The sequence below is a fragment of the Pipra filicauda genome, unplaced genomic scaffold (assembly GCF_003945595.2).
Source record: "Pipra filicauda isolate LSUMZ 115617 unplaced genomic scaffold, ASM394559v2 scaffold407_size631318_pilon, whole genome shotgun sequence".
Lineage (NCBI taxonomy): Eukaryota > Metazoa > Chordata > Aves > Passeriformes > Pipridae > Pipra > Pipra filicauda.
The window spans coordinates 151,199-218,848 of NW_024104540.1; the positions used below are offsets into that span (position 1 = coordinate 151,199).

A 67,650-nucleotide genomic window follows, 5' to 3' on the forward strand; every position below is an offset into this window, starting at 1 on the left:
ACAGTTCAGAGTCAGCACGGGCACTCTGGAGTTTTAAAAGCTCCATTACTTCTATTAATCCTTAGGTCCCAGCTCCAGGAATCTTTCCAGGAAGGTGCAGCTCTGCAGTGTCTCCTCTCCATGGATTTCCATGTTTTTCCCTGTTCAGGGCCTGACTCACAGGCCCTGTCACTGCAGGGTCTGAGCCACCAGCCCATCACCCTCATCACACCTTAGGGGCAGAGCTGGACAGATAAATCCAACCAGAACGAGTTCTGGGAATGTGTTTCAAGTGAATTTCGGGTCAGTTTAATAACAAACACTCTGAGGTGAAGGTGACACAGCAACTCCTCTTTGCCAGCACGGAGCCTGGGCTGGGATATGAGAGCTGGAAGGCATTGGAGTGGAAATCCAGATACTGGGAGTGCCCACAACCCCCAAAACATTCCCATTTGCTTTCCCCCCTCCTCCAAAGAAAGCACTGACATTCCTGTCTTACTGGGATCTGCAGAAACCAAGCAGCAAGAACAGGAGGTCAGGACCTGCTGGAAGGAAACAGCTTTATCTTCCTGGAGAGAAAGCAGAGCTGGAGAAGCTGCCCAGCACAGCTGTGCCACAGCTGGAGGGAGCACCCTGTGCTGCTGGTTTAACTTCCCCAGCACTTTCCCCAGCTCAGTACAAGGGCCCCGGGGTCCTGCCAAATGCCACGGGATGCACAGCTACAAACCAGGAAAACCTCCCCAACAACTGACCCCAGCTGCCCGTTATTCCGAAGGTTACAATAAATTCAATCCAGCCCCAGCCACCTGTTCAGGTGTCGAAGAGGCTGCTGATCCCACTGACCTGTGTCTGTTTTTGTTCTTCCGTTTTTTGTGGCTGCTGTGGTGGCTCCCAGAGGAAGTGGAGGAAGCAGCTTTCTGGGGCTTCACCCCCTGCACGGAGCCATCCAGCTCTTCAGCATCCTCCTGATTGGGCTCATTCTCCTGGTTGTGGAAGTCTGGAGAAGTGTCACTCTCTGTGCCACTGCCTGGCTCCCCTAGAGCGGGACAAACCCAGGTGAGCTCCCGGCTGCCCAGGCACAGCCCTGAGTGGGACAAACAACCCCAGAACAGCAGCAGAGACACCTGAGCCCTGCAGCACTGGGAGGTGAATCACACAACCTGGGAAACATCTCTGCAGGACAGAGGAAGCTGCTCCTCAGCACTGAGGCTCTCTGGAACCACATCCCATTTGGTGCTGATCACAGAAATGTTTTTAAATATCCTGGAGGTAAGTGGCCCCTCTCCACGTCCCTCACGACTGACACACCTACAGTGATGAGGCGCTCCAGCTCTTCCAGCCTCTTCCTCCAAAAAGCAAAAACCCACTTCAATTCATTTTCTGCACAACAAACCCCTGCTGAGCGTGGAAGGTACTCAGGAAGTTCAACTCCAGTTGTTCCTCACAGCACCCACTGGAGTGGCCGGGAGCAGCCCAAGGGCAGCATCCACAGGGCCTGGGACAGGAGCCCCGAGTCCAGCCCAGATCTGGAGAGCTGAAGCAGGGCTGAATGGTGGGGAGAGTGAAATTCTTCCCAAATTCCCAGAGAAATGACAAAGTGACTTACGCTTCTCAATGAGCTGGTCCTGGACTCCAGCTAAAGCACTGACAGCCTGGAAAACCGAAAGGGATGTCAAGGCAAGCAGAGATTCATTTCCCAATGCTCAGAGCACAGAGCTCAGCTCACACAGACACGTCCCTCAGAAGTGCCCATGGCCCAGAGGCACAGAGGGTGTGGAGCAGGGACAGCCAGGGGACAGCAGTGACACCAGAGACAGGGGCCCGGGGTTCTGACTGCCCTCCCACTCCCTGGACATCCGGGAAAGGGGCTCTGGAAGATGCTGTGGGGTGGGATGGAGGTGCTCAGTCAGGGAGACAGGGCAGGTGCAAGAGTTCCAGTGGAAAAGTGGCTCTGCAGCAGCGCAGGGGAGCATGGCAGGACCGGGGCACCAAGGGACAGGGATGGGGACAGAGATGGGGACAGGGAAGGAAACAGGGATTAAAACAGGAAAGGGGACGAAGATGGGGATTAGGACATAAATGGGGATAAGGATGGGGGCGGGGATGGGGACAGGGACGGTCCTGGGGTCAGGAGCATCTGCTCGTCCTGCCGGTGCCCATCCCGGCACTCACCGCTGCCGAGGTGACCGAGGACTTGCTGAAGAGCCTCTCGGCCTCCTTGAACTTGCGGTTCCTCCGGTCGTTTTTGCTGTTGGAGTTCCTGAAACAGAGACAGGCGCGATGGCGGGGCCGGGCCGGCGGGGGGGGCCGGGCGGGCGGGCAGAGCCTCTGCCACTCACTTCTGGTTGGTGAGGTACCGGTCCCAGCCGCGGATGATGTTCCCGTACATCTGCGTGTCCTCCAGGTAGCTGCCCTCGAAGGCGTAGATCTGCCGCTCCAGGTTTGCCAGCGTCTCCTGCCGGGAACACCGCGGCGCATGGAGCAGGCCCGGCCGCGCCGCCGCCGCCCCCCCGCCCCGGGCCGCCCCCCGGACCGCACCGAGCCCCTCCCGGCGCTCACCGCCAGCTCCTGCTTGCGCTTCACCAGCTCGGCGAGCTCCCGGCGGGTGTCCGGGATCTGCGGGGGCCCGCCGGCCTTGGCGTGCAGCGCGGCCATGGCGGCGCGGCCTGCGCGGGGCGGGGCGCGCGGTACCGGCAGCGGCCGCGCGGGGGCGGCGGCGGCACCGGCGGGGCGGGACCCCCGAGCCAGCCCAGCCCACCCGGCACCGGCCCGGGGACAGCGGCCCGGGGACAGCGGTACGGGGACAGCGGTACGGGGACACCACCGGCCCGGGGACAGCGGCCCGGGGACAGCGGCCCGGGGACAGCGGTACGGGGACACCGCGACACGGGGACAGCGGCCCGGGGACAGCGGTACGGGGACACCGCGACACGGGGACAGCGGTACGGGGACAGCGGCCCGGGGACAGCGGTACGGGGACACCACCGGCACGGGGACAGCGGCCCGGGGACAGCGGCCCGGGGACAGCGGCACGGCCACCCGGGGGATTTACAAAGCCTTTATTTAAAAACCTCCTGGAGTAGATATAAAGGAGCTCCTCCTGCTCAAACCCCCGTCCGAAACCCCACGGCAATGGCCCGTATTTACACCGTCAGCGTTTCCAGCCGCGTGTACAACGCGAACGGCCGGCGGACAGTCTGTACACGGCAGGGACGAACAAACAGGTGCGGCCACAAACACCCCGCGAAGTGTGGGAAATACACATTTAACATAAAGCGATGGGGAGGAGACAGCAAACACTATGCAACCCCCAGTGAGTGAGATTGGTGCTTCTCTTCCTAAACGCGATTTCTTTACAGGGGGAGACTGAGTTAAACAAGGAACTAAGGTAAGTTTTTATAAAAAGAGAACTTAAATAGTGCAAACTCTGGTTCAAACGTGTCACCACATTGAAGGAGTTTCTGTGTAACAAACAAACGCTGTGGCAGGGTGGGATCAGAAATAACAGCTCCAGCTTTTGACCCAGACACTCCACATTCAAGGACAGCGTCAGCATCGAATGTGGGAACATGTGGGCAGACCCTGCCCTCAGCCCCCGTCACAGCCTAGTCACCTGAAATCCCAGGAAGTGTTTAACTTCTGTTTCACGTTCCCTTGTGATTTCCAGGCAAAAATCCAGTGAAATGCCCTCCCTCAGCCACCATGAGGCAAATTAAATACCCAAAACATACAAATACAGGAGGGGCTTTGCCACATTTCTGCCCTTTCAGCAGTGACCTGGATAAATTCTCCTGTCAGAACTTCCAACAGGCAGAAGAATTTGGCAAACTACTGAACGGGACGTGCATCGGGGACTCTCTAACTAACATTTCAGTCTGTAGTATTTTCAAAGGGCTATAACAAAACAGGTCATAAAAATAATTTTCCAGATGTCATCTGTGTTTGACATGGTTTGCTGGCACTGTGTGTGCAGGGTTTCCAGCACCAGAGCTTTCATGTCCAGGTGCTCTTCTGCTTGTTGGGAGAAAAATAAAAGTAAAGCTGTATTTCCTGATATGCAAAACCTATAAAAGATGAATAATCAGCAAAGTCCCCCAAGACAAACTGTGAGAACAGACCAGCAACAGAAAAAGGACTTTAAGGCAACAAGAGGCATCAGCGCTGTGATGCTCCGTGGTCATCCCGTTCAACTGCAAAGAGTTTCTCTCCTCTGCCCCTCTCACACTTCCTCCTCATCTGTTAACTGTCAGACTCTTCTTCCTTTTCCTCATCCTCATCATCGTCCTTTGCATTGGCCTCAGACTTATCTGAGGATTCATGGAGCAGGACGTACTCCCTGCTGCTGAACCCGAACTTGAGCACGTCCTTCTCCTTCAGTTCGTAGTAGCGCTGGGGCTCGATGCGCTGGTTGTTGAGGAAGGTGCCGTTCCCCGAGCCCAGGTCGATGATGTAGGGCCTCACCCTGCGGCCCACGGTGCCATCAGCTCGGGTGTACTCCACCAGCCTGCAAAACACAAACACTGAGTCACAAGAGAGGCACAGAGAACGTGCCCCAAAGGCAGGTGAGACAGAAATCGTGCTCCACGAGCGAGTGGGTTTCTGCAGAGAGCAGAACAGGCCGAGGAGAGCAATGAGAAACTGTGTGTGGCAGAGCAGGTTCTGAGAGGCTGCAGCATCCCCTAAGCCTCTGGTGATTTCACACAGCAACTCTTGCACTGGGAGAGATAATGTTCCCCAAGAGAGCACCACTGCTGGCAGCAGCACCCCCCTGCTGAGCGAGAGAGCAAAGCAACAAACCTCTCCCTGAAATGCTTTCACTGCCAATCACACCTAGTGTGATTCCAACCCGGGTTCACACCCTGCCCTGTGTCTAACCCCACTGTGTCATTTTTCTACTTGTGGTTAAATAAGAGGAATTAAAGGTATCTTTGGGTCACTGCTGGGAGAACCCATGGCAGTCACACAGAAATTCCATTTCTAACATAATGTAAGTGTAGAAGACCCTTCTGGAAATTTTACTATGAGGAGATTTGGGTTTTTCGCTTAAGGAAGCTTTCCTGCCTGGAAAAAGGTATCTTTCCCAGAGACAGTTTTAAATGTTTTCTCCTCCTGCATTCCAGAGGAGCTGACTCCCGGGTATGAGAGAAGATGAGTTCTTGCAGACATGTCTGAAGGCCCCACAGGGGAGTGGGGGGGCCAGGGGTGACAAAAGCCCTGAGAAGAACAGAGAGTGTGTCTCTTTCTCAGGCCCAGTGCAGACTTGTGTTGGTATGCTGAGCGTCCCCAAGTTTGGAAAACAAATTCCCCTAAACCCTTCCACTGCCTGGCCCTCACACACACCGACAGCCGTGCACTGCAGGGGGTTTGGTCTGTGCTTCATCCCTCCCAGGGGCTCACCGGTACTGGAAGACGGCGTGCTGCTTGGAGCAGGAGGGGTGGTCGATGGGGATGTCGGCGATGCGGCGGTGCCGGCCCAGCAGGTAGGCGCTCTGCCGGTGGATGTACATCACGGGCAGGAACTCGTCGTTCTTGAAGGGGTACAGGCGCCAGCGCGTCTTGGGCACGCGCGCCTCGGGGGGCTCGCTGTACTTGATCACCACCCCCCGGAACGTGTTGGTGTCCTCCAGCAGCGCCCCCGACAGCTCGAAGCTCGGCTTCTCCTTGTTGGCGGCCGCCTTCTCCTTGGGTTTGCCCTCGGGCAGCCGCAGCTCGGGGTTGTGCTCGGCGCTGCCCTGCCGGTGCTCCCGCCGCCTCTCGTTGTAGAGCTCCCTCTCTGCCTGCTGCTCCCGCAGGGTCTGCGCGTCCCGCTCGTGGCCTCGAGCCCCCGGGTTCTTCCTGCGCTCCGAGTGGTCCCTGTGCCGGTCCCGGTCCCCACTCCGGTCCCGCCGCTGCTCCCGCTCTGACGAGTGCCTGGGCTTGCGCTCCTCGTTGCCCCTGCGGCCGTGCTCGTCCCGCTCCTGCAGGGCACAGGGACAGGCTCTGGGTCCCAGCGAAACCCCAACCCCACACACCAACAGCACGCTCTGAGGCAGGCGTGTCCAGGTCTGACACAGCGCCAGACAAACAGATCTCCCGCCCAAATGACTCCCGTTCCCACAATTTGCACCGACTGAAGCACAAGAAACAGGTGGTATCGCCAGCTCTGGGCTCAGAGTGCAGCTGCCAGGGACGTCCGTGCCGCGGCACAGGCTGGGCTCGCACGGGTGCTCCGGTCACCGCTGGCACGGCCTGGGGTGGGCAGACCCGTCCAGACCCTCCCTCCGCTCAGGGACGGGCTGCAGGGGCCGCAGAACCGAACTGCCGAATGAGGAGGCGCCTCACGTGCCCGGCACGGTCGAGTCTCCGGGAACAGCCACCGGGGCCACGCCGCACCGACAGCACCCTTTACCTGTTTCACCCTCACGGTGCCGTGGTACGGGCTGCGGCTGCGGCTCCTCCTGCCGCGGGGCGAGCGGCTCCTCCGTCCGGACCGGCTCCTCCGCCGGGGCGACCTGGAAAACAACGGGAGGGGGGGTGAGCGGCGGGGGCCGGGCAGTGAGCGGGGCCCGAGCAGCCGGGCCTCCCTACCTGCTGCCGCGGCTGCCCCGCCGCTCCTCGCTCGGCGGCGACGGGCTGCGCCGGGGGCTGCGCCGCTCGGCCTTCACGGCCGCGTCCCTTCGCCGCCGCTCCCGCCGCCGCTCCCCCCCCGCCTCCATGGCGGCCGTGCCGACGGAAGTGCAGCCACTTCCGGTCTCGCGCCACTTCCGCCCGCCTGAGCGCTGCTGCGCCTGCGCGGGGCCGCGGCGTCGCGGTCGCCACGGCAACAACGCCCTTGGCCGCCATGGCGGCCCCGCCGGAGTCGCTGCTGCGCTACTGCCCACCACAGCTGATCAGCCGGCGGGGCGACAGGGCCTCTGCGGGGGTGAGCGGGGACAGGGGCACCGAGGAGCACCGCGTTCTGCCGGGGGCGAGCGGGCCGAGGGCGCCGCGCTCCCCCGCCCGCTCCTACCGCGCTCTCCTCTCCGGCCCCCGCAGGCCCGCTCGGCGAAGGCGACCCCCTCGCCGCCGCCCCGGACACCCGGCGCCGTCAGCCCCTCCCCGAAGCACCCGCAGGAGCTCCTGAACGCCATCCTGCCGCCGCGGTGAGCGGGGCCGGGCCGGGGCCGGCAGCGCCCGGCGGGCCCCGGGGCGCTCGATAACGCTTCTGCTTCTCTGGCAGGGAGTGGGAGGAGGCGCAGAAGCTCTGGGTACAGGAGGTGTCCACCGCGCCCAGCACCCGCCGGGACGTCGTGCAGCTGCAGGAGCAGCTGGACCGGCAGCTGCAGCAGCGGCAGGCGCGGGAGACCGGGCTGTGCCCCGTGCGCAGGGAGCTCTACACACAGTGCTTCGGTCAGTGCTCCTCCCACCGCTGACACGCAAAGGACAGGGCTGGCAACACGTGCTGACACGTGCAGAACAGCTCAAAATCCTTTTAGTTGTACTTACCCAACAGCTCATTTAAAATAGCTCAGAAGCCTGTCTAACTCACACACTGACAGCACACAACGCTGGTCTTCCAAATGCAAGGGGTGGCCATGGGTTGGAGCAGGATCCCCTAGAGGCTCCCCTGTAACTGCAAAAAGTCATTACACGTTCTTAGGTGTTCCCTGTTACAGCTTTAGGGGATCAGCACCACTGCTGTTACTTGAGGGGCTGCACCATCACTCTTTTATCTGCTGCTCTGGTAAAACCCTGTTCCTGTGGAGCAGAGAACGGTCAGAGGGGCCCTGCGTGTGTGTGCAGCACTCCCAGAGATCGCGCTGCAGGTGCTGTGCCTCCCTTGCAGACGAGCTGATCCGGCAGACGACGGTGAGCTGCGCGGAGCGGGGGCTGCTGCTGCTGCGGGTGCGGGACGAGCTGCAGCTCACCCTGGCCGCCTACCAGGCGCTGTACGAGAGCAGCGTGGCCTTCGGCGTGCGCAAGGCGCTGCAGGCAGAGCAGGGCAAGGCCCTCATGGAGAAACGGGTGAGTCGGGGGTGCTGCCGCGGGATGGCAGCAAAGACCATCAAAACGCTCGGCTCGCAGTCCTCGGGCTCTGCTGCGCTCCTGAAGCCTGGTTCTGTTGTACCTGAAATGCTTTAGAGACTGTACCACACACCACTTTTAACTGAAAATTGACTATTCATCAACAAAACTTGAGAGATCCGTGCTCTTTCCCAAGATTGCAGAGCTGGAAGAGGAAAGGAGGGAGCTGGAAAAGCAAGTGAGTGAGGAGAAAGCCAAATGTGAGGCTATTGAACAACAAGAAGTAGAACGGCGAGAGATAGAGGAGAAGAAACACAACGAGGAGGTTCTGTTCCTCAAACGGACAAACCAGCAGCTGAAGGTCAGTAAAAAACCACAACTCCAAATACTAATGGTAACATTCTCATTAAAGCCACTAAAGCTCCCCCTCTGGGAACACAACACACCCCTGAACATTAAATATTACCCAAGAGAACTGCATACTCCTGCAGCAGGGACTGGGTAATTATTTGTGCATGTGGCTTTGGTGAGAAGAACTTCTGCTCCATATTCTGGTTTTGAAAGGAAAAATCCCACATCTTTCGAGTAAGGAAAGAATGTCACCCTGCACAACAGCAATGTTGGCTACAGGTAAAAACATTTCCCTTAGAGCAAGCTGCTTTCCTTACCTTCACTTCTCCTGCAGGACCTACTTGCCAACCCACATTTTCAGGCTGTCTTGGAATGTTTTAGGGCACAAAATGGAGTAACTGTTAGATCAAACGTGCGTTGCCCCTGAATCCATGGCTTTTTCCTTGAAGTGCCTGTACTCCAGCAGCTGTGTGTGCCACTGCTGGGGGTTATTTTGGGGGCAGCTCCCATCAATCCACTAACTGGGCGTCAAGTTGTCTCAGTAATCACAAAACTTGCTGTTCCCAGCTCCTTTAGTCTCAGAGTCAGTTTGTGTTCCAAATGCTAGAGAGCCAAATATTTAATTTAGCTCACATAGTCCAGCCTGAAATCAGAGAATTCAGACCACTGTTTCAACAGCTTTTATTTAATTTCCCCCTTGATGCTTTACATTCTAAGCCGTGTCTCAGTGCACAGAGCCAAGGCCAGCTCTGTTCTCCTCAGAATGCAGCAACTGGGCATGCCAGGAACGACAAGCTAATTTATAAAACATGTAGTAAGGAATGGAATGGCTGGGGAACAAACCTGGCCTGGCTCTCCTGGCAGCAGTGCAGGATCCCTCAGTTCCTCAATGTGAACATCCAACAGTTTAGTCCCTCAGCACTGCAGGTTTATTTCTTAGGTTGAATCTAATTTGCCTCACTGTCTCATTTGTTTTTCAGACACAACTTGAAAGCATCATTGCAGCAAAGAACTAATTGTTTTGTTGTCCTCGAGGCAGGCTCAGAAAAGCTGTCAGAGCAAGAAGCTTGCAATTAGTGACAAAGAATTGTCTTCCTACAACGATCTTGAGTTTTCACTTACCAGTAACTGAAGGCAGCATTACTGTGTTCTTTCTTTCTTTCTTTCTCTCTTGAAGAGTTGAAATTCAAGAGCTTCATTAATTACTGCTCCCTCTTTCAGTGCCATCTCAGCAGTCAGCTCTTTGAGCAGTGAACGTGTCTGGGACTTGCCTGTTGGTAATGTGCTAATGACCTTCAAAGCAATAACTAATAAACATTTTTAAATGCAAACATCTCTCTGATATTATTAACTTGAAAATGTTGTAGAAAATTCAGAAACAACATAAAGGTGTCTACAAGAATTGCAAGTCCCATGCACCAAGAAACGAATAGCAGATGATTCTTAGGTGTCTGGGGTATTTCCTTGAGCACCTGCAAATTGGTGTCCATTGTACCTGGAAATCCCTGTCAGTGGTAAGTGAAGCACTCGGCCCGATCGTTTCTAGTGAGACAAAGGGAACCCTTGCCAGTCATGGATTCACTTTTCAGTGGAAGCAAATGAAATCTTTACTTGAGGTACCTGTGTAAGCAGCTGGTTCCACAGCAAGCAGTCATGGGAAAGAGAATTCCCTGCAGTCATGTGAAAACCCCCAGAAAGCCGGTTTCCAGAAAAAAACCCACCCAAAACCCACCACTGAGCAACACTGGAGGAGCTGTTTGGCCAGTGCAGGATTTGCTGGCCTGGGATGGAGATGTGGAAATACCATCAGCTCCAACTGCACAAAGAACTTTCAGATGATGCAGAAACAAAGAGGGAGATGCTGCTCCTGGGGCCAGGACAGACCGGTCACACTGGGCTTTGAACGGGAACTGCAAGTTTTATAGTAAAAAAAGCCACCGCATACTAGAACTGTTTTATGTAAAATTTAATAGAATAAGCAGCTATTGCTTATGTTTGTATTTTTTGTGCTTTGATCTTTGTTCCTCCAAGCCAGTTTTTTTCTTGTTTTTATTCTTATTTTTCACGTTGTGAGTTTCATAATACCGGACTCCAACTTTCTTGGAGCGCTGCTGCCTCTCGGCTCGTCTCCTCTGCAAACACAGACAAAACACATTAGCAAATCCCCAGCATCCATAGCCTCAATGTCTGCAACTCTCCATGGTGTTCACATTCCACACGCCTTAAGTAAAATAAATAATTTCCAACAAAAGTTACTGATGAGAACCTATAGGGAACCCACCCACCTATGCTCTTAAAAAAGAAAGCTACGCTTCAATCTTTACATGAGTAGTCAACAAGATAAAAGAAGCAACCTAGTGTGCAGAGTCAGGTAAGAGGGCTGTGACATAAGTTGTGACAGGACATTCATAACAGAATTCAGTCTTCACTCCCCTCCTGCTCAGGCTGAATCTCAAAGCTCTTTAGTGGTAACGGGCAATCCACGGATAAAAAAGCCACTCTATTTCCCTGCTCAGCTGTACTACAAGAAATCACACTTACTTCTTTGGATGTGAGTTTCTTGCAAGGCTGTTTACCCAACTGGTCATCATCATCATCACCTCCCTCTTCTGCTTTCCTCTTTCTTTTCTTCTCCGTGCTGCCTGCAACCAGCAGAAATCACACAGTTGGGTATCTTCCAGAACACCCATTTGTTTGCAGAACTTCAGACTGGGGTCACCATCCCAACTCCTTGAGCAATGCATTCCTTTGGCCTTATTTAACAGCTTCTACCCAAACAACGTGCATGCTCCTCACCAGAGAATCAGTAGCTATTACTATGAAAGCTGCTCTCAAGAAGCAGATTGCTTCCAGCCTCAAGTAAGCCCAGGAGACTGCCATAGTCCTTTCAGAATGGGGCTCTCCCACTGACTGTGCCTTTAATCAAATTGCCTATGGCAACTGAAGCCACAGTAAAACCTACAGAGTGAAGTATCTCTGTGCTTTTATAACGTCCCTACCCCCCTCACTCCCTCTTGTGTAACACCCCAGGGAGAGGGAGCTGCTCTGGCTGCAGCCTGGAGCCCAGGCTGTTGGGAACCCAACATTTGCCTTCTCTGGACCTTCCCTCACTCACAGGGACATCTCCCATCACACAGACAGGTGTTCTACACCGAGGCTATAGCAGGTCAGCAGCAGCTCTGGGGTCAGCTAAAGGGACATTTAAGCAGCTTCAGGGGAAAAGAACTTGGATGCAGGAGCCAGTGGATGCTTCTCCCCCTAACTCCCTTTCTTCTCTGGTTCACAGGATTTCCCAACACAGATTAAGAACATTAACTAATCTTGTTTTACCTCTGTCTTCAGTTTCTTTGGATTCTTCAGCCTTCTGCATGGATTTTGCAAACACTTTGTCACTCAGTCCCTTAGGGATTCTACAGAAGATAAAATCAGCAATAAAAGGTTGTTGTAACACAAACCAAGAAGCCACCGGTCTCCAGCAGACCCCAGTCAGCACCAAAGCCACAGTCTTTGCACCTAAAAAACATATTGCAGTACTCTTGTCTCTGGAGTTACTGGGCTTGTGTGCTGCACAAGAGATAAAATATAACCCTTAACCTTGAAATCTCCGTCCTCACAAGGCTGGTGAGTGAGCTTTGCTAAAACTGGACTTGCTCTATGGGCCAGGATACTCTGCATGTGCACAGGGACCCACCTGGCATATCGAGGTAGGAATCAGCTTTGGTATAACCCAACATCAAGGAGAGATCCAAGGATACAATTTTGCTGCTCAGAATACCAAGAGATTTCTAACCCATAGCTTAAGAGGCAACTTTCAAAAGTGAGAACATTTTTAATTATGCTGGTAAATAGCACTTCTTGGAATAACCTTTCAAAAACAAACTGCTGCTTGGCCAAATTTCCAACCCTTATGGCTAAACCAGACAAACTGTGGCTTATGTGAGGCAGCACAGGGGAACTGTCAAGCAAGTCAGGCATGGAATGGAACTACAGCAGAGTCACATCAACCCTTTCCTCCCCTGCAAAACATTGGACAGATTCAGGTACCTTATTGCTGAGAACCTCTTGGCTTTGGCTTTATCCAGGAATTTTTTGTATTTTGCAATCTTGTCCTCCAGAGCCTTAAGAACTGCTTTAGAACTCTCCCTGGCACCCGGTGCAGCCACCTGCGATTCCTCCTCTCCTGCATCCTGCTGTTGCTCATTCTCCTCCTTCTCCTCCTCCTGCTCTTCCTCTCCACAGGAATCACTGTCTGTCTCATCAAAGCCTGGCACATCCACAGGAACCAGGTCTTCTTCCGAGAACTGAGGTGCCACATTAATCCTGCCGAAGTTCTGCCGAACGTGGGACATGAGCTGCCTGATTTCAGTGTCTGGGTTGTTCCTCTCTTCTGGCTCCACACCTGATGCCATCGACTCAGAGACTTTCTCCTCAGTATTATCTTGGCTTGAGGTCACAGCTGCTTCCAATGCAGGAGGCTGCAAGGAAGAGTGTCATGGATATATTATCCACAAAGTCTGTCCCATCATCTCCAACTTCTATTTTTTCTCTTTGGAAAAAGCCTCCGATGACAATGTGATAATCACTGACATTTCTGGTAGTCAGCAGTGGCTCAGATATCTCTGTAAAGAGCACAGCACAAACCTGGTCCTCACCGACTTCAAGTGTCACCTGAGAGACCAGGCTTGGGCAGAGCCCAGTCACTGCCCAAGTCTCATGGCACTCTGGGAAAAGCAGCAGTGAGTGCCATTAAGAAAATCAAATAATATGTAGAAGAGAAGGCATGAGCTTCACATTCTCACCTGGGAACCTGGTTCACCTGGTTCTGCATTCGGTGGCTTCACAAAGAATGGGATTCTGCCCCTCTGCCAGTCATTGAGAACCATCTTGCTCACAGTCTGCAAGTCAGGCTCACCACCCTGAAAGAACCAGGAACAATCTCTGCTCACATTTGCAGGGCACAGTGCCTTCCTAAGCCTTGTAAGCCCCATGCTCTCCAGCCTGCAAATGCAGGAAGCTGTCACACCTTTAGCAGTTTTCCAGTCCTAGCAGCAAGTTTCTCAAGGAAGTCTTCTGTATCCTTCCAGGAATCAATTTTGTATGTCTTCCTGATGTACTCTGCTTTGGCCCTTTCCAGCACAGCACTAATATGGTCTTCGGGGCTCTTAATCTTTTCAACTTGAACCTGAAAACACACGGTAGAGGATCAGCCCTTTGGAAGTGTGTATTCATCCTCTGAGCCCACCCCACGGACAACAGCAAAGCTCCCCAGCCCCCGTGCAGACACGTACCACTCCCTTCAGCACGATGTCTGTCTCCGTGTCTCCCGACGGATAAACCACCCCGGGGCAGTCGATGAGGAAGATGCGCCGCATCAGGGTGATGTACTGCCACACCTGGAACAGAGCATTGCCACACCTGGGACAGAGCATTGCCACACCTGGGACAGAGCAGCAGCTGCTCTTCAGTGCTTGGTTACTGTCCTGTTTGGGAGGACGAGTCACAGAACCGGCACTGACAGAGCCTGAGCCAGCGCCTGGTTCAGGAGAGCACAGGCATGGAGCACTCCCACGACTGCAGAGTGGCACAGTGGGAACCTGGGAATGCTGCCAGAGCAGTGCCTCAGAGAAGGGACTGCCCATCAGCCACTCCTTGGGCCACACAGCCTGTGCAGCTCAGTGCTGGACTTGCCAACGTCATCGGGCTGATTTCACACCAATTCTGCCTTCGAGCACAAGATTATTTGTATCTGTAACACAGGGATGTTCTTACCTTTGTTTCCCCTGCAATGGGGGCCACATTGCAGACCTTCTTGGATCGTAGGGTATTGATCACTGAGCTCTTGCCAACATTGGGGTAACCAATGAACCCCACGCTGATCTGCTTCTTGTCAGAGTGTAACTGGTGAGAAATAACACATCCTTGTACACCACTGCAGCACTGAGCCCCAAACCCTAACAAAGCAAAACACCACACACTAACTCCCCCACCCCAACCACAGAGATCCCCAGAATTGTTCTGTACCTTTCCAAACTGCCTTAGAAGCTGTATGAAAGCACCTTTGCCAAAAGGGTTTGTGAGGCTGGCGTGGAAAGCCAGTGTTGGATACTCCTGGGAAAGGACAGCAACCCAACGCTTCTGGAGAGGCAAACAGGCTGGGTTAGGGACCTGGGGCTGGAGGGGGTGACACCATCTGCTCAGAGAGGGGGGCACAGTGTCTGCACTGGGCTTACAGCTGCAATGGCCATGAACATCGCTAGGGAAGAACCTTTGAAGCATTTCCCCAACCCAACAGCTAAAAGCACTGAGTATTGTTTGTATAAAAGACAAACAATTTCCCAAAAACGCCTTCACTGCTAGCTAAAACTCATTAGTTTAATGACATAAAGCAAACCAGCTGGGGTGGATATGGATCCTAGGCAGACTAACATTTAGCATACTCTGGAGACAACAGCTGAACTGTTAAATCCAGACAGAGGAAGTAGGGAATTTGTGGCTGGTGAGTGTTGCTCAACTCGGCCAAACTTGGACAGATTTACATGGTAATTGTTACTTTTACAGCAGGCAAGCAGAGAGCTCCCAGTGCCCCAGTTGCAGTACACCCTTCCAGACCAGCATGGGGACTGGCATGGAGTTACAGCCAAGCTGCAACAGGAACAAAGAGGGTCCAAGGAATAACAGGCAGGACTGTGCTTACAGTAGCCCAGGTAGGAACGAGATCACATTTGTTCAGGACAAAAATGAGATGTTTCCAGTGTTTCTCCTTTTTCAGATAAGATTCCACATGAGGGGAGCGAGTGCCCATGGGATCCCTGGCATCAAGAACCTGAACAACAACATCTGACGAGTCGATCACCTGAAAAATAAAAAAATCACACAGAAGGAAAGGATTTTACAGAAAGCAAGACATCTGTACCTCCCAAGTGAAAACTAGTCCGTTTTGAAACTACAGCATTAATTTAAAAATCTCGTATCCTTCACAAACAACTGCTACTTCCCCGCAGACCTGTGAAGCTCAGACTAACACCCACTGATGCTCCCCTCTCCTAAATCCCCTCCAAATTCAGGCTGGACAGCTGAATAGCTTTTACCTGTTCTTATGCACCAGGGAAAGAAAACAGCGCACCCAAATGTGAAAAAACCAATTGCTTCAGTACACAAACCCCCAGTGTTCGTCATCCATTCAGCAGCAATTCCCTTCTGCCATTTCATAATGGATCAGGGTATAAAGGATGTTTTCTGGATCAATATGAAACACACAACCAAGCAGGAACCTGCTGTTAGTCCACTAAGCATCTACAGCAGGGAGCTGTCATTTTACGACTTACTTCAAGCCAAGTGAATTTGTTTCACAGCTTTTTCCTGCAGTTTTGGCAGCCTCTTACTGAAATCTGTTTTGCTCGATCATTCCCAGTGCTTTTAGATCCAAATGAAAAGGTTTTAAGCTACATTCAGAAATTCAGAGCAAAAAGTCAAGCAATTTCACACCTAACAGTCAGAGAAAGAGCATAAACTCTCAGTCTCCATTTCTCTAGCAGCCAAGGTGGCTCACAGGGAATTAAGGGTCAGAGCTCTCCCAAGACGAACCCATCCACACACCAGATGTTTTTAGCCAAAAGAAACTTCAGGGAACATGACTGGTTTACTTGTGGTGAAGCCCCAGGAATCCAAGAGAAACTGTTATCTTTGCTTTGCCAGTCCTTCTCTAGATAATGTATTTTAACGATGTTTGTTCCAGTAGGACAAGAGCTCAAGAATCAAGCTCAGTCACGCAGAGATTTGGAAATGAAACTCTGTTTTCTCCTAGAGCTTCTCTCACTGTTGCTGTACAGGATTTCAGTGCTGTGCTGCAGCCCCTGCCTGTGTCACAGACATGACTCTGCTGCGAATTCCAAATGCCACTTACCTTGTAGAGCTCACCCCAGATTCTTCTGGACTGTCCTTTCTTAAAGATTTCCTCTTGTGCTTCATCCCTGGAAGACAGCACCAGAGACATCAGCAACCACAGAAACAGGGTCACAGTGTTGTCTTCTCTTCTCTAAAGCCCTTTACAGACAAAAGAGAAGATGGGGCCCAAGTAACAGCTGGGATTTAGCCAAAATTCCAAATTCAGCTAATCTCACTTTCCTTAGTCCTCACACAGTAACAGCATTGATAGGTGTACCAGATACTTCTTTAAAAACAAGGCTGGCTTTTCAGACAAGTAAACAATGAATCATTTTTCCTTTCCATTCACCTTACACCAGTGTCCTCTGTCACCAGGTCTCGGTCCTTGTCCTGGTCATAGGACTCTGAGGAAGCCTCAGCATTCTCCACCAGAGCCTGCACATCACTTGCAGACAGCGTTGGTCTTTTCCTCTGTGATTTGGGGCCAAACGTTGTTTCAAATGTTTCCGTGTCAAGAATGTGAACCCTGGAGGTCTGAGGAAAAACAGGTTGGTAAAAAAAAACCCCAAGCACCACTTTTTCCATCTCTCGTGACAGATACTGAAGAAGCCTGGAGTTCAACACAGCCCTGGAGCCTGTGACAAGTGACAGGCATGTCCATAACAATGTTTGAGTTTTCCAGCTTAAGCTTTGGGAAACATAAGAGTGGATATTTAATAAGCAACGAAACACTGTGCACTTGCCAAAGAACTATGCTTCAGTTCTTCCACCATAAATGGTGTCAAATGCAATTACAGCCACAATGATGAAAATTCAGCTGCTATCTTTGATCATTTCTTATTTTTCTAACAAGAGCATAAATCTCGCCAAATTCTCAGATTTTTGTCAGGGACAATTACCATCAAAATTGTAGATTTTTAAAGCTTGCAATGAAAGCCAACTTTTCTTGGAACACCAAACAATTCATTGCTGAAAGCAGCAATTTGTTTTTGTAATGCACATTTTGACATAACCTTTTCTTAATTTAAGTAACATTTTTATTACATAAAACTTAAAAAGTTTCCATATGACAAAATAGCTACCAAGAGTCCAGAATAATAGTTCAGACACCATGAAAAAAACTGGCAATAACTAAAACTTGATGTACTAGAAATGAAGTCTGCATGCACAAGGATTTGTGATACAGGATAAAACACACGTTCAAATTCATCCCCAGTGTCTGCAGTGTGAAACAGGCTCAGAAAAGGTCCAGGAGCTGTTAGAGGCATTAGAACATTCAGAACATCAGCAGGCACACAAACCTATCAGAAAATATATTGTAATATGGTAATATCATAACCTATCACAGAATCCCACAATGGTTGTGTTGGAAGGGACGTTGAAGCCCATCCAGTCCCACCCCAGCCACGGGCAGGGACACCTTCCACTAGCCCAGGTTGCTCCAAGCCCTGTCCAACCTGCTTTGGACACTTCCAGGGATGGGGCAGCCACAGCTTCTCTGAGAAACCTGTGCCAGGGCCTCTCCACCCTCACAGGGAAGGATTTTTGGGTAATTTCCCAATGCAAAATGAGAATTTGTATTAAATAAGGTATCTTCTCACTGTTTCTTTGCCCTAACACTCAATGCCCACAGTGACAGGGAATCAGAACCATCCTTCCCCAAGGAATCCACTACAGCTGCCTCTCCCAAAGCTTCCAGAACTAACATTTCCCCAGACTGAGCAGAGACATGTCCACAGGTAAATGCCTCTCCCGACAGCCCCCCCTGCACAGGGAGTGACACCCACGTGTGGCTTGATCCGATCATGGAACAGGGACATGGGCAGCTTCCTTTGCTTCATGACCACCCTGTAAGGATCCTTCATCACCGTCTCCATCTCCTCCTGGAACTTCTGGAGGGACGACTGCTTGATCACACGAGTATTCCCTGCATGTAAAAACAAACACTGCACCTGGCCATTCCTCATTTAACTGCTCCACAGACCCCAGGGACACCAATAAAACAGGAACTCTCTGTCTGGGATCAAAAACACCAGGGACGAAACCAGAGGATTTTACTCGAGACTTTGGGATTCCAAATATGCACAAACAGGCCAATCCCTCTCTTTCCCACCATTTAAAGGAAATTTTAAAACTATCTCTAGGACACTTAAAATCCATGTACATGGGCAAACACCAGGGACTGACCACAGGAACCAGAATAACCACCCTTAGGGAAACCAAACGCCCAGAGCACAGCCAGAGGTGAGGGGTCCCTCAGCTCAGTCCCTGCCCCACACGGCCCTCAGACCACAGCTGTGAAACAAACACCCTCCAACACACAAAGCTCAACAGTTTTTCAGCTTGATGAGTCTGGAAGCTGAACAAAACTCACCAAACCATTTGATATTTGGCTCCACCCTCGCCACTGTGCCTGGTGCCACGGTGGACTGAAACTGCAGAGGTTTGATCACTTTGCCATGTTTGTTCCTAAGGGACAAACAAGGACGTGTCAGTGCACTCACCCCTTCAGCACCTGTGTGTGCCAGGCCAGGAGCACATCCATGAAATCCAGGGAGACCCTACACCCACAGCCAGTGCTCCAGAGTGTTCCCTGGCCTGTGCAGGGGAGTCAATCCAGCTCTGACAGCAGCAGTGGCACTCACAGCCCTGGCTCTCCCTCCAGCCTGGCCAGACCCTCCCTCCAGCTGTCTGGGTCAGCCCAGGGAGGGCTCCTGGGGTTGCAAAGGGAATCAAGGACCATTTTCTAGCAAACCCCACTCAGTTCTCTCTGGAGCCTTTTAACCAGCTCTGCAGGGCACTCATCAGCACAGTGTTCCCAAGCTCAGACCTGCTTTAAGTTCAGCAACATTTCAAAATCCCTCCTCCTCATCTGCTGCCCAGACAGCAGGAAATGGGGCAAAACAAACCAGAACTGCTGATGTGAAGCAGGACTCCCAGAGCCCCCATGGCACAGACACGGTGGGAGCTGCTCCTCAGCCTGATCCCTGAGTGGGGCACAGGGGGAATCCCCTCAGGGGATCCCTCCGTGCAGGAACCAGGGGGAGTCAGGCTCTTCAGGCATTTGGGAAGCAGCTTTTGAGCTATGCTGCTGTGGGAAATCCGGGAATTCTGGGTGGTTTCGGGACTCATGACATTTCAGGGACACGCTCAGCTGTTCTGCAGCACCTTTTCCAGCTGCACCTCTGGGACATGGCTGGGCTGCTTGGAGCTGTGGGCCAGGCTTGGGGGAGGCTCAGGGTGAGGCTCCCCAGCTCCCGGGGTCACAGAGCACTGACACAGGCCCGTTCCAATACCGAGCCGTTCTGCCGCCCGTCCCCACCTGCGCTCCTTCTGCCGGTACATGTTGAGGCGCCGGATGGTCGCTCGGTCCCGCATGTTGTTCCCCCCCGCGCCCCCGATTCGATCTGCAGAGACAAGAGAGGGTCAGTCCCGGCCCTGCCCGTCCCGTTCCGCCCGTCCCGGCCCACCTGGCCCGTACCGGGGTTGGTGCTGGCGCGGGAGGGGTTGATGGAGCAGCGGCCCTTGTACCGCGGCTTCACCATCGCGGCGGTGCCGGTGTCCCTGTCGGTGCCGGTGTCCCCGTCGGTGCCGGTGTCGTTGTCGGTGCCGGTGTCCCGTCCGTGTCTCCGCCGGCCCCGGAGTGCTCGGGCGGGCCGCGGACACGCGCGCGGCACTTCCGGCGCGCCTGACCCACTTCCGGGAGCCGCCGCGAGGCGGCGCAGGCGCAGCGGCGTCTCCGGGCAGCCACGTGCACGCCCGGTCGCCATGGCAACGCGTGCCCCCCCGGCCCCCCCCGGCCCCCGTGTCCCCCCGTCTCTCCCGTGTCACTTTGTCCCTCACGTGTCACTTTGTCCCTCCCGTGTCCCCCCCGTCTCCTGGAGGGCTCCGGCCCGCAGAGGGCGGCGGGACGCGCCTGTGCCCGGCCTGGGGCGCTGCGGTCTGGCCGGGTCCCTCCCGGGGCCGCGAGGCGGTTCTGAGGCCCGGCGGGGCCGCTGGCACGGGGAGTCCCCATTGTTTGGGAATGTTTGTTCATAGACACATAATGGGAATCGTTTGGGAGCGCGGCAGTAGCGCTCCTCGCCGTCTGCTGATGAATGGGGGCAGCTGGAGAGCAACTGGGGCTGCTGGTGGGGAACTGGGGCAGTTGGAGGGGCACTGGGGCTGCTGGAGGGCACTGGGGCAGCTGGTGGGCCACTGGTGTGGCAGAGACTCATGCACAGGGCAGTACTGGTGGGTGTTTACAGGCACACGGGGCTGTTCCTTCTGGGTTACTGGCAAAGAATTTTAAAAATTAGAAATAACAACATTGGTGTTTTTATGTGCGTGTAAAGAATTGCATGGACAGTGCAGTAACAAATCAAATTTAGGCAAATTCTATGTCTAAAGCCTAAGCCTATGTTTGTGTTACTGCCAGATTTTAATAGCAGTCTGAAAGCTCCTCACCTAGGGGAAATGAACAAAGCTGCACTGAAATGGTGTTAATTGATACCAGAGCCTGGGCCGGGGCCAAGCTCAGCACCTTGGGAAATCCTTCCCCAAAACACAGCCCTGGCCCATCCTTCCTAAACACTTATTAGCAGCAGAGCATTCCTGGCCAGTGCAACATCCTTCTGGTGCTGCTAATGCTCCTCTAAACCCAGAACAATAACAGAGCTGCTGGGGTTTTGTTCTTTTAATGATTTTCAGCGTTTTGCTGTGAGGTGCAGAGTCCCTGCTGTGCAAGGGAGCCCTGATGAGTCAGGCCTGGGAGATGTTTTGTAAGATGGAGTCTGGAGTTTGGAGGCTGTTTGGCTTAAGCCTACAAGTTCTGGTTTTTCTCTTAATAGAATTATCTGTGCCTTGGGCATTGAAAAAGTACACACTGATGTGGGCATAAAAATCAATTCCAAATTGTAGATAATTGTCTAAGCTATCAGACTCGAGGCTCATGTAGGAGAGTTTTCCCAGGACAAGTGTGTTTTCTATTAGAGTCGATATCAATCTGTCAGAAGATCCTTTTGATTTTCAAAATTTTAGACTAAATAGTTGAGTAATACTTGCTCTGCTCTCCCCCACTCTTTCTTCCTTTCCCTTAAGAAAACTCCTTTATTGTTAGCAAGAGATCTTGGGGTGCAGCCAGAAGGTCCCTGTCTCTTTCTGTGAGAGAACAAACCCAGCCAGCTTTGGGCAGGAGGTTGTGGTGTGGAGAACTTGTCTTGGGGATGCCTCAGAGCTGGGTGCTGAATTCCCAGGCTGGAAGCTTTGGCAGTGAGGGCTCAGCCCCTGTCCCTGGCTGTGCTCACAGCGTGTCCCCGTTGGAGTGGGCTATGGGCGGGATTTTCTGTCCTAAGATCCTGCTGATCACGTGTGGGACCTGCATTCAGACTGGCACCAACTCATCCTTTCTGCTGCACTCTCCTTGTTCTCACATGTTCCCTGACCCAAATTCCATCACTGGGGCCAACAGTTGGTGTTTAACTCGCAGTGTCCCCGCGGCTGTTTGTTGTGTATCTGATAAGTACGGGTCGGATATTGTTCCTCTAAACTGATCTTTTGTTACTCTATGACTCACAGCTTTTCCTTTGCTATTGATGCATCCCTCCCCTTTGGATCTTTAACTTTCTCTTGCCCTGTGTCCATTGGGTGCAGTGGGACCGGCCGGGACAGCGGGGTTGGAGCTCGCTGTCCATCAGCTCTGCCACACAGCCTCAGCTCCTTGGCACCACTGCCCTGACCAGGGCTGAAATGAAATAATTTCGAGTTTTATGTGGCCTCATCCTTGTCAAATCCCAGGGAACAGGGTTACATGATGCCATTGGAATGACTCATTCCCATAATTACATATGTTCTGAGGGGTTATTCCCATTGTATTATTAAAAACTAGTGATGTTGGATTTTTGGCAGGGGCTGTCTTCCTTGTGTGATCTACACATTTTGTCAATTAAATGAAGGAAAAGTAGATTTCCAAGAGTTCAGAACAAGACTGGACTTGCACTCAGAGCCCTTTTTCAGTGTGGTATCGAGCTCCTGTTTTATTTAACAGGATAAAGCAGCATCAGCCATCTCACTCAATTGCAGCGATTCCCTGCAGAGCACAGGGACTCAAGTGGCCTTTGTAGCTCATCTTCAAAATCACAACCAGAAGACACCATAGGTGGTTTATCAGCACAGCAGCTTTCCCAGCTCAGTTCCTGAGGAATAGCTTTCCAGGGATACAGCTGACAGGAGTAAGAGGCTCCCTGGCAAAAGGCTCCAGGTTTGATGGCTCCTGAACAGAAAAACCAAAGTGATCCCAGACTGTTCCCAAAATGGGGACTGGAAGTCGGGAGGGAGGAGAAAACCCAAGTCAAGAAAAAAGGCCAAAAGGTGTAAGAGGACTTGGAGAGCCCAGGTTGAGCTGTGCCCAGCAGGGTTGAGCCCTCGGGGCGTGGGGAGCTCAGAGCTGTGCCCGCTCTGCAGAGCCCTCGGCTTCACTCTGGGCACAGAGACCTGGAGTTCACCAGCACCCTGAGGGCTAAAGCAGTTACATGTAAATGTTTTCCTGTGGTGTTTGATTTTAACAGTGATGAAAAGTAACTTCCCTGTCCGGCTGGGTTCCCATGGGGCGCAAGAGGGGCCATGGCCTTGAGCAGCCCTGTCAGTGCCTCTAACCTGGCACTTCACCTCGGGCTGTAAATAACAACAGAACCTACCTGGCTGCCTCTTTTTTTCTTACTAAGATCCTGCTGCTCTTCAAAAATCATGGAGATTCCAGCAAGAAGCTCCATCTAAACTATGGTTTGGCATTCAGTTGGGTGTGATGTATTACTGTGTACATAAAGGCGATCAGGGTGATTTATTTATGGTGACTGGCTAAATACACTGGTATTTCTGTAATTTTAATAGAGATTTTTTAAAGCATGGTGCCTAACATCTCTCTCTCACTCTCTCTGTGAAGGCTATTGACTTAATAAAATCTGTAAATATATATCTGAGCTATCCCTTTTAGTGTTCTCAGAAAATGTAATCCAAACAATAGTGTTGGAGATAACCTGTTTCACTATTCTACTCTGTTTCCTTTAATCAAAGGTAAGATTTCTTCTGAGTGAGAAACCATTTTAACATAAACACGGGCTAAGCAGTATATACATTGCCCCTACCTCTCTGGGGCAGAAAGCCAGTGAATTACTGCATGAGGAGTGTGTGCACACAGTTCATTGACTGTATCTGACAAAAAATACAGATTTATATTACCCAGAGAGGGTAAGAACAGGATAGAACCGACCTGTGTTTGGTGACATTCATCTGCTTTAGCTTCTGAATCTCAGCAAATGAGAGAGAAATTGAACTGTTTCAAACCCACGACTGTAAGCTGTTCATTATTCCTGGCCCTTTGTCCCCCATGGCATGGAAGGGGTTGCCCAAAAGCTGTGGAAACTGCCTAGAAACTGTCCTGCGGATTCTGAGTGGAATTCTGTCCAGTGAATAATACCAGGTTGTTCAGCAGGGAAAATAAGGATGTTTTCTGTGCAGCAGAGTTCCTGACAAAGGATCTGTCTGTTTGTCCATCCAGCAGCTGCTTCTCCAGTTCAGCATCAAGCTGGTCAAGGCACAGGGTGGGAACACACCCAGGAGTCGGAGCAGTGACGTTCCCATCATGATCTGTGTCGATTCCTTTGGCTCCTGGATGTAGACAGACGGCTCTCAGGAGAGGCTTGCTCTGTCTGTGGACATTTTTGGTTATTTGGGATTTGACTCCAATTTTGATGAATAAACAAATTAAGCTGCTTCAGCAAACCCATTTATTGATTTATTTGTTTAAACATGTGTATTTTACAGTGATGCCATGGAGAGAACACCACAACAGGGTTATTTGGTGGGCGGAAAGAGAACGTTCATGTGCGTGTGAGTTGAGGTGACATCGCCTTGCTAAGGACATCTCAGCTTGGACTGGGGAGCTCAGCATGCAGTTCACGTTGGTCAAAGGCATAATGTTCCTAAATTCGTAACTAAACCTGCTCTCTGGGAGTGGGAATAAGCTCAGTTCTTGAGCTGATTCAAAAAATAATAAAAAAATTGATTTATTTCTTATGTTTTTTCTCCTAATTGTTCTAAACCAATTTAATTTTAAAATTACCATACTGAAAAATCTTGGATATTCTTAATATGCATCTTAAACTTCCTGTTGCCTTTGTCCCTTTTTCTTCCCATTTTGCTATGAAAAAGAAGAAGGGAAGAGGCTACAAGCAAAAGAAGTTTGACAGTTTTTCTAAAAATCTCTAGAGTTCTCTAAAATAGGTTCTGTTCATTTATTATATGCAGTTTAGTTTTGAAATAGTTGTGCTAATAGTGCCAGGAGTCACTGCAGGGAATCGAGTCATTAACAGAGCCTCGTGTAGAAAACCTTCCTTGTGCACTCTCTGTTTTCCCTAATCCTTGCTGAGGACTGGATGGGGATAGGGCAGCAGGAGGGAGGCACAGCGAGGGAGTGAGCTCAGCTTCATCAGCAGGTCACTGGTGGGTGCTGCTGAAAGCGGAAGGGAAAATGGTTCTGCTTACATGCAACACCGTGGCACAAACAAAATACTTCTCTCACAGGCTAGAAAATAGAATGAGATCAGATCTTTCAGCTAGGAGGCTTTCAGGAATCGTCTGAACATGATCCATAAACAACTCAAAGCATGACTTTTAAGAACCTCTTTCTCTCCCTGCTTGGTATGCTGGTCGTTTATCATTGTGCTGAAATGGAATCCCCTTTCAAAGATGTAACAGCTTCTTGTTTACTTAAACACAAAGTGGATGATGGGCTGAAAGGTTTTCTGCCAGCAGAGCAGTCACGGAGGGCTTGGTACAGCTCCGGAGCTGAAACAACTGTGCGGCCCCCATGTCCTGCAGCGAGCCGAGCCAGCCCGGGGCGGCGGGGAAGGGAGTCGGGGTGTCCTGTGCCAGAGCCGAGTCCTCAGCGGGCACCGTGAGCTGCAGGAGAGACCCAGGGCTGCAGGTGTGGGCAGGTGACCCCTTAGAGAGATGGGGGCTCTCCCACAGGTGTCCCCTCACACCCGCTGGCTCGCTCTGCCCTCCAAAACCACAGAGCAGAGGGACGTACAAAGTGAGTGCAGTGGTGATCGGACTCGCCAGGTTTAGTTTGGGGTGAGCTTTCCCCTGCCCATCACCCTCCCAGGGGAGCTGGAGCTCCAGCAGCATGTCCCTGATCCACCCGGGGCACATCTCTGGGAGCCAAGCATCTCCCCAGCTCCATCCCTCAGGACCAGAGGGCTTTTGGTGATCTCTGGAGGAATTAAATGTGTCTCCACACAATTCTACAGAGGAAGCACATTTTAAAATGCGAGGGCAGTGAGTGATGTGGCACTTTGTGACACCACCAAAGGTAGAACTCCCCATGCAGAGCTGACAGCATTCCCACGCACCCTGCATGGGCCTTGCTAGGTCTGTTCTGCACAATCCTTGTCCTGATTCCTCTGTCCAGATGTCGGCTCGTGCAGAGCAGGAGAATTCCAGGGAATTCCAGATGGTGGCATGCAGACAAGTAGTTTCTACCCAACTTAAAAATTTATTTCTCTTCTGCAGAACCTGAGCTGTGCCTTCCCCTCCTGCCTGCCTCCCTCCTGCCACGTGCTGGGGTGGTGTCCAGTAGCTGGACCAGTGTGTCCCCAGCCCACCACAGTCCCACAGCTGTGACTGTCCGAGTGGAGTCACAATGTTTTGGCAACCTGTGGTTCGTTGTAACCTCTCATTTTCTCAATTGCTGTGTGTTAACTGGATCCTTCAGAAGGGAATTCCTCGGGGCTCGGCGGGGCACAGCCGGGGTCCTGTGTGCAGGGCAGCTGGTTTGTGGCTGCAGTGCAGCTGGCAGCATTCTCTGGGATTTTCTTAAAGCTTTGGTGAGTTTCCCTTCCACAAGTGAGTCTCTGTCCTGTGGGACACCAGCCTCCATAGGGGCCAAGGTATGAACCACACACTCAGGAAGCTGGTTGTCATTTTGTTTTTTGTTTTTGTTTTTTTTGCTTGTTTTTGTTTGTTTGTTTGTTTGTTTTTAATTTGAAATAATTCTTTGAAGCAGATTCAGGGCAGATACCACTGACTTCTTACCACAAACTTTTAACATGTATTTGCAACGATAAAGTCATACAGCTTAAAACACAAAATAAAGGGTATGGGAAAGAGAAAGAGGCCACTGCCATGTGTGTCTGGGTCCCGGGTTGGGGTGAGCAGCCGTGCAAGTCCAGTCTCATCCCCTGGCTCTGTGGGGCTGCACTGGGGCTGTGTGGGGCCACGCACTCAGGCTCCAGTTGAGGCCTTTGGTCATGAAATCTCACATCTGTGTCCTTTGCTGGCTCACGCTCCACCTCTCCTCCCCGCAGTGTCCCCGCAGAGCCCTGGACCCATGGGCTTCCCCTCTCTGTGTGCGCTTCCACTCCTCGGCAGCTTCCTCTCCTCGGCAGTGTCCTTCTGTCCTTCCCGGGCCCGGGGTGTGTGCAGCCTCCTGAAGTGTTGTGTGCAAGGCCTCTGTTGGTCTCTGGATCAGTCTGGAGTATATGTCTGTCTGGACACGTGTAGGTGTGGTGTAGCAGTGCTCTGTTCAATAAAGCTTTCATATACATAGCAGCAATGGAGTCTTGCCATCGGGTGACGCGCAGGGCCAGCTACTGGGCAGGGCTGGCAGGCGTCACGGGCACCGCGGCCCCTCTCTGTTTGCTCTTCCTCTTCTTCGTGCCAGACTTACTGTCTTTGGTGTCTTTCCGATTTCTATTTCCATTATCTTGCTTTCCTTGCTCTTCCTTTTTCTTCCTTTTCCCTGCAGTAAAGCAAAGAGGCAGTGTGAGGCTCTCTGGTGGAACGAGCCACGAGGGGATGGATTGGCTGTGCCCACCTCCCCCTGCCCCGCTGGTTCATCCCTGTGCTGTTAGTGACTGCTCAGAACTGGTTTACATCAGAACACTCAACCCAGCTGCAATCCTTGTCCGTCCTATAACAGGATAACCAAACCACAGTTCATCCTGAGGACACTCTAATTCCTGTGAAAAATAGACCTGAGCATTCTGGTAGGGAGGACAAACCCCATTGTGGCAGCACACAGGCATGCACCCTCAGCTGCTCTCGGCCAGGGAAGAAGCTAAAATAGCTGCAAGCCTGTGGGACATGCAGCAAGCTGTGCTGAGCATCACCCCCCCCGGAAGCTATGCCTCTTTCACCCTGGGGGCCATGCCTCTTCCACCCAGGGCTCTTCCTAGCTGCCATCACATTGTGTACCCTGCTCCATAAAGGGTTAGGGAGCTGTGCAGTGCATTTGTGACACTGGACAACCGGCTGAATATTTGTGTCTGACCGAGCAATACAGGGTGTGGGGAGGGACAGCGAGAGACTCCCCCTCTGCTCACCTTCAGGGCACTGGCTCTTCTGCACAGTGCATCTGCGCACCTCTGTGGTGGGTGGGCACAGGGACACGTCTCCAGAGGGAGCCTGCAGAATCCGCCGGGTTCGGTCTTCATTGCCCTTCTTGAAGCCACAGAGCTTCCTCTTCTTGGAGCAGGGCCCCCAGGGCCCCCACTCACTCATTTCACATTGTGCTGCCAGATAAGAAGAGAGCTCAGCAGTAACTCCCATTCCTGGATTGCTACCTCAGGCCTTCCCAGAGCCCCTGCACAACATTGCATCTCTCCCCCACCTTAGGCTGGAAGGGAATGTGTGTTTCCCCAGCAGCTTCCTAAATTCCCAAGCACCTCCTTCCTTACTGCACCACACCAGCTCTGGGTCGCACTTCACAAACCCTGGGGGCTGCTCTCCATCCAGGCTGGTTCCCAGAGGGCTCTGCCCCAGCTGGGTCTGGCTGTGCCGTCACCCCCACCCACCACTGGGCCCAAGGCCACTTGCCAGGACTGCTGAGGCCACTTGCCAGGACTGCTGAGGCCACTTACCAGGACTGCTGCACTCCATGGTGCCGTTGGCAGCAGCGTAGCCTTCGGGGCACGTGACGTAACATCTCCCTTTGTGCAAATACAAACCTTCCTTACATTTTGTGCAAAAGTTTCGACTGAAACAGGACTCACAGTTCTCAATTTTGCATTCTGAGGAAAAAAACACCAAAGCCATCATGTAATCTGATGTGAGCAAAAGACACAAGAAGATCCACACTGCCAACTGGAGCTCAGTCTTGGCTCCCAGGGATTTTCCAGCAGCAGGGCACATCTCTGAGATGTCTCTAAGTGTCCTGCCAGGCCTGACTGTGCCGCTCAGAAGTCAGTTTTCTTTGCACCATTCCCTGTACGAGACAGACCTGTGCTGCAGCTCTCATGGCCCACAGCAGCTGCTGCCAGGACAGAATCAGACAGGGTGGGAAAGTTTTGGGCTGATATGCAGCTGATCATCAGTCAGCTGAAGGGGACAGTGCAAAGTCCTGGATCAACAACTGCAGCTACAGGACGGGCTGCATGGAAAGGGAGTTATGTGGAAGCCTTGCCAGGAAGGTGCTGTGCATGGAACTGCCAGAGGAGTGATCACGTTTCCATGTCCAGCTCTTTCTGGTGCTCTGGTTGCAGGAGGTAGCCACAGGCCAACAATCTCCCTCAGAGCTGCCTGGCTATGGTGAGCAGGAGGGGAGGAGAGAAGGCACTTGTCTGAGCAGTACCTGAATGGCTGAAAGGATCCCCCTCCTCCCAGAGGAAAATGGTGCCAGTCTGGCAGCCCAAACAGAGCTGCCCAAACATCCTGCAAGATCCTGTGCCCACAGCATGCCTATGTGGTGCTGAGTGAGGGTTATTGCCAGGGCAGGCAACTGCCCTGCTCAGCAATGCTCTCCCCTTCCATACAGCCACGAGCGAAGGCACACGATGCCCTGCAGAGCTCTGCCACCCACCCGTGCCCATTCCCTCCCATCCCCACACTCACTGATGCACTTGTTCATGTCTGTATTGCGAAGGCCAAAGTATCCCAGTGGACAAGAAGGCAGGCAGATCCCAATTTGTCGGATATCGTTCCTCTCCAGAAGGATGAAGAGTTTGGGGGAACACCTCAGGCACCCATTGAACTCAGAGCACAGGTCGCAGCCTCTGGCACAGCCCTGACTCAGTTCGGTGCTGACTGGAAGAGCAGGAGAGAGGTGGTGGTTAGTGCCAGGCTCTGCAGGCACCAGCTGTGACCCCAAACCACCAGCACCATGGGCAGGAAGGGGAAGAACTGAGGCAGAGTGAGGGCTGGGGTCCTGCAGCACTGACACGCTCCCAGCCCGCTCTGGCTGGGCACCACAGCCCTGTGCCCAGTGCCCAGAGGCACCAGTGCTGCCTGGAGCAGAGTCACCACAGTGGCAGTGGTGAGGAGCAGGATCCAGAAGCAGCCACCAGCTGTACCCAGAGCCCCAGCACTGCCTCTCTTACTGCTCCCAGCCCTGCCTGTCAGTCCTGACACACGTGTGGGGCAGACACTCACGATGGACACGTGCCCAGGGCTCCAGCACCTCCTGCAGCCTCCCTGCTCGGAGCTGGCGGTGCCTCACCTCGAGGACCGGTGGGGACCAGAGCACATGGCCCTGGAGTGAAACCATTTGACTAATTCCACCCATGCTGCATCCCAGGCTGGAGCTCGCTCTGACCCTGCCTATGTTAAACTCTCTCTGGCAGTCGGGAGATGTCACTGCCCCCAAAATAGAGATGTGTTCTCAGCTCCTATGTTCAGTCCAAGAAAAATACTCAATCCCATGTCTTGAGAGTTTTCTGCTTTTAATTATCATGTAAAATGCTGGTTGTTTTGAAACCAATCGCATTCTTTACGGGCTAGAATGCAGGTTATTTTTATTAGTTTATTATGCAAGCCATGTCCTTGTTTATAGAAAAGCTGTGTATTTAAAAGATGTATTCTTTTAAATACCTTGTTTACTACACTTCAAAAGCGAGTGCAGAGCAGCACAGTGTTCACGTGCCAGGAGGAGAGGTAAGAGAACTCCCCTGTCCCCTCACCATGACCCGAGAGCCCAGCAGCCCTCCCGCCTGCCCCAGCCCCATTGCTGGGTCTGTGGGTCTGGGGGCTGCCACAGCCTGGGGAAGTGACACAGAAAGCAGGGGGGTCCCCAGCAGGGATCCCGAAGCCCCCAGCCCCCCGGCTGCCAGGAGGGTTCACTGGGTCTGGATGCCACTTGGCACTGTGTGCCCTGGCCCCTGTATGCAGGGACCTCTCGGGGATGTGACCCCATCCCTCCTGCAGCGCTGAGCCGTGGCCCCAAGCTCTGCATCCATGGCAAAGGTATAAACTGGGCCCTTGCTGGAAATTGCCCTTTATAGCATTAGCCATGATGTCAGGTTTTCCTTGTTCTCCCAGGGCTCAGCAGTCCCAGTTTTAATATCAAATCAATGTTATATAATTTAATTTAAAACAGTTTTAATGTAAAACAGTTCTAACATGAGCTTACATAGAGGAGGGCAAACGCTTGTGGCTGCTCTTGTGCCAGTTCTGTTTGGCTGCCCCACGTGAGCCCTGGCGAGGGACCCTCTGGGCAGGGGGGATAACTGACCCCTCCATGACCTCGGGGCTTTGGCAGGTCCAGAGGGACAGGGCACTGTGTCTGTGCCAGGCAGTGGGACTGGGGCAGCTCGCAGGGCACGGCAGGCCCTGCCCGGCCGTCTGTGCTGGGAACACGTCGGCACCCGCGTGACCCGCCCGGCACCACGAGAGGAAGGAGAGAAGAAAAGCATTTCATACATACTTCGTCTTTGCCTCTTGCCCTTCACCACTTTGCTGCTGCCTGTTAGATCCATCGAGCTTAGAAAAACCACCACCACAAGCAGTCCAAGCTGCATAGTAACTCTCCAGCGCTGCAGGCCCTCCGTCACGGGGTGGTCGGGGGAGCCCACTCCAGAGCTGGGGTCTCTGCTGCTGCTAAAACGTCTCAGGTGGGATCAGAGCTGAGAGTCTGTGCACGGAGCCTGGTCTGGGACCATATCCACAAACCACATCAGCACCAGCGAGCTTAGGTAGCAGGTAACATGGCTCTACCTTCATCCCCGTGAGGAGCGCAGGAGCTTGGCCTTGGTCCCATTGGGGGCTTGGCAGCAGGCTTTAGCTGCTCACAGTTTCCAGGTGCACTGACAGAAACTGCAAAGGAAGAGGACAAGAGGTTAACTCGACAGCCAGCACCACTCCCACGATGGCTGGGGGCAAGCACGGGGGCTGTGGGGTGAACTGGAGGTGCTGGTGGCACCCGAGCGGCGTGGGGAGAACCGCTCCAGCCTCATCCACAGGTCCCTCTTGCTAATAGTGAGCACCCGTCAAAATGCTCAATGCAGCTTTGCCATCTGCCAGTGCTGCAAACAGTTATAGCTCGAACTTGTTTAAAAGAGAGCCAGACCCCTGGGCTGCCCTCCCCGAGCGGCAGATGGCTGCTGCTGCGGGTGCCAAGCACACAAGATGTTTCCCATTCAAGTGGGCACCTCTGGGGCTGGTAGTCGAGCTGAAGAGAGAGCGAGCCTGCAATCCCCAGCAGGGGCAGGGGCTGTCTGGGGACGGGACGGGATCCTTCATGAGCTGCCCAAAATGCTGTATTTCTGCTCCAAGGGAATTTCCAAACCTCCCAGCTCCCGTTCCCTGGAGCACAGGGCAGGGTCAGCAGGAGCTGCTCTGCCCAGGCTGGCTGTGTCCCATGGCCCTGCTGCGAGTGCTGCCCTGCCCTTGCCAACCACGGTGAGTGTGTGGCAGGACAGGGGGACAGGACGGCAACACCAACAGGACAGTGTGGGCAGCAAACCGATGGCTCTGAATGAACTTCTGGAGAGCCAAGGGAAACCCAGGCAGAGGGCAGTTGCTGGTGCCGAGGACTCCACATGCCCTGTTCTTGCCTGGGAATGCCCAAGCCCTTGCTTTGCCAGGCTGCTGGCCAGGGGCGTTTTCCATGTGGTTTTCAGGTGGTTTTCCCCGTGCCCTGTGCCTGGTGTGCAGGAAGGGTGAACTTCAGGCTGCACCAAGAGCTCTGGCACAGCCAGGCAGGGACCAGCTCCTCTCTGCAGCTGGCAGAGCAAAGCCCCGCCGACGGCAGTCATTGTGTGAGAATAAAGGCAACAACATTCGCTCTGTGAAGTCAAATGAAACAGAAAATTGTTTTAATCCCTTTATAATAACTGCGCAATCACCGATGCCCCAAATGACTGGTGGCAATGGTGCTGGAAGGGAGCCTGGCTGCAGCCTGGGATGGACACGGGCCCTGGGCAGCCTGTCTTCTTCTCCCTTACCCACCCTGGGGAGGGGGATTGGCTAAAAGGCCCCTGGCCCAAGCAGCCCCCTTGCTCCAGCCCCCCTGAGGTGGGTTATGGCTACAGCAGAAGAACGCCTGAAAGGAGGGGGCTGCTCCAGCAGCAGGTGTGGGCTGGCAGCACCTTGGGGCAGCTGCTGCGGGGAGATGTGACCCGGGTACCACCAGGCCTTGTGCAGCACACACCACAGCGCTGAGCTGTGCCCGGTTAAAGCACCTCCCGGCAGCGCTGGCTCACCCGTGCTGGCCAGGCTGGAGGCCATCGGGTGCTGTGGGGCACTGCCACTGTCCCCCCACCCCGGTGGCTCTGAACTTTTCACCGTATCCCTGTTGTGACCGCCGGGGCAGGAGCCCAGCACTCCCCATGTGCTTGTCGTTACAGCTCGCAGCTCGTCCACAGGATTTTCAAATAAATAATTAGTCACTCGTGTAAACACCAACTTCTTCTGCACTTCCAAGCCTGTTTGCTGCAAGCTGCTTTATAAACACTGTCAAGTGCTTAAGCCGAGCTGTGGGAGCATTTAGGGAGCAGAGAGCTGTGCAGACCGGGGATCCTTCTAGCCCTGCAGCCCCTCTGCACCTTGTGTGGGGACCTGGGCATGGTGCGGGGCATCCCTGCGAGGTGGGGTCAGGAGAGACCCTCCAGACAGGCGGTGTGGCACGGTACGGCAATGCACGGCCCGGCCAGAGCAGCCCGGGGACACGAGCTGGTGTGAGCAGGCACGTCAGGACAGCACGACCCAAACCCTCCCCAAATGAGCACCGAGCGCCAGCGGCTCCGGAGGGAGCGCGGGGCCGCCGCCTGCTCCGCCCGCCCTCGGCTTTTAATTACGGCGGCTTTGCCGGTGAAGGGCGTTCGCAGGAAGCACACGCCGTGTTTACAAAACACTCACAGTTTGGGCACAGTCCCCCAGCGCGAGGACAGCAGCAGGGATGGATGTCCGGAGAGAGCAAACACAGCCCCAGCGCGCCAAGAGCCAGTGTGAAGCTTGTGCGACCTCCACGTACCCCATCCCTGAGGGCTTGTGCAGTGCCAGGGCAGGGAAGTACCATGGGAAACCTTGAGGCCACAGCACAAACCAGACAAGCACAACACGCTTTTTCCTCCTTATTTCCTTGCTTTCTAGCCTGAAGAGAGCCTGGGTTTGACCACGACTGCCCACTTATCACAGAAAGGCCACTGGCATCCAGGTGCTGCAGAGCCAGTGCCACAGCAGGTCACACACGATTCACAGGTTTCCAGATCTCCTCCTTGAGCACTCAGGGTCTGTGGCAAGCCCACCGGAGGGGGCTGCAGCAGAAGGGTCAGGCTGCCAGCTCTTCCCACCCTCACCTCAGGACACGAATTATGATTCTTTCTGTTATTCCATCCATCAATCAAGCTCAGGTTGCTGCAAACAATTTCCAGTCTAAACATTAGCAGGATTTATGCCATTATCCCATTGACAGGAAGAATTTGGGGTGACCTGAATTGGTCTGAATTCATTTATGGAGAGGCCTGGCCCCTGAGCCTGAGATGGCACTAAGCCTTGTTTGCAATTCAATCAGGATAAATTGGTCCTTGGGAGCTCCAGTACAAACCAGAAAATATAAACCATCCAGATAATTTGCCATTAGTCCTCCTACACACAAGGTGAGAAAGACCGACATTATATCCCCAGGATATTCAAGACCTAATCCACAATAACTAAATTGCTGATATATTGCCTCTTGCTGAACGTACCAGGGATCCGTAATGTAAACGGGCTCTCCAAAGGTTTACTGAGCCTGGGAGAGAAGGACCAGATGCTGGAGGCAGGACAAGCCCGATTACAGCAGCAGCAGGAACCAACCCCTGGGAACTGCCAGGTCACTGCCAACAGCCAGCTGGGCACCAGCTGTGATGGGGAGAATTTGGCTTTTCAGGTCCCAGGGCTGGATAGGGTATTTGAATTTCCCCTTGGCAGTCAGCGAGGGGTGCGAATGTGCAGGAACAGGTTTCCTGCAGGAGGAATCACAGTTTCACAAAATCTCACTTGGGTTGGTTTGGTCCCAGGTCCGCAGCTAGGACAGTTCAGCCTGGGCCCACCCAGCCCCAGGGCAGAGTCCATCTTCACATGACCAAGCACATTCCCCAGCCTGCCTTTGTGGAACTTTCAAATACCAAACCCCTCAAATACCAGTGATGGCACCCAGGTATCAGAGGCAGCAGCACTGTCCCTGTTCTACAGGCACACAGGGATGTGCCCATGGTGCTGGTGCTCCCCAAGGCCAGTGCCTGCTGTGCCTGCACTGGTGACCCTGTGGCAGAGCTCCCTGCCTGCTCCACCAGCCCTGCCACGGGAGGGAGGCAGCCAGGGCCACAGGGAGAGGGTTTGGGCCCTCGTTCTCTTTGTGCAAGTCCCCCTCTCTCCCTGCGTTCCCGAGGGCTGTTTTCCTGTCGGCAGGGCTGATGCTGCAGGAGCAGCACTCTGGAACCCTCCGTGGAGGAAGGTCCCACCGCTCTTGGCTCGTCACAGCTGCCACAGAGTGTCTCACGCACCTCTGGCAAACGTCTCTGCACATGCACAGGCAGAGCCACTTTGTTCTGCTTAATCCTTGAAACAATAAAAGACGGCTGCATTAAGTCAAATTTCCGAACCAGAAGGTCTTCATTTGATATTAGATCCCAGTGCCAAGTTCTGCAAAATCCCCAACCCATAAACTTCACTGAAAAAATAAAATAATAAAGCCCAATCTGGCAGCAGAGTCTCCACAGCATTGTTGAGGTCTGACTCCTTCCACCAGCTCCTGCACTGCATTCCCTGGGTCTGTGGAGCCGTGCTGTGACCCACTGATGGGGAATACGCCGAGGAGAGGCTGCTGCTCGCAGCTGCCCCTCTGCCCTGGCCTGGCAGTGGGAGCTGCCCCGGGGGTCAGCAGCACCCCATTCCCCTCTCCAGCCCCCAGCTCCAGCCCTGGCCCTGCTCGGCACGGGCTCCTCGCTTGCCTCGCACGGTGCCTGTCACAGTAGCTGCTCCAAGTAACCCTGTGATCCATAGTGCCACAGGCCTCCCTCCAGGAGTGCTTGTCCGGTGCTGTAAAACATCAGGAAATGTTTTACAGGGGGATTTCCGGGGCCTTCATGCCAGCGCCGAGGAGGCACACTCTGGAGGAGGAGGAGGCAGAGCCCTGAGGCAAGCTGCAGGGTCCACGACTGCTGCTTCTCCACAGAACCAGAGCAGCATCTGGAATTGCACTGGAGCTGTCCCAGCAAACACAGCTCTGTAATGCAACTGGGACACTGCCTGGGCATCTGGCTACAGTCATGGGAAAAGCAAACCTGGGTCTATTAGGTACAGCTCAGGTGAGTTTGAGCCTCCTACAGATCAATAACTCCCCAAATGCCAACAAAAGGCATTAGAACAGCAGAACCAAAGCAGATTTCAGACCAGAAAGCTCAGAACAACACAATTTGGGGCAGCACAAACCAGGGCACTGAAAACCTTGCTCTTCCCCCAAAAGGGCTCCCCACGAACCCCAAAGGTCCATTGCTGAGCAGGAACATGCTCAGCAGGTGCCCTGGGATGTGCAGGATGGTCACACACCACATCAAGTACAGCCCTGCTCGCAGAGACCCCGCAGGGATGGGGAGCATGGGGGTCTGATGCGAACCTGGAAGCACAGCCACGGTCGCTGAGGCTCACCTCAGTACCCAATTCCCCTCTTATTTCGATGTAAACGTGTCCAGTCAAGTGCTTAGGGCTCCTTCCACCACGGACCCTGAATGCCGGCTTTGTAAATGCGAATTTGCAGGCTGGAAGGAGCCCTGTGAGCCATAGGCCCTGTGCTGATCTGCTTCTCCAAAGCCCAAAGCCCAGGGCAAAGCCCTGAGCACCACCTGGGACTTTCTGCTTGGCCATGTGCACAGGAACCATCTGCCAAGTGGACCTTCCTGCAGGGATTCCTGGTGCTCTGGCTCTCCCAGTGAGACATCACTGCCTGGGAAACATGAGCCCTGCAGAGCCAGGAGCAGTGTGAACTCCAGCAGCAGAGGAAAACAAACTGGGAAAAATAACCCTCAGCCTCCGGCCTGGGCATGGGGCAGGACGGGACACTCGGCTGGTGGGAGGGAGCAATCGGGCAGCCAGGGTGTCCTCCAGACTAGCCACTGCTGCCAGCCTGGACTGAGGACATCCAAATTCTGCCTTTTTGTTGGATGATAGCACCCTGCACTGCTGGGATGGGGGGACTGAGCTCTGAGCTCTGCAGGCGTGGCAGCGCTCGGGGTGGTTTGCAATGAAGGGCATCCTGCAGCCAGCCCCTCTCACCCTGCTGCCCACGAGCATGTGGGGAAGCTGCAATCCCAGAGGATCCTCCTGGAGGCAGGTTGGTGGTGGATACAACTGTAAGCCTGCCTGTGTTTGCCAGGTCTTAGGCAGACGAGCACTTCCATTCTTGGCAAGACAACAGATTGCCCTCACACTGCCCTGGGGCACGGTCTCTGCTGCCAGTGCCACTTCTCTCAGCTGCATGGTCCCTTTGCCCACTCCAGGGCTGTCCCCACAGGCCAGGGGGGTTGACCTGGCCCCCAGCCCTATTGCTCACTGCAGTCCCGGCCCTGCAGTGCAGGCAGAGCTTTGCCAGCTCACATCTAGCTCAGGTAATGGAAACGTGGGGCTTATGCTCAGCTCTGCTTTGCCTGCACACACTGGCAGGGCCAGCTCATTTCGGCTGTGCTCAGGGAGTCACTGCCCTGCACCTCCAGAGCGGGTGCTCCTCACCCCAGCTCCTCCCTGCTGCATCCCTCAGGGTGGTGCTGCTGCTCTCGCAGCGGCTGCGCGAGGGCCAGGGAGCTGATCCAGCTGAAACGAGACCTTTTTCCAGGGTGGTTTCCAGGCATGTCGCAGCGCTGGCATTCCCAGACCTGCAGTGCTGCCACCATCCTCCCACCCAGCCTCTGCTGCCCTGGCCCCACAGTGGGGATGAGAGGATGGAGTCAGGAGCTCACCTGCTCCAGGGTCATGGATGGACTTCAGACAAAATGATTCCAGCAGGCAGATGTTTCACTGCAAGTCCCAGTCCCTGTGGGATCTCAGCACAGACCTGGCCACCCCAAATAGGACTGTAAGCACTGCCACAAGTTCACAGACACTCAGGTGACAGGATTTTTTGCGTGGGTACCTGCTGACCCTGGTGCAGGAGAGTGGAGGCGCCATGCCTGCCTTGTCATGCAGCATTTTATTCTACCAATATTACCCTGTTTTAATGCCTTTTACTGTAAGGCACCTTTCAAACCTTAACTGAATCACCTGAACACCCTTCCTCTGTCCCCAGGGCTGTTCAAGGGAGCATACACACTCGAGTCTATAAAATGCTCCAGCAGCCCAAGGGTCACCCACACCCACGTCTCACAGCACCCCAGCTCTGTCAGTGTGGAGGTGTCACCTTGACCCACAGCCTCACTGGGGACCCACGTCCCAGCCCAGCCACGGGAACCCTCACTGACCCACAGCAGCCACAGATCCAGCAGCACTTCCCAGGCACATCAGCACTGGGTGTTCACACCATGTCTAATTATTGCCATGGTCCCTGTTAACCATTTCTCCACTGATCCCGCATCCGAAACCCCAAGGAGCACATACTTACCCCACGCTCTCTGGGTGCCTGCCGTGCCCCCATGGGTGCCTGGCAGGAGGCTGGGTTAGGCACAACCACAGCAGTACTGAACACAGCATCTGCTCAACTGCCCCGTCCCCCGTTTTCCCTGTCTCTGGGATCAGTGGAGGGCAGCAGGGCACGGCCACCCGCCGCACCATGGCTTGCGAGACCCCGCAGCCAGTCCAGGATCAACAACGAGCTCCAGCAAGCGGATCAACATCCAGACCCGCTCTCCGTGTCCCCTTCCCCAGATCGGGAAGCGGCACGGTGGCAGGGGACACACGCAGCAGCCCACATTCCCTGCGCCCCTCGGGTGGGGGGACGTGGATCCCACAGATCGCGCTGTGATTCCGCACAGCTCTCATTGTCTGAACTCATTATCCACGTTGCACAAGGCAAACCCGCAGTCGGATGCTGACACGGCTCACGTTCCTCATTAGCAGCCCACATTGCAAAAGCTCCATCGACACAAACATGCATGCTGAAGCCCTTACCTCCAACTTGTCACTCCCTCATCACTGCAGAAAAGACTCTATTGGGTTCTCAGATTTAAAATACTAGAAGACCAACTACAAAAATCCTCGGTTCCTCCAGAGAAAGTTACACGCACGTTTCTGCCAAAAAAAATGAAAAATATATTCATGGCGAGTTCATGAAGAAGTCTGGTGCATTTGAGTATTTTGGTCACTTGTTTTTTAAAGCAGGTTTCTACAGGGTCCCAGCTTCTGCGCGGAGAAACAAACCCTTCTGCGATGTGCAGGATCTCAGCTCGTAAAGATCGCTCAGGCTAGTTCCTATTCCATCAGCCCACGCTGCTCCCTGCGTATGCAAAGCAGAAAGTATGTGATCATATCAGAGCAATTTGCACATTAATAAATCCTGGTCTCAATCCGTAGACTCCATCCCCATCCACGGGGTCGGGGCTTTTTATTATTATTATTACCAGAGTATCCAGCTTTGTAAAGGCATCCAGTGCAAACTCCTGCATGAGGGAATTCCACCCCACTAGTACCACCTCCTAAGACAATATCCAGCCAAAATATTGTGACTGTTGCAAAACCCGGACTGGAGCTCCACAAAGGACCTTCTAGCCTCACATCCAGAGCCAACGGGGTCTCAGTAAACTGCAGAGTGACACACTATCGAGTTGTCTTTGTAGTCTTTTTTATTTATGACAGTTAATTCTGAGTTATTATTAACATTTTAGTGGTAAGTGGCATATGAAGTCATCAGCTGTCACAACTGCATCTGTTAATAAACATGTCAGATATTAAAAGCAGCTTATTGTCCTCTGGAGGGGGGAAGGCATGAAGTCAAAGAGCTCACCGCCTGCTTGTTTTTCCATCACTGGCTGCGCAGCAGAAGGAAATGCTCCTGCTCAGGAGAGCAGTGTGGCTGTGGTGGGGCTGCCTGGACACCTGCCTTCCAGCACACCTGAGCAGCCTGGGAGTTCTGCTCCCGGTGCCATCAGCTCCCCTTTCCTCCTCTGCCTGAACTGGGGTGTCCAGGAGGGCTATGGGACAGACTCTGCTTCTCTCAGGTGCACAGGGGATGTCAGGGCTTGGGCACCTTCCCTGAGACTCCCCGTGCCAGGCGGGATGAGCAGGATCCTGCGCTGGAGCTCAGATGGGAACTGGTGCCCCAGGACACGTGGGCATGGAACCGTGCTGGACCCGGTGCCCTGTACAAGCCACATGCAGAATCAGTGTCCACCAGCCGCCCAAGGGCCAGTGGTGCCACATGGCCAGTGGCAGTGGGTGCCAGGCACGGCTGACCCTCATCCCTGGTTCTTGCAGGGCTGTGGCCGTGGCCCTGGAGCTCTGCTGAGGGCCCTGGTGCCCCAGCAGGTGGTCCCAGGGCTCAGCTGTGTGAGAAGCCGATGGCCAGCCCCTCAGTGTGCCGTGCCCATGGACCCTGGCAGTCTCCTGGGGGAGACTCCCAAGGCTGGCAGAGCTCTAAGCTGGAAGCCATAGGGCATGGGCTCATTTGAAGGTTGTGACAGGCCCTACGGTGGCTCCTGAATCCCTCCTGGTCCCTTGCTGGGGCCAGGGCAGTTCCCCTTTGACATTCTGCTGCCCATGAGCCCCCACTGAAGATGGGTCCCTAAGCATCCCTGACAGCCCCTGGCATGAGCCCTGGAATGCTCCATGGGACTTTGCAGAGACCTGACAGCCCCGAGGAAGAGGAGGGCAGGGATATGGGTACAAGATGTTGCATCGAGCAGCCCCCCAGCCACATGGGTTTGGAGAGCCTCCTGAATTCCTCACACACCTGCTGTCTTCTCTGCTCTGCACAGCGCTTGTGTGGGGGCAGGTGGGAACACAAGAGTGCAAAATAACCCAAAACAGGTGGGAGGGAAAACTCATCCTTTCTGCAGCTTTTTCCTTTGCACTGTGTGTGTGTCAATGCACATGTACATGGAAGTTTTATTCATCCTGAATTTTCCTTGACACCTCATTAAATGTCCCTCATTTCCCACTTGTAAATGATATCACTGAGACCCTTGTTATCTCACAAGAGCATTGTGAATGTGTTCTGAATGTTGGCAGATGCTCAGCAGTCGCTGCCACAAGTCTCCATATTGAAGACCTTTTTCCATTTATATTTGGACCTTTTTTATTTTCTGTTCTAGGGAATTCTCAAGTATGATCAACATCACTCTGTTGACTGTAAGAATGAAAAATCTGATGAACCCAAAATCTTTTTTTATGCTGCTGTTGAACAGCCAAACCTTCTCCTCTCTGATCTTGGAGCACTGTAGCCCCAGTTGACAGCTGTAGATCAAGTTTCAGTCTGGAGCAAATGTTTATAAGTGAGCAATAAACCCTGAAGACAGAGCTCTGTCCTGGCAATGCTGACAGGAGCAGGGCTACCATCATGGCAGGAATGAGCCAACAGAGCAGCGGGTCTGGCTGAGGGCAAAAGGACGTGCTCACAGTGCCCTGGTGCTAGAGGTGTCATTGCAGGGGATGGTAAATCACACTAAATCCTGCCTTAACACCCTCCACAGTAAATCCAGCATCAAGTCCCACATTTCTTCTCCCTCTGACAGGAGCTTGTTTACTGAGTTGGTTTTCTTCAACTAATGGCTGTTCAGGCTGATCCTAAATTAATCCTAAACAGGTTGTTTCTCTCTTGTACAAAAGGACATGAAATTCCACATTTTAGCAGGCTAAGATGCCAAGTGACTCCAGATTGAAAGCAGAGCTCTGACTGGAGGGTTCCTTCACGCCCACAGCAGGTGCCCGGCAGCCCAGGCTCCTCCAGCTGGGACTCGGGCACAGTGGCACTGAACAAAGCTGAGAGGACAACCTTGCTTCCAGTTTCTGCAGAGGAAGCACCAACTCCCCCACATCCCCCAGACCACCCTTTAAGCACGTTGTTCTCCCTTATGTTAAAAACTTGCCATTTTTTTGGTCCAGTTTCATCCCTCTGTAGTTCCTGCCCTGTGTACCCCTCTGCCTCTCTCAACAAGGGGACAGGGGTTTTCTCCATGGAAGGCCCACCCTGCCCATGGACCACAGGGACATCCAGGAGCCATGTCCTTCAGCCCGGGGTGCAGCTGAGGTCAGTGGGCCCGGGGATGCACCCAGGTCTGCACCCAGCAGCTCCAGCACTGAGCACCACAGCTTCTGTCAGACCCACGTTAACCCTACCAGTGCCTACAAGTTCCCCGCTGGCACAGAGGGTGTATTACTCATCCCTGGTGCCTCATAAGCCTTTGATAATATCTCAGCATAAGCAAAAAGCAGAAAAGGTGCTCACAGAGAAAGCTGAAGGAAAGCAAGTACGTCCTGAAGAGTCTGAGATGCTCCCAGGCTCGATGAGAGCTCTGCTGTGATCTGCTGCTCCGAGGGTTCTCTGCTGCAGGATGACTGATAGCCTGGGCAATTATTTGTAATTGTAAACACCTGCACACCTGCAGCCTGCAGTCCCAGGAACACTGTTCTCCCAGTGCCCACTCACTGCACCCACACTCGCTCTGGCTACAGGACGACGGGGTTCCTGCAGGGGCTGCACAGCCCACGCTGAGGTGGGCACAGGGGCACGCAGGACCACGCCTTCCACAGGAGAAGTGGGAGCCAGAGGAGCTGACTTCCTGATAGGATCACTCGGGCATGCCTCTGCTTCCCAAGCAAGCCCAGGCTCTCATCCAGCCAGAGCTGCTTGCTGGCTGTGCTCGGAGGTGGCGGCACTGGCAGCCTGGCAGCGGCCAGGGCAGGAAGCATCTCCATCTGGGATTGCCCCTGGATTGTCATCCCCGTTTGGTGCTGTGCACCACGAGCTGCAGAGCCATAATTACACCGGTGCAAAACTCTCTGTGGGAGACAGGAGAGCAAGATCCCATCACTCACAGAGCTGGGTGGGATGAGGTGCTCCACCCCACCTAGGTGTGGTGCAGGCAGCAGCCAGGTGCTCCTCATGAGGGCCAGTAGGACTGACCTGCTCTGGGCTCACCATGCCCAGAGCAGCTGGTGCCACACCAGCTGCCCAGCTCTTCAGACCCCTTTCTCGTGCCTACCAGGTTTTCTGACACCTCAGCCGTGCAGTCTGGACGTTTCCCCTCTCCCCAAGGAGGGATGTTATGCGCATGTTGGGAAACGCTCCTTTCCCATTTGCTCTGAAGGCCCTTTTCCCCTGTTGTTTGAGGAATGCTGTTTGAATTAGCTCCACGGATTGCAAACAGACCCTGTTGTTTTCCTTTCCCAATGCAGGGAGGCTTCTGTTCTCTCTGGCCTGCTGGATTAACCAGGGGCCTTACACACTGACCCCTCTGCAGCTCAGGGAAGCTAATTTAATCCCAATATTGTTACAGATCACAGCAGGACGGATCTCACAGATTCCTTGAGGCAAACCAGCATGGAGTGCTGGCAGGGACAGCAGCACACTGTGTTTTTAGAGGCTGCTGCAATGTTTCTGTCAAATTCCCTCTACAAAACTCCTGCGGCAGGGGAGAAGAGCAGTGCTGGGGGACGGGGGGGACACCCTGGGCATGAGGTTCCCACTGAGGAGATGCTCTGCCTGCATCCCCAGCATTTTCTGGCATGCTGGAGGGTGGAGGTCAGCCCAGGATCACAGCAAAAGAGAAGGAGACGCAGACTCACATCTCCTCGCTGTTTCTTTCTCCTCATTATTCTTTTTCCCTTTGTACCTCTCCTGAGTCTTGTGGAAGTGGTCTGTGATGTGATGCTGAGCCCAGAAAAGGCATCAGCACCCTCACAGCAGAGCAATCAATATACATCTCCCTTGTGTTTTCAGGGGGAAGATCTGCCTTCTCATCCTGCGTGCGGTGTCACAGCTCTGCTCCCCCTTTCTCCACAGTCCCACCTGAGACCATCGCTCGCCCCAGGACAGCCAAGGAGGGTGTCCAGCCCCCACGAGCAGGGCAGGGGTGTGTGGGAGCTGCCAGGGCTTGGGGGGAAGCCCTGCCTCTCCCAGATTGCTCGAGGGGCTTTGATGTTTGGGAAAAATAAATTACTTTGGGACACTATTAAAGAGAAGTTTGAATGATGACACACCACAGGGCTGGGACTTCCAGCGTTTCTTGTAAACTCCATCCAGAGCTGGAAGTGGAAGAGGCCACTGGCACAGCCAAGAGGACATGAAACTAAGAGCCTCTGCAGCAGGAGTGGCTCTGTGAGCAGCTTGTCCCTCTCCAGGCATCTGTTTCCTCCCTCCTGCCTCTGCTGTTGCTGCTACAGAGGTCCCCCAGGAGCACGGGGCAGAGTCTGGGCAGCAGGGATGGGGCACCCATGGGAGCAACAGCTTAAGGAGCTGGTCCTGGGAGGCTGGGGACAGGGATGGGAGCTGGGCATGCAGTCCCTGCTCGAGCCCATCCTCCTCTCCGCCATGATCAGCTCTTGGGAACATTCCTGCTGGATGACATTTCCCAAGGCATTGAGGGGAAAAAAAAAAAAGGCACTTTTTTCCCAATATAAATTCTTGCAACATTAAAAACCCCACACAATAGCTGTAAGCCCTGGAACGGCTGGGGGTAAAAAAGCTACAGCTTGACATGGAAATAGCACTGCCATTCCCAACTGGTGAGTCCCAGATGTGGGACATCATGTGTGACAAAACCCCAGAGGCGGGACACGCAGGAAGCCTGTAATTGTTGTGGACTCCCATCACTGCGTGGGGACAGGCTGGTGACCTGGGGATTCCCGAGTGCCCCACGGGTCACCTGCCACAGTGAGAGCAGAGCCCTGGCTGGCAGGTTGGTGCTGAGAGCGACACAGGGCTCCTTCCTGGCCCAGCTGTGCCTGCAGAGAACAGGCTGCGGCAGGAGGGACCTGGGGTGGTTTTGGGACACCGGGGTGATTTGGGGACCCTGAGGTTGCTTGGGAACCTCCCAGGCATGAACTAGAGGTTCTTGCTGGCCCACAGAACTGATGCTGGTGCTCCGGGTTGTACTGACACAAGACCAAAGGGTGAGCAGTGCCTGTCCGTGTGTCCTCACCAACAGCAGACACGCGTCCCCCGGGCAGGGACCTGCTCGGGTCGGCCCAGGAGCATCACGGTGCTGAAACCAGCTGAATAGATCAGGTGAAAACACGTGGAGGGGATCCTTGTGCAGCAAAAGCCGTAGCGATGTGCTCACTTTGTTCGGAGCCATTTGCAGGACACCTGTAATTACTCTAATTAGAGCCCAGGACTCTCCCGTGCCCGTGCCAAGGGCGCACGGCTCGGCCCGTGCCCAGCCACCTTCTGCCCTGCAGAGGCTCTGCAGAGGTTTCCAGCAGAGCTGGGGGCTTTGCTGGTGTGGATGGGAAATGTCTACGTATTGTGTGTTAAACTATATAATTAATTGGATGCAGTGCTCGGCGAGCAGCTAATTCTGCCCGGGGCTTTTGGTCATTGTACAGACACTGAGAAGAGCGAGGCCCAGCCCGCTGCTGCAGGAGGAGGCCGGGATGAAGGAGGCTGGGCAGGGAGCAACATTCGGGCTCCTGGGGCCGAGGCAAGGGGACAGGGGAGGCTGAGATGGGGAGGATGAGGAGTGAAGGGCGGGATGGCTGCCGTGCTTCCCCTCGGCGGGAGGGACCAGCAGTACTGCTGCAGCAGCTCTTCCCTCTCTCCTTCTGTTTTTTCCTCTTTCTTTCAGTTTTTGGACATTATGTCATGCGCAACCTTGGGGTGAGGCTGGTCCAGCCTGCACCCTGCATCACCACCCCCATCACCCCTCATCACCACCCTCATCACCCCTCATCACCACCCCCATCACCCCTCATCACCACCCCATCACTCTGCACCACCACCCTGCACCCCCCTGCACCGCGGCACTCGGTGCGCACACCAACCACTTCAAACACCATTGCTTGCACAGGAAGCATTTATGTGTTATTTTAAATATTTACAGGACAATGGCATGAGGAAGAGGCAGGTCAAGCCTGGCCTTCTCAGGAGGCAGAGCAGAACACACTAAACCCAGAGTGGGCAGGACAAGTGAGACCATGGCCAGAGCAGCCGTGGGGCAGCAGAGCTGGAGTTGGGGTGGTGGAGTGGGCACTGCCACATCCTCTTGTGGTGCCTCTGCCCTGGGAACTTTGGGGTTTCAGTTCCAATTAAGTTTTTCATATGGTAACATTCAGAATTTTGATGGGAGATGACGCTACTTTTGCCTAAGAGAGAACATACTTTCACTGCTGCACCCGGCCCGGGAATGAATTCTCCACTATTAAAATGTAATTTAATTTATCTCCATGGGTTTTGTGATGACTGGGATTTGTTCTAAGGAGATCTTTAAAGGAGAACTTTTGCATTATTGAATGTATGTGCTAGGAAGTAGAGTTTTGGCATCCTCTGATAACCAAATTTCTTTTCTATCCTCCACTATATCCATCATGATGAAAGCCCCTGCCAAAACCCTAACTCAAGCCATGCTTCTGGCATATTGTGAAACAAATCAGCAGGGGAAAAAGCCGAAATCCACAAGATGCTCTAGTCCAGTATTTCTTAATGTAAGTTTCAAGGATATTGATGGTTTACCTCATCAGGTAAATATTTGTAGCCCAGTTGCTTTCCCAGGGTTAAAGCAAGAACAAGTGGCTGCTGAAACTGCAATTGATTTGCTCTGACAGACCTCAAGCAGCTTCAAAATGAGTTTTCCTGAAATCTGGGAAAACTCAGTGCCAAGCAATGGCACTGGTACCTTCTCAGCGAGGGCTGCAGGGTGATCTCATTTTCCAGGGATGAACCTGCTGGACATCCACAGTTCCCCAGGCCACCCCCGCCCACAGGGGACCCCACTGCACTGCTGGGGAGCTCTGTGAATGGGGTGATGGGCAAGGGACCCTTGACTCTTTGCCCCTTTGTGAGGTTTCATGAGTGCAAAGAGGAAGGTGTCTTTTTTTGAGTCTAATTTTATTGCTTCCCTGATGCAGCAGCTTGTGCAGCAGAGCAACAGCAAACCTTGCTGTGGAAAGAGCTCCCTTCCCTGAGAGCATCTCTAGGGCATAACAATGGCTCTGAGGCCAGCAGAGAGCCAGGATGGTTTCAGCACCGAGGCTGGCATCACCCTCAGGACCCACGGGGTGCACACACCTCGCTGCCATGGCCAGCGTTGGCGCGGAGGGCAAGGCGCCCGTGCGGTCCTGGCTGCCGGCTGGGAAAGCTGCTGCTCTGCTTTGCATGTAAGTCAAAACCTGTGAGCTACTGGTTACAGTCACTGCTTTAGCAGGCTGTAGTGGGAGAAGGGAGGGAGCTGCCAGATCCCAGCTGGTCTCTGCTCCAGGAGCTGATGGAGGATTAGCCCAGCAGCATGTCTTTACAAATTGTCGGTTCCCAGAGTACACAAAACAAAGCTCTGAGGACTGTGAGTCTCAGCACAGAGGCAAAGGCAAGGACTTTGGGAACCCGATAGCACTTTCCACCCAGACACACAGACATGTGGACCCCGACTTCCTGTGGCCCCCTCACAGCCCTGTCTGTCCCACAGCAGCGCAGCCTTGGCGAATGCGGTGTTGGGGCTGGTGGCTCGGACCCGACCGCTCCTGCCTGCAGCCCCACTGAGCCTCTCCTTCCCTAGGCTGGTGCCCCACAAACCAGAGAGGGTTTGTAAAGTGACCTCAGGTCCCTCCTGGGATGTTCTGGTACACACAAACCCTGCTCCCCACTGCCCACTGCCACCCTCCTGCACGAGGCCAGGGCCTCCCCGCCGGCCGCCCTGTCGCGCGCGGCTGCGAGCTGGAAGCTCTCGCTACTTATTTCATGGGAACTTCCGACATTTCCAAAATTGTTTTCATTCTGGCTTGGAATGAAGACAAATATGTCAGAAATTTCCTGGATAACATAAAGTTTAAAATATCCTCCGAACTAAAATAGAAGCGTTGGGCTATCTCAGCTCTTGCATTATGTCATATCATGCCAGCTCACAGTACACCAGGCAGAGTCACAGATGACTTGTCACGAGGAGATGTAAACAAAAATACAAATAATGTCAGCAACAGAGGAGAAATAAAATGCTGAAGTGACAAATTCTCTAAAACTATTTTTTCTACCCTTGTGCAAATTAATTCTCCATGGGAAATCGTTTGAATTTTTTAAAAGAGCACAGTCTGGCCAGAGCAGCTCTGCTGTTCTCTGGAGCAGGAGGAACACGCCGCCGGCGCTCCCCTCCAGCCCGGCCCGCCGCAGTCCAGCAGCGCTGCTGCCGCAGCTGGGCTGCTCGGGGGTGTCCCGGTGGCCCTGCCCCCGGCTCCCTGGCCGTGCTTGACCTCTTATCGCGCTTCTCCCGGCCAGGGCGGGCGAGCTCTGCGCTCACCGCGCGCCAGGGCCCGGCTGTCTCCAGCACCGATAACGCCGGGACGGATCACGCCGGGACGGATCACGCCGGGACGGATCACGCCGGGACGGATCACGCCGGGATGGATCACGGCGGGATGGATCACGGCGGGATGGATCACGGCGGGTGCCGCGCTAGCGGCACGAAGCTGCGCCTCCGTGGGAGCGCAGGAAGAGGTTCCGTGGTCCTGCCCTGCCCGGTGCCGTGGGACGGCGCTTACCTGGCTCGGCTCTGCTCGGCCGGGGCTGGCTCCTGCCCTCCCTGCGCCCAGCGCATCGCCCGCCCAGGCTCAGCGGCGCGGCCGCTGCCCCGCGCCGGGGCTCCGCGCCGGGCAGACCTCCGGGCGCCGGCTGGCACCCATCCCCCTGCCTGCCCCGCGCCTCTCCAGAAAGGCACTGCTGGGAAGGAGTGCCGGGGCTCATGTCTCCGGTGCTGTATCCACCCCTTCCCACCCTCTTGGGGTTCGGTCCTGCCAGTTCCACTTGTGGGCTGTCCTCACCACTTTGGGCCTTTCTACCGCTCCCCTTCTTGTGGCTCTGGATGTCACCACAGACACGCTTTTATGAGAGTGGGCTTGTGCAAGGCTTGTATAAAGTGTTCTCAGAAATACGAGGTCCTGTCATTTGTAAAACTAATAAAAATGTCCAATAATTTTTACAAGGGAAAAATGAGTCATTGGATGGCACATTTCTCATTACTGGTATTTTACAATTAAAATGAGCATCTATTGAATCAATCCAAAGCTCTTATTGTTAGCAGACACTAATAACTTCCTGAGCTATTGAAGATACTTTTTTTCTGAAGAAACATGACCCCTCGCCACGGCATTTCTCGTGGAGAGTGGTATCCAGCTGAGACCAGCTCTGCTCAGCTCCTGCTGGAGGGTTTTCAAACACATCCTGATGAGACTGGTGGCTATAGCTGGGTGGGAAATTGTTTTTAAGCCCTCAAAAATGTTCAAGATTTCAAAATTTTTCCCGCTCCACATGGGGATGAAACCAGAATTGTTCAACATTTTTACCAAAATAAAAAGTCCTCATGGAAACCATCTCCGGAATAGCCAATAGCCATGGGTCACGCTGAGCCGGCGAGGCAGGGGCTGCAGCAGCTCAGACCGCCGTGATGGTGGCTGCACTGGCATCAGATGACTTCTGCTTCCAGGGTGGGACACCCATCCCAGACCTCATGACCTTTTCTGGTGAAAAATGAATCCAGTGAAACTTTCCCAATTTCACTGCAGCCACTGCACATGCGTGGCCCCCTCTGCCCCACACGGAATGAGCCAGGCCAGTGAAGAGGGGACATCACCATCTCCTGCCCTTAGAAGACACAGCTGCCTGTGTTTTCAAAACCCATGAGGAATTTCAGGACAATATAGACAGAGCCTAATTTTCAGCAGGTGCTGAGCCCTTCTGCTGCTGTCTCCTGAAGATCAACCTCCCTCCAGATATCTCAGGATGGATCCTGGTCACCAGAGCCACCACTTTCTTTTTGGAAGTGGACCCTGTGATGGAACAGACAGTGATGATCTGACGAGGGTTCAATGAGAAGAAACTCCACAGAGGCACAGGGAGACTCTGAGTGCCCCAGACAGTCCTTTCCCATCCATGGAGTCTCATTTCAGATTCAGGAGATGAGACCAAGAAGAGCCAGCCTGACTGCATGACGTTTTTCTCAAAGTTTCTCCAGATGAAGCAAAAGAGATCAAAATGCAAACCCATGTATTGCCTCTGGCAGAGATGTCCAGGGAAAGCTCCTGCTGCAGGATGTAGCAGTGGAGCTCCAGGTTGCTGCCTGGTTTTTAGGAGTGCTCTTTTCCCGTGCATGATCACCTGCAAGTGAGAGTGAGAAACCCGTCCTCTGCCATGACACCAGAGAAAAGAAGGCAAATTGTCCCCTCATGCCCAGGGAATACAGAGAGTTTCTGAATGAGAATGGATATCTTTGCTCTCAAGCCCCAGCGGGCCCTGGGCAGCCAGGCTGCTGGCACTTGTGGGGAGGTTCAGTTCCTATTTGTACCATCAAACACGTGCAAGGCTTATGAAAAACTGCCATGAAATCCCACTGCACAGCAGTAACAATGTGCTAGTGCTGGCTTCCAAACACTGAGTGCCCTGCCAAAGGGCTGGCAAGTCCAGATCCTGCTGGGCTGAGGCATCCAGATGCCACTTCTGCCATGGCAGATCCTCTTGATACAGGTCTGCAAGACCCCAGCCTGAGCCCGGCCTTCCCACGAGCCTGCTCCAGCCCTTTGCCAGAAATGAATATCCACAGGACTCAGAGCCCTCCATGATGGAGACTTCACTCTGTCCTGGCTGGAAGATCCCTTCTCTGTGTTGGGCAGAGGGCTGGAGCTGGCGCTTGGTGTGTGTGTGCTGGTTGATCAGTCCAAGCTGGGCACACCCGAAGGACACCGGGCTCCACTCTCTGTGCACCTCACTCTGGACTCTCCTCTCCCCATCCTCCCCACGGCTCTCTAGAGGGGATGGTTCTGTCTCTGGGGAAAGTGCCATGGGAGTGGGGGTGCTGATGCAGGGCCCAGATATTGGGGAGAAGCAGATGAGGTTGTTTTCCATTCTCTGTTGTTGTGCAACAGCCCCAGCGCTGGAGACACTTCCCACTCCTTTTCCTTTGCTACTGAGCATAGGGGTTGGGACGACAATATGTATTGTCATTTATAAGCTCTGTAGGACCCTTCTGGGACCTCCGTGCATAAATCTTGGGTTTGCTTTAGCATTCCTTTTCACTTTGCATCCTTACAACACAGCTTCTGCCTGTCCTGCCTGTCTGCAAGCCTGAGCTCTGCAGAATCTGGAGTCCTGCTCCCAAGAGCATCAGTCTGTGCTGTGGCCATGCTCCTCTACTCATGCTCCAAAGGGAGGGCCTTGGAAACATGCTACTAATCCAGCTTGGCCTGGCCACGGTCCCACTGTGGCTGCCAGGTGCCTGAGCACAGTGCACACAGCGGGCATTGCCAACAGCCAACAAGAAATGCCAGGAACTTCCCTTTATGGCTCTTTCCTGTTAAATTTTTATGGGATTTCCTCAACACTCAGATTTATGAACATGCTTGCCTGGCTCAGGAGACCCAAGAGCCCAGCCACTGGCAAAGCTGAGAGGGAAGACCTGCTGCCCTGAGGGGACAGGGCTGGGGACTGACTGGCTCCCTGGTGCCCAGGGCAGGGGCTGCCCACGCTGGGAGCCCCGAGCGCGGGTGCCACCAGCCCAGCAGTGTTCCCGACCACCCATCTGCTGCAGGGGCAGCTCCGAGGTGCAACCGCAGAGGCCCCCGGCTCCCCCGGGGCTGCCGTGTGCCTGGCCGGCAGTGAATTTGGCGTCCCCGCCGCAGGGACTCATCGGCTGATGTCGCAGGATTTCCTCCCCCCGCCGGGAGCGCACAATAGCGGGGACAGGCTGCTCCGCAGACACCCTAATCCCTTGGCGATTGTGCCGCGTTTCGGGGGGTGACAATGGCTCAATGAAGGTTTGCAAGGTTAGCAGGAACGTTAATCCTTACAGAAGAAAAATGTGACAATTACTTAATGCCGTGGCTGGGAGCTTTTGTGCTGCCCTTGGTGCGCTGTGTGTGTGCTGGGCAGTGTCTCGTGGACAGGCGCTGCCCGGGTACCTGGGACAAGAGGCGACTGGCGTCTGCTCCCGCGGGTGCAGCCGGCGCTGCCAGATGGCTGCGCAGCCTGGCTCTGCTTCTGCCCGTCCCTTGGAATTCCCATTCGAGCACAGAAATTTCTACCACCACCCAATGAAAGCACACACATGTCCACGGCCACAGCACACACAGGAGCTGTTGTCTGAATTAAATTTCCAGAAAATTGGGTGTCTCTTACAATTCAGAAGAAATGCAGCCGAGGAGCTGCTGTGAGGAGGACATGAGGAGCTGCTCCGGGGGGCACGGTGGGGAACGTGCTCTGAGCAGGGCCCAGACAACTGCAGAGGAGGGGGCAGGTGACGTGGGAGGGCCGGGCAGAGGGAGACAGCAGACCCTTGGTCACTGGACAGTGATCCCAAGGGCTTGTGATGAGAACATCCAGGAGGAGGGCAGAGAGGTCGCCGCTTCCCTGCAGAGCAGACCTGCCCTGTGGTCCCGGCGCCCCGGGCGATGCTCAGCGGGGTGGAGAGAACCCTCCGTGAGAGCCTGCGACAGCTGCCGAGGGCTGGAGGAGATGTGCGAGTGCAATCGTGTCAGTGCGGAAACTCGGCCTCTTCCCGCAAGACGGCTCTTCTGGCATTAGGGAGTCGCTGGGAGGTGGAGGAATGGAACACCCTCGGCGCTGCCAGCCAGATTGTGTTCGGAGAGCTGTGACAGCCATCCGGGGATTTCTCTGTCTGCAGGGACTGAAAGAAGGGAAGGAAGGGATAAGGCGCTGAGATCACAGGCGAGATCCCGCCTGCTCGCCCGGAGGCAGGCGCAGCACCACAGCACGCCCCGCCAACCTGCTCCCGGCGCTGGAGAAAGTGCCGCCGTGCTGTCCCCGCCTGACCCCGCACCCGTCCCCACGGAACGCGGATCACCGGCAGCCAAGGGCAACAGGAACAGCCAGGCATGGCCCGCGCCACAGGGACCCCGCAGCGGTGCCTGGACCTCCAGCCAGGCTGGGGCAGCATCTCAGCCAGGACAGAGGCAAACACCTCTCCAGGTGTCCTCTTCGTGAGGCCGGCAGCCCGCTCCCCATCCCGGCTCCCCTCGGCTGTCTGCAGGGCTGGGACCTCACCAAAACACCCCCTCAGAGCGAGATGAGCTGCCAGAAGGCAACCCCAGATCCCTGCCGGGCTCCTGAGAGGCTCGGGACAGCCTCCCTTCACCTGTCCCTTCCCTGCAGTTCCTGGCCACTGCCCGTCCCCTGGCACATCGGGCAGAGCAAGAGGCCACGGAGCGTGCGGCAGCCGGGCAGGCTATCGCCGGTGCTGGCCGTGGGCACCCTCCTCGGCGGGCGAGCAGCCGCCCAGGTGACCCCCAGCCCCGTTCTCATGATGCTGTGCGTGTGTGCGCTCGCGTGTGTGTGTCGGAGCCATCGCGGCTCGGTGGATTTCAGGCACTGCAGTCAAAGAGCGCAAATCTGCCTCTGATTAAACCGGCCCTTTGTAATATAACCTATATGAGCCTGCACTTAACACCCATCATCCTGAGGAAAGCCCAGGCTCTCTTCCAGCCAGTTGGGCTGCGTGCCTCCGGGGCAGATCTCCCAGGGACATGAGACTGCCGGGGCAGGAACTTGGATGCATTTCTGTGCGGATTCTTCCCCCTTCTAGAGAGGCACAATGGGGCTTTGCATGAGTGATACAAACATGCCAGTTGTACTTAAGGTTGACAAATAATGTAAACCACACAATCTGGTTTGAGGGAAACGACTTCACCACAATTTATTTTAGTGCTTTAAACATCACGCCAAACTCTGTAGTGAATTGCTAAATTAATGCCGGGCTGCCATCTAAATAGACATCTTCAGATCACAAGCATGTTATAGGGGGAATGGTTTCCTTTGAAATGGTTCCCACAGCTTAAAGGCTGCACAGAGAAAAAATGTGCCCAGGATTCAATTGCTGCCAACATGTGGTGGCCACATTTCTCCACTGCTATTGGCCAAGATGCGCAGTAAAGCTGAGGAAGCATCATCTGAGGTGGATAGATAAACTAGTGACTGCCGAGAGACAGGGAATGCCATAAGCAGCTCACTCTGAGGAAAGGGATAAAGCAAAACAGCCTCATTTCCAAGCTTTTAGCCTGGAAAAATGTTCTCTGCTCAGGAAGGCATTTGGTTATTCCCATTACGTATTTTCTCAGCTGCCTGGGATGCAGCAGAGCTCAGCAAAAGCACAGTGGATGTGTCCTCCACTCTCAGTTTTCCATCAGTGTCTTGGCTGATGTTCCCAGCACTGCTGCACTCTGTTACCCTGGCTGCTGGCACCAACAGCAACTTCCACCTGCTCACAGCCATGTCCTGGATCTGCTGGGACAAAAATGTGTCAGATTCCTTCGGCACGGGGAGCTGGAATCCCAATGCCAGTGCTCCCTACAGGTATCAGGGAAGGGGACAATGAGACCGTGACATCTTCCCTGTCCAGGTGAAGGAGCTGAGGAGGCTCATGGTGGGTACTCACACCACATGCGAACTTTGCATCTGCACTTCAAACTGGAGATACCCACTGACCAGGCTGTAGCAAGCACAGACAAAGGATGAGGAGACAAAGGAGAGGGAAGGGAGCTGTCACTTGGCCACTGTTCCTATTCTGGCAAGTTGGGTTTTGTTTCCCCATCACCAGCCCGAAATCCATCTTCCATGCTTTCGTGGCTCAGTCGCTCTTTCCCCTTATGGTTTCCTTCAGCTGAGCTGGAGGAAGAATAAAGAAATGTCTCTCCGGGCCCCAGCCTCTTACAAGGCTCATAAATATGTCTCTGCTTAAAAACTCAAGGATTAATTAACTCATGAGTATCTCCTAACCGAAGTTCTGGGAAAGAGCACCCTCCCGCATGGGAGGCAGCCTGTCTGTGGGAGGTTTCCCCGGGGCCTCTCTTCTGCTCCCTGACTCCTGACTGGGATGGACCTGGGGCTGGGCAGTGCCCACCGAGAGGGATCCTGGCCTGGCACCACCACTGCCGTGCTGGGCCCTCAGTGCCATGAGGCACCTGGGTGGCCATCAGCATCAGCTCCCAGGCCATGTCACCGTGTTGCCTTCACAGTGTTTTCAATTAGGTGCTTGACAATGCCCAGGCTTGGTGGTCCTCATAAATTTTGAGCACTGTCGGTGCCACGGGAAAGTTTGGACCAAGGGGGCTGGTGCCTCGGGGCACGTTGTGGGGCCACACTCTCCAGACACAGCAGCCCCAGCCCTGGCACTGCTGAGCCCTGGCCAGAGCGGCCGCCCTGGCTGATGGTGGGATGGGTGGGTCTGCCAACAGCTCCCACCTCGTCCACATGCTCCATCCTGCCTGGGGAACTGTTGGCTGCATTGGTGGGTACTCCTTCTCTCAAGAGTCACTTGTCCCTGCCCCATGCCTGGTCCAGAGGGGTGCCAAGCCCTACAGCAGGCATGGGGCAGTGCAGAGCAAGGGTGCTTCTGCAGGGTGGGCAGGAGTTTGCCCCCACTGACAGCCCCTCTGCCTCATCACTCGCTCAGGCTCTGCCTGGTAGTGGGTCTGCAGCCCAGCAGCCCCGGGAGCCCCCGTGGTCATGGGCACCCTGGCTGGGGAGTTGGCCTGTTCTGAGGCATGGCTGTGCCCAGCACAGCCCCTGGGGAGGGAGGGTGTCTCCAGTCTGGTCCTTGGCACAGTGTGTCAGCCCTGCAATCACTGGTCTCCAAAGAGCAGAGCTGCCAGAAGCCACTCCTTCTGCAGCGGGTCTGTGCAGAGCTGGTACAAAACAAACAACTTTTGCAACATGTTTTGTTTTCCACCATTACATTAAAAAAGTAAATAAATTAAATCCATTTTGCTGCCACTTCACTATGTCAAGTGTAACCTGAGCGCTGCTGGCAGAGGAGGCAGCACATGGCACGAGGCCTCCCCAGCTCATGGCAAGGCTGCCTGGCTGTGCTGGAGCCTGAGAACTATGCAGGAATGGACTCAGAGGAGCTGTGCTGGACTTGTGCTCACAACCTTGCTTGTTCCCAGGAGGGTTGGCCCCATCCTGCATGACATCCCGCATGGGTGGAAGGGCTGGTGCTGCAGCAGAGAGGGGTGCAAGGAGCTGAGATGCTCAGTCTGAGCAGGTATCATCCCTGACAAACTGCAGCTGAGGAGGATGGCAGTGTCCCCTGGGCTGTTCCCTAGGCCTCTCCACCCTCTGCTCCTGCATCACTTCACACCTTCATCACCATGTCCTCAGGGACAGTGCTGCTGGCTCAGTGTGGGAAGGAGGAAACTTCACGTGTCCATCCTGGACTGCTGCACTTCCCACAGGTTGCACACACAGGGTGTCACCCAACAGGTCACTGGCACCGGCAGGAGCTGCCCCCAAGGGCTGTTACTGCAGTGAAATGCTCTCCCTCAGTGAAGCTCCTGTCCTGTGCTTGATCTGGGTGGATGAGAGGCCCCAGGGACAGCTCTCTGTCAGTCTGTCCCCAGTCCCCAGAGCTGAAAGCATCTCCCATGGCCACACTCCCTCTGTCCCAAGGGAAAAGGGACTCTGCACACTCAGTGGTCCACCATCCTCCTGGGCAGCCTCCCTTGCCTTCCCCATCCCCTCAGGGCTGCCACCCCCTCCCAGCATGCAGAAAAGGCAGGGGACACCCAGTCCCAAACTGGATCCTCCTTGCCAAGGCTCTCTTGGGGCTCCACAGGCCCAGGGAGGTGCCTGGTCTCAGTGATGGCTCGGGGACCCCACCGGTGAGCCCAGGGCAGTGGCTGCCTGCACTGCAGGGCAGTGCCCTCCAAATCACTCCAGCTCACAAACGCAGTGCAGGGAGGGGACTGTTTGCGCTGGGAGCACCATCCAGAGGCCTGGATTTTCTCCTCTCTGTGACAGCAGCTGTCTGCACCCGGGACAGACCTTGGTTACTTTGGCACCACAGCCAAAGCACCCACTGATGTCATGCAAAGTGGAACTTGGCCCTGGGTGCGAGAGGACTCAAGCTGCTTCCAGCTGGCCTCCTTGCTGCTTCTCTCACTGTCTTTGGGACATAATTAATTTTCTCTGCTGGAGGGGTAGTTTCCAGCTAAGTGGGGATTCTCTGGGTTTACAAGTTGGTGAAAGTGGTTTCCAAAGCACAGGACACCCTTTCTTCCCAAGAACCAGCTTGGAAAGGCAGCGGCAGCACCCCTGAGTTCCTGCCCATCATGAAGGCATTCCATTTTTGGACAAGCCCGACTGTTAGGCTTTATGTAACACATCTAGATACAACCCAATTCTCTGCAGCCCTACAGCAGTGTGGCCTTGCCTGCAGGGGCAGCTGTGATGGCCATGAGGGGCTGTGCTGCTACCCTAAGCAGTGGGAGAAGCTGTGGGCTGACCCAGCCACTTGGCCTTCTTGTTCCACAGAATCTCTTGCCTCTGCCTCTGCACCACCTGCAGAGGCTGAACTGTGCTGGAAGCTCAGAGAGTTCCTGTCCTTTGCCAGCTTCTGCTCTGGGAGCTGGCAGGTCAGGCACCAGGGTCCCCTTGGCCTGACAGCATTGTGGTGCCCAGGATGCTGTGCCCACCTCCACTCTGCTCACTTGCAGAGGTGTTTGCTGAGCCAACTGTGCCTCCATCCTGTCCCATGCACATGGTCAGGCCCTGGTGTCCTCCCATCAGCTTCTGCTCAGAGCTAGAGGAGAAGAGGAAACATTGCAGCAAAGTGTTTTACCAGAAAACACGCAAGTGACTTTTTTAATAATAACATCCAAATGAAAACAACGTGAGTTTCAAAGTCTGTCCTCAGGATGCTTTGTGGTTCACAGGCTTTCTGACAGGAATTCTCCTTTCCATCCCAGGGAGTGCACCCAGAACACCAGCCCCTTCCCAAGGTGCCTGTGGTGCCCGTGATGCCCCTCACCACTCGGGCACCTGTGGAGCCAGGATCCGGCAGCGAGTGCCATCAGAGCCACACTGGGGTGCTGGGGATTCTGCCACTGCCCAAACTGGCCATTTCTCTGCTTCCTCACTCCTGCCCTTTGCCAGCAATGCCAGCAAGGATCCCCACGGCTGTGGCTGTGGTTGCTCCAAAGGCCATCTCTCACTACCGAAACACAAATGTTGATGTTTGAGGAGGGGAGATGCTGATGGAAATGGAGCTGGCTCTGTTTGTTTGTCAAAGCAGCTATTTTAAACAAGTTCTGTTCACACAGCTTGCAGATCGGAAGGAAGTTTTCCCAGCCATAATATCCTAGCTCAGCGCTGGGCAGACAATGGTTCAGCAGTTGCCCGGGATTAGCTGGTGAAATCACCGTGCGCAGCCTGGGAAGGGCGTCTGGGAAAGGGCAGTGCTGGATTTTGTGCTGGGGAGGCCAGGGGGGCAGGAGCAGCCCGGAGAGCCAGGACAGACATGGAGGGAGCAGCTGGGCTCAGAGCAGGGCACCGTGCAGCCGCTCTGGCAGGTCCCAGACAAGCGCTTCAGGATAGCCCTCCCCTGGCACTCAGCATGCCCATGTCCTGTGTTTTTTCCCAAAGAAAATGGTTAAATGCAAAATATGTTTCTGTTAAGATAATTCCCCAAGAAGCAAGCCTGAAAACGCAGCACCTCCTGACCCGCAGTGTGATGGGGAGAGGTGCCCTGAACCCCCTACCCTGAGCCAAGAGGGCAAGAGATCCCCTCAGAGCCACCTCTGCCTGCACCCCAAGCCCTGTGCACAGAGCCCTGCGCTGCGGCCGTGCCCCGAGCCCCGAGCTCCGTGCCCCAAGCCCCGTGTCCCAAGCCCTGGACCCCCGTCCCAGGCCCTACGTTGTGGTCGCCCAGGTGCCAAGGGCCTGGCGTCACGGCCGCTGCTCCCCGACGTGCTCCCCTCAGCAAGGCAGACAGGGCTCCTGGAGGGTGGCGGAGGCGGCAGTGCCAACTCCTTTATTCACTACAGCCTCATATACAAATAAAAGCTTTACAAGCTTGCCTTGAGCCTTTAAAAATGCCGTTTAGGACATGTCATTTGTATTGTCTGACTCCGGCTGCCCTGCACCACGGCTGAGCTCAGCAGCAGTAAAACCGCTTCCACGTAAAACCCAAATGAGTTTATTTTATGTGCGGGGCAGGGCGAGGGAAGCACTTACCAAGCAGCTTCCTTGGCTGAGCTGTGACACCCCACTGCCCTGGGCAGGGTCACCCCATCCCGCTCGCTGCAGTCATTGTGCCCCAAGCTCCCCTGCGAGTGCCTTGGGGGTCTCATGGGACAGGGGCACAGAGCCCCTGTGGATGCTCTTCCCACCAACAGAGCCTCCTGCCACCTCCTGTGTTTCCGCTTGGGACGTCCCAGAGATTGGCTGTGGCAATGTCTGCAATGCCACAAACATCAGAGGAAGATGCAGAAGATTAAAGCAAATTAATCTCTGCCATCCCTCTGGTTGCTCTGGGAATGCCAAGGCGTGAAAGCTCTGACTCAGGAGGTGCACATGGAAACTCTCCACCAAGGGGAATTAATTGCAGGAGCACTGGCCCATAGTGTGAAGATTTTTTTGTTAAGAGCTCAGATGAAGCTTTCTGTTTCTTCCTACTCTTGGTGAATCTTACTGGGATTAAATTAAAGGAATTCTTGTTAAAATGTTAATATCCTTCTAAGACCGTTTGTTGTTTTTCTCAGCTGCCTCTGGTCTCTTTAGAGCCTTTGCTGCCTTTTCCTAACATTTTCCAGCTCTTCCTCCCCCTCCATGCCGCCCTCCCCCCTGTTTCTGAGGCAAACTGGAAAGTTACAGTTGTGGCTGAGCCGTGGCTGCGGGCGGTGAGTCACGGCGAGGATCCCCACTCACAGCTCGTAAACAGGAGGGAGAAACACGCGCTCCTGCCCGGGGCTGTGCCCGGGGCCTGCGGTGGGCTGGGGTGGGGATGGGACAAGGATGAGAACGAGGACCGGGATGGGGAGGGGCTGCTGCCCACGCAGCTCCCAGCACACGGGGTGAAACCAAGGCACAGCCTTTCTCCCCTGAGCTGGGGGTCAGAGAAGAGCCTGGCCCTGCCGGTGCCCCCGGTCCCTGCTGCTCCCACTGCTGTGCACGTGGCCATTCCCAACCTGTGTCCCCACCTCCTGTGCCCCCAGGCCAGCAGCATGGGGTGACTGCACAGGCACCTTCCAGTGATGTGGCAGCAGCGCCTAAAAACTTACAGAAAAGTGGAGGAACGATAGGATTTTTTTCCCCAGCTAAGGAAAAAATGCTCATTTGTGGGCATTTTCCATTCGGGAGCATCCTGTGCAAATGCATTGTTCCTCTTTGAATTCCTCAGCATATGGCATTCTGTGCTGTTAGAGTTTAATATTCTTTTCATTACCGATATCTAATACAGACAAGTCTTGAGGGTTACACAAACCATATGCGAGCCTAATTTGTTTTTACTGTGCCACATGGTTTTACTCCCTGCATCATTCAGTTAGCTTTTTTTTTCTAATCATGTGATCAGCAAAAACTTAATGCTATTTTTAAGCATGGTAAGAAAGTGAAAAACACATTTACTGTGACTGCAGAGGAAGAGGAGTGTAGATTCCCCTCTGCAAAAGTAGCTGTTACAGTGTGATAGCAAAGTGACACTGCTGCTGTAAAAATGGCATTGCTTTGGCTATGTAGTTTGTCAAAGTACTGCCCATCTTGTAAGGAGAATTCCTGAGAATTTTGGGTTTGGAATGATTTGTCTGACTGAGACAAATGAGAATGGACTTCACAAATATGAAGATCTATGGTGACAAGCCACCTTCCCATGGGGGAACTCACCTTCTTCCTGCTCTTCATCCTTCCCCACCTTTCCTTTATCTGACACCTCTCTGGAGAGGTGGACATTATTTTATTGAACGTATCATCATTTTCCCCATCAAATTATCCAGGTGTCCACATGGTATCCATACTCATACCGGGATACAGAAGGATGGTTGTGGTCCCCATGCCAGCAGTGAGGAATCAGTTCTTAGTTCTCCTCTCTGCAGTTCTGTTCCCACTTGGCTGCATGGGTTGGGATTGAGCTTATTTGGGGATTTGGAGCCTGGAAATGAGGGGAGCAGGGAACAGGAGAGGGTGCAGAGCTGTGTGCAGAGCAGCTCTCTGCTGCTGGAGCAGAAAGGCTGCAGAGATGTCGATGGCACGGGCAGAGGCAGGATATGCTCATTGCCACACAGATCCCTGAACATGGGGCTCTGCAATGAAATAACCAACATTAGATCACAACCAGCCTTAGGTGTAGGTGGATCTTTAGCCCAAATCTGAGCCCTCTGGCCCTTGGTGATGGAGATCATCAGAAAAGGGGGTGTGAGCCAACCCACTGGTGGGGCAGAGGGAGGAAGGCACTGCCCACCCACGGGCTTCCCTTTCAGAGGCTCATGGCTGCCTTGGGTTCCTCCACGCCAGAACTGGTGCTCATTGCCCCGGTTCTTGGCTTGGCATTGGGCCGGGGTGGCAGGGCCATCTTGCAGCCGGCCCACAGCCATGTGCCTGGAGCTTGCCACAACAGGTCAGGGAAACCTGAGCCCTGGAAGCTTGTCCTGCCAGAGAGCTTCAAACAACCCCGAACACAGGAAATCCTGGTGCTGCCACACGCCACATCCTCTGTTCCCACACATGTGCCTTGTTAGCAGTGTCAGGAGCCTCCAGCTTATGAGTGACTGCTAACTACAACCACCAGCATTAACCTCCTGCTTGCAGGTCATTTGCAACAACCCACAGAAATGCCTCAGAATTGGGCCATGTTGAAAGAAGCTGGTGGGTTCCTGAGAAAAAAAGCTTTATTATTTATTTTTTTGGGCCTTTGAGAATTATGGACTAGACTAATAAAACCGCTGTGGACATCTGGAGCCTTCCAGGGCAGGAACCCCAGAGTGGCTGCAGTGTGGGACAGCTCCATTCATGGGCTGAGGTCACGGTCACTGGGCTCTGCTGCTTGGCCAAAGCAGTGTGTGGGTCCTGCCAACCCTCTGACGACCAAGGGATCTGGTGTCAAAACCATCCAGCCATCCCAGCAGGAGCCTGGCCTAAAAGGTGGAGCCTGGAGCAGCGTGTCTAAGCCAAGGAGGCTTTAAATCTTACATCACATCACGTGGATAGAAGGGCAGTACAAGATGCCCCAGCAGCTTTCCCGGTGCAAATCTGTCTATTCCCTCCAGCTGGAGAACTCTAGAACCTGCGGTCAGGTGTCACTGTGGGACCCCCAGCTTGCACAGAGAAGGCTGGATGCCATGGGGGGCTGCCCCACACATCTGTGTCAGACACCCCCAGCATAAATAACTCACCATGCTGGGCCAGCTGTGCCACTGGGTGCTCCTGAGGGTCATCACACAGTGGGTCAAGAAGCTGGATCGGTGTCATGGAGCACATTGAACCAGAGCCTTTGGTTGTGCACAGGGCCTGGCCTTCAATGGGTTAAGGGTAATTTGAATGATTCCTTTTGTTTAGATTCATTTCAGGTTTCGTGATTTCTGTTATTGCTGCATAAAATCACTTGCAGGCGCTCGAGGTGGGGCAGGCAGAGGGAGAGTGGGAGCAGATGTGAGCTAATTGGAAGCACAACAGCAGCAACAGCAAGTGCTGCCTGGCTCTTCGGGGCCCAGGGCGCCTCCGAGGCTTCAGCACACCCTGTTTGGAAGTTGCACTGGCCACGGGGAGAGCCCAGGAATGGGAAGGTATGGCAGGGTGGGGGGCAGGATGCTGAACAGCAAGTCTCTGCCCTTCAGTGAGTGATGAGGCTCCACTCACCCCAGGCGGTGCCCAGCTCCCAGCATCTTGGCTTGGGTTTAAGGTTGGATTGTTCTGCTTTCCATTCAGCTCACAAATAAAGCTGGAAAATATAGGAATTACTGCAATAAAGGTGAATTCTGTCTGCCAGGAATGTGGGTAAGGAATGGACTTGGAGGCCTCTTTGTCAGTCCTTCAGCAGATGGGCTGTGTGCTGCCAGAGAGCCCCAGCAAGGCTGTCCTGGGATGGGATGGCATGGGATGGCATGGGACAGGGCAGAATGGGATGGGATGGCATGGGATGGCATAGGGTGGGATGAGATGGGCAGCACCTCTCCATCCTGTCACTCTTCTCACAGCATGTACTGCCTGGCCTGCAGCCCTTTTGTGCCTGTCCACCACCATGTCCCACTCCATCTCCCCAGTGTGTGATGGTCCTGTGTGGGATGGCCACCTTGCAGGCAGCCACTGCCTGGGAGTGCAGGCAGCAGTGCTGGGAGCTGTGAGAGACCCAGCCTCTCCCATTCTGGAGGTGAGGGCAAGATGCTCTTCTGTCTGTCAGCAGCTGTTCCCCGGGATGAGAGCAGGACTCGCTCCTCCCTTCACCCGCAGAGCTGCTGTGATAACAGATGTATTTTGTCTGTGCCTGGCATGAGCTCGCCAGAACCTGCTTTGTTCCCAAGGCCAAAGCAGAAGCTGCCGTTCCTCCAACACCCACAGAGAGGGTCCTGTCACGCTGGGACGTGCCGGTGCTGGGCAGAGCAGGGCTGATTGCAACCTGCCCCAAACCTCCTCCTCATGCTGCGAGAGGGGTGAGAACTGGGAGGCCACGCAATAAAAATTCAAAGCATCCCAATCCAATAAGCAGCCGGAGCTGCAAGTGCTAATGAGATTGTGCACCGGCTGTTGTTCCCCAGCTCAAACGTGTCAGGAGCTCTCTGGGCCCCACCATGGCAACGTTGGCTTTAATTAAAGAATCTCTGTGCGGCACCAGAGGGCAGATTCACCCGGCTGGGATCCGTGGCACTCGCCGAGTCACGAGACAGTCTGTCTCTGTCCATAGATTAAGCTCCAGGAATCTGCCAGGTTGCTTGGCACAGAGGAACGGGGGAACTTCTGTGTGAATCTGAAGAACGTAGTTCAATTAACTTTTCTCACTCTCCCTTTGGGCTAGACACAGAGTGCATCCAGGGGTTCACACCCCAGGCAGGTGACAAGGCTCAGGATTAATTAAGGAGCTGACATTCCCAGAGCCCCACTCTCCTGGGAAAGCAGCCTGGTGCTCTGAGCCAGTGGCTTCCAGAGCTGCCAGTACGGCCAGAAGGGTACCCAGAGGGTCCCCAGCCTCCCCTTCTCCTGGGGAGGCTTGGCAGGTGGCATCTCACTCCTCACTCTCTGTTGCTGCACTGGAAAGCCACATCCATCACCAAACCCACTGGCATGGCTGAAGAAACCACGCATGTGTGTATGTGTGTGCACACGTGAGTATGTGTGTGTACACGTGTGTACATGTGTGTGCATCTTGTTTGGGCTCGAGGGGTTTGTTTTTGTGACGGCCCAGCAGCACTGCCCTCACCTTGGCCTCGAGGCTCAGTGGTTGGGCCAGAGCTGTGGGACTCGTGGCCATCCCAGCCCACTGAGCGGCCAGGATTAATGAGGGCTGGAAGAGAATCTTGGAGCAGTGACAGGGAGGACAATGTGTCTGCCCTGTCCTGTCAGAGCATGTGGTTCTTCTTCTGAAATCCCAGCACTTCCTGCAACCTGGTCCATTGAACCAAAATATCTTTCGAAAGAAATCTGGAAATAGACTCTGACACTATCAAAACATCCTGTTTTGACATTTTCTGAATGAATCACTTTGATTTTTTTATTTGGAATGACCTCTCTGCCTTTTTGGTAGAGAAATGGATTATGTTTATTGACAAGTTGTAACCAAAAAAAGCCATTGATTTTTGCCTCGCTGAAATGTTTCAGCCCCCTCCCCCAAATCTGCTTTGAGGTTTGATTTGTTGTACCCAGAGTGTTTCTAAATATTATAGCTTTGTTCCAACTTAGAGGCAGATTTTGCAATCCCCAGACGAGCCGGGCTGCACAGTCTCGGCCGCGTCCCACTGGGACCAGCCCCTGGCGGCGGCACCGGGGGGGTCTCACCCGGGGCAGCCCCGGGCTGGGGGCATCACCCACCCCCCAGAGCCCAGCGGCCACCACGGGCTCCTTCCTGGGGCCAGGGGTGACGGGGCTGGGGGTGACCTGGCTATTAGCGCTCTTTGACAACTTGTCAGGATTAGAAAGTTCGTCATAAAACCCTCCAAAATGAGCAGGTTTTGTGTGTGTGTGTGTGTGTGAGTTAAACTTTTCTGCCCCAACCAGGAACAGATGTCTGAACTGGTTGATGAATTGGAAACATCTGAAACAACTTTCCAAGCCGAAGTACAATAAATATACCTTTCATCACGATCCCTGCAAGAGGGTTTTAGAGGCAAAAATCACTGAAGTGTTTAATATGGCCCATGGTGGAGAATCATTATAACAAATGAACCAAATTAAATGAGAATTTCTTCCCCTTTTAGTGACTTTGCTGGGACTCCAGGTGCCACCTTCTGAGCTGGCAATGGGTCTCTGTGCTGCCAGTCTTTCCAAATCTCTCTTCCACGGTCTAATACCATCACCTCCCTTAAGTGGAGGAGGAAGGAGAAGTGGGGCCTCCCCTAGGGGTGTGGGGCTCTGGAGAGCACCCAGGCTCTGGCCTGGCTGCGTGGGCATGAACCGGGCATTCCTGCATAGGGGTGGGCAGCTGCTCTCTCCTGGGAAATCAGGATCCATGTCCATGGACAGGGCAGAGGGAGGCAGACGCATCCTTGGTGTCTCTGGAGCCTTTCCCAGTGCTTCACCAACTCCAGAGGCTGCTGGTAGAGCCCCAGCTCTTTGCCTGCTGCCCCTGACACCCCTGAGCCAGTAGTGCCATGGCAACCCACCACCCCCATGCCAGGGTGAGATGCAGGGGGAGGCTGAGGGGTCTCGGGGCTCCCCCCCAGGTGGTCCCCAGGGGTCCCAGGGCTGCCCACCCAGTGGGGCACACAGAGCTCTGTGGCTGCCCAGGAGCCAGACTTGTCCAGACCAGGAACAATCAGCAAATCATCCTTGTGCCTCAGTGCCAGGAACATCTGTCAGGGCCCATGGGCTGCCTGCCAGGGTTCAAGTGCTGCCATTCCACCGTTGATCCCATGACCTGCAGAGATGAGAATCTTTCAGCAGGAGTCATCAGAAAGAGTTTATTTTTCCATGTCTCCACTTGGCTTATTCCACTGAACAAAGTCATGTTCTATTGATTTATTCTGAAATCACATTTATTTTCCTTTAAGAAATAAAACCCAATATTTCATGTTTCAAAATTCAAGTGGGTTGCACAGGATTTGAGGGTCAGATTTTCAAGTGTGAGCGTATCCATGAAAGCTCCTGCCTAGGCAGGAAACATCCTTTGTACCTGGGAACCCACTATGAGACCCTGTGCTGGTGCTCGCAGGTAAAGGGAGTTGCAGCCTTGCAGCAGGTCTGGTGCCCCATGGAAAATTCACTCCTGCTCCCCTCAGGACTCCCTGCTGTGTCCCCACCAAGGGAGAGACAGGCATAAGAGAGCTCACATTCTGCACTGAGGGCTGTAAATATGAAAACAGAACAGAGTCCACAGTTGGGTTTCTTTGTCTCTGGCTGCACTCAGGGACCTGCAGTGATCCCATGGTCTGGGTGAAGCTGCCAGTGCCCCCAGGTGCCACTGTCATGTCACCACCATGATGGGAAGAGGTGGAAATGGTACTATGGGGGTTTCTAGGAGCACACACTGGCACACACTGACCCTGTGCCAACACCTTGCCAGGGACTCCCTGCCCTGGAGAGGGAATTGGGCTCTGTTATAGCTGTTGTGACACTGTCCCTGACCTTGGGAGGGCACAGAACGTGCTGTGTTATATACCAGCTGGGCACTGGCTTCATACAAATACATTATCAGAATGGCTAAGGCATCACCAACATGTGCTTTGAGCAGAATGAGTCACCAGAACACGACTCATAAACAGAGGAGACACCTTTGATGTCTCCATTCCCCTCCACTCCACAAGCTGGTGGTGTGGTGAGACCCGGGGAGCACTCGGGCTGTCACAGATGTCCCTAATGGGACACTGATGCTCACGTTGCTGCCACACCAGAAGGCCATGGTGCCCCTCCTGCAAAGGAAGCATGGGCAGAGATCATTTGCCTCCAGCTCAACCACCTAAAACTTCCCTGGCTGTGTTGACTAATCCCCACCCACAGCAATGGATCGGTGTTTCCGGATGGTGGGGACGAGGGGCAGGTCCCTGCTGAGGGAACAGGATGTGACACCCACACATGCCCCACGGGCTGGAGGAGCTGCCTCAGGTGATGAGGGTGAGATGCGGTTGGGGCCAGGCACAGGGGACAGCCGATATGACCTGGAGCAACTTTTTCATTTAAGAAAAAATATTTTGGAAGCCGCCACCTCCCTCCGCTCACCAGCAAGTTTCGGGTTTCATAAAGTCGGCCTGGTAATGGGTTACAAATGTACCTATCAGTTTTACATTTGTTTTCATTCAGGCTCAGTGAGTCTCCACCAAACCTGGCGGTGTCAGGGAAGAGCCCCCCCAGTCCCTCGCCCTCCCTGCTCCCCTCCCAGCACACCCACAAGTGAATTGTTCTTCCATAATCTAAACCAACACTCCTCTCCAGCAAATTGGATTTCGGTTAAACCCTGTGACTTATGTGCAAATCCTGACAGCAGATCGCCTTGCGCAAAGCTCCCCGCGGGGCCCGGAGCCACCGCGGCCACGCGGAGCCGGAGCCTCCACAGCTGGTGCCAATCAGCCCAGCCCGGCGGCGGGGCCAGCCTTGAACCCCTGCATCCCGGGCACAGCCCTGGATCCCGGGCACAGCCCCTGGATCCCGAGAACAGCCCCTGCATCCTGGGCACAGCCCTGGATCCTGAGAACAGCCCCTGGGTCTGGGCACAGCCCCTGGATCCTGGGCACAGCCCTGGATCCTGGGCACAGCCCCTGGATCCTGGGCACAGCCCTGGATCCTGGGCACAGCCCCTGGGTCTGGGCACAGCCCTGGATCCCGGGCACAGCCCCTGCATCCTGGGCACAGCCCCTGGATCCCGGGCACAGCCCCTGGGTCTGGGCACAGCCCCTGGATCCCGGGCACAGCCCCTGCATCCTGGGCACAGCCCCTGGATCCCGGGCACAGCCTCTGGGCCTGGGTGTTGCACCCCTAATCCTGAACATCGCCCCCCCACTTCCCAGACGTTGCACTCCCGGATCCCAGGTCTTGCATCCCAGACTCTGGAAATCGCAGCTCCAATTAGGGAGCAGAAAAGCAATCCCAGCGTTGAGGAAACCAGCAAAGCCTGAGTTCAAAGAGCCTCATGCTGGTGTCAGAGATTCAGAATGTAAATGTTATGTGGCACAAGGCATGGCAGGCACTGGCTGAGGTCATAAAAATTATCTTTTTTTCTGAACATTGTTCAACTTTTGAAGCCG

General features: G+C 54.2%; 5 protein-coding genes across 12 annotated transcripts in view; 1 reads left to right on the plus strand and 4 right to left on the minus strand.

Moving 5' to 3' along the window:
• Positions 1–2,698, minus strand: part of MEAF6 (MYST/Esa1 associated factor 6) — a 6,790-nt gene extending 4,092 nt beyond the window's left edge. For all 4 annotated transcript variants that reach the window (XR_003545616.2, XM_027746870.2, XM_027746869.2 and 1 more), the window contains exons 1-5: positions 2,539–2,698; positions 2,319–2,434; positions 2,152–2,239; positions 1,586–1,631; positions 823–1,015 (exon numbers count right to left, since the gene is read on the minus strand). Coding sequence is in view for 3 of the 4 variants with exons in the window: in XM_027746870.2 (XP_027602671.1) it covers positions 823–1,015; positions 1,586–1,631; positions 2,152–2,239; positions 2,319–2,434; positions 2,539–2,634 (539 nt within the window). In the remaining variant the exon portion in view is untranslated. The remainder of the gene's footprint in view (positions 1–822; positions 1,016–1,585; positions 1,632–2,151; positions 2,240–2,318; positions 2,435–2,538) is intronic.
• Positions 2,699–3,023: 325 nt separating this feature from the next.
• Positions 3,024–6,691, minus strand: SNIP1 (Smad nuclear interacting protein 1). The gene is made up of 4 exons (XM_027746861.2): positions 6,547–6,691; positions 6,368–6,470; positions 5,377–5,936; positions 3,024–4,483 (listed from the first exon to the last, which is right to left on the minus strand). The coding sequence occupies exons 1-4, from the start codon at positions 6,672–6,674 to the stop codon at positions 4,219–4,221; spliced, it is 1,056 nt and encodes a 351-aa protein (XP_027602662.1). The 5' UTR covers positions 6,675–6,691; the 3' UTR covers positions 3,024–4,218.
• A 79-nt stretch (positions 6,692–6,770) lies between these two features.
• DNALI1 (dynein axonemal light intermediate chain 1) lies at positions 6,771–9,644 on the plus strand. The gene is made up of 6 exons (XM_027746867.2): positions 6,771–6,880; positions 6,994–7,100; positions 7,178–7,347; positions 7,784–7,962; positions 8,159–8,323; positions 9,294–9,644. The coding sequence occupies exons 1-6, from the start codon at positions 6,800–6,802 to the stop codon at positions 9,327–9,329; spliced, it is 738 nt and encodes a 245-aa protein (XP_027602668.1). The 5' UTR covers positions 6,771–6,799; the 3' UTR covers positions 9,330–9,644.
• Positions 9,645–10,264: 620 nt separating this feature from the next.
• Positions 10,265–19,782, minus strand: GNL2 (G protein nucleolar 2). 2 transcript variants are annotated; one of them, XM_027746860.2, is made up of 16 exons: positions 19,679–19,780; positions 19,520–19,604; positions 18,572–18,666; positions 17,985–18,124; positions 16,547–16,731; positions 16,217–16,283; positions 15,008–15,166; positions 14,335–14,448; positions 14,083–14,211; positions 13,602–13,706; positions 13,337–13,495; positions 13,113–13,229; positions 12,358–12,788; positions 11,644–11,723; positions 10,855–10,955; positions 10,265–10,445 (listed from the first exon to the last, which is right to left on the minus strand). In XM_027746860.2, exons 1-16 carry the CDS (start codon positions 19,740–19,742, stop codon positions 10,296–10,298), a joined length of 2,181 nt encoding a protein of 726 aa, XP_027602661.1. In that variant the 5' UTR covers positions 19,743–19,780; the 3' UTR covers positions 10,265–10,295. The 2 variants fall into 2 exon arrangements, with proteins under 2 accessions (XP_027602661.1, XP_027602660.1); XM_027746859.2 differs by having other exon boundaries at positions 14,083–14,448; positions 19,679–19,782.
• Positions 19,783–23,946: 4,164 nt separating this feature from the next.
• On the minus strand, positions 23,947–39,006 carry RSPO1 (R-spondin 1). 4 transcript variants are annotated; one of them, XM_027746866.2, is made up of 7 exons: positions 38,773–39,006; positions 38,524–38,643; positions 30,872–31,260; positions 29,065–29,256; positions 28,095–28,244; positions 27,558–27,746; positions 23,947–26,974 (listed from the first exon to the last, which is right to left on the minus strand). In XM_027746866.2, the coding sequence occupies exons 3-7, from the start codon at positions 30,963–30,965 to the stop codon at positions 26,823–26,825; spliced, it is 777 nt and encodes a 258-aa protein (XP_027602667.1). In that variant the 5' UTR covers positions 30,966–31,260; positions 38,524–38,643; positions 38,773–39,006; the 3' UTR covers positions 23,947–26,822. The 4 variants fall into 4 exon arrangements, with proteins under 4 accessions (XP_027602667.1, XP_027602666.1, XP_027602663.1 ...); XM_027746865.2 differs by having other exon boundaries at positions 38,524–38,848; positions 38,973–38,993; XM_027746862.2 differs by having other exon boundaries at positions 38,524–39,006.
• Between the last annotated feature and the right edge of the window lie 28,644 nt (positions 39,007–67,650).

Coding starts and splice junctions, on each gene's coding strand:
- RSPO1 (XM_027746866.2), bottom strand. CDS start 30,965: ATGCAGCTTGGACTGCTTGTGGTGGTGGTTTTTCTAAGCTCGATGGAT. Junction 27,747..28,094: donor CATGGAGTGCAGCAGTCCTG/GTAAGTGGCCTC, acceptor CTTATCTGGCAG/CACAATGTGAAATGAGTGAG. Junction 26,975..27,557: donor GAAGAGCCAGTGCCCTGAAG/GTGAGCAGAGGG, acceptor GCTTTACTGCAG/GGAAAAGGAAGAAAAAGGAA.
- DNALI1 (XM_027746867.2), top strand. CDS start 6,800: ATGGCGGCCCCGCCGGAGTCGCTGCTGCGCTACTGCCCACCACAGCTG. Junction 6,881..6,993: donor GCGACAGGGCCTCTGCGGGG/GTGAGCGGGGAC, acceptor CGGCCCCCGCAG/GCCCGCTCGGCGAAGGCGAC. Junction 8,324..9,293: donor GGACAAACCAGCAGCTGAAG/GTCAGTAAAAAA, acceptor TTTGTTTTTCAG/ACACAACTTGAAAGCATCAT.
- SNIP1 (XM_027746861.2), bottom strand. CDS start 6,674: ATGGAGGCGGGGGGGGAGCGGCGGCGGGAGCGGCGGCGAAGGGACGCG. Junction 6,471..6,546: donor CGGGGCAGCCGCGGCAGCAG/GTAGGGAGGCCC, acceptor GTTGTTTTCCAG/GTCGCCCCGGCGGAGGAGCC. Junction 4,484..5,376: donor CACGCCGTCTTCCAGTACCG/GTGAGCCCCTGG, acceptor TGTGTTTTGCAG/GCTGGTGGAGTACACCCGAG.
- GNL2 (XM_027746859.2), bottom strand. CDS start 19,742: ATGGTGAAGCCGCGGTACAAGGGCCGCTGCTCCATCAACCCCTCCCGC. Junction 16,284..16,546: donor ACAGAGGACACTGGTGTAAG/GTGAATGGAAAG, acceptor GCTGTCTTCCAG/GGATGAAGCACAAGAGGAAA. Junction 11,724..12,357: donor AAGAGGTTCTCAGCAATAAG/GTACCTGAATCT, acceptor TATCTTCTGTAG/AATCCCTAAGGGACTGAGTG.